This window comes from Sciurus carolinensis, chromosome 11, assembly GCF_902686445.1.
Source record: "Sciurus carolinensis chromosome 11, mSciCar1.2, whole genome shotgun sequence".
NCBI classification, from domain to species: domain Eukaryota; kingdom Metazoa; phylum Chordata; class Mammalia; order Rodentia; family Sciuridae; genus Sciurus; species Sciurus carolinensis.
This window is the reverse complement of record NC_062223.1, coordinates 17,337,041-17,409,129: the sequence shown is the minus strand read 5'-3', so window position 1 is coordinate 17,409,129 and position 72,089 is coordinate 17,337,041. Positions and strand designations below refer to the sequence as shown.

Sequence of the window (72,089 nt, the reverse complement as noted above, 5' to 3'; positions counted from 1 at the left end):
TGTTGTTTCTCTGTCTGTACATGGCATAAAGGCATACCATTTGTGTAATCATAAATTTACATAGGGTAATGTTGTTTGATTCATTCTGCCATTTTTTCCCTTCCCCCCCTCCCCTCCCACCCTTCCCCTCCATCTATACAGTCCTTCCTTCCTCCATTCCTGCCCCCCCCCTAAACCCAACTCCAACCCCAACACTAACCCTTCCCACCCTCCATTATGTGTCATCATCCACTTATTAGCGATATCATTCTTCCTTTGGTTTTTTGAGATTGGCTTATCTCACTTAGCATGATATTCTCCAGTTTCATCCATTTGCCTGCAAATGCCATAATTTTATCATTCTTTATGGCTGAGTAATATTCCATTGTATATATATACCACATTTTCTTTATCCATTCATCAATTGAAGGACATCTAGGTTGGTTCCACAATCTGGCTATTGTGAACTGAGCAGCTATGAACATTGATGTGGCTGTATCTCTGTAATATGCTGATTTTAAGTCCTTTGGGTATAGGCCAAGGAGTGGGATAGCTGGGTCAAATGGTGTTTCCATTCCAAGTTTTCTAAGGAATCTCCACACTGCTTTCCAGAGGGCTGCACTAATTTGCAGCCCCACCAGCAATGTAAGAGTGTACCTTTCTCCCCACATCCTCGCCAACACCTGTTGTTGCTTGTATTCTTGATAATTGCCATTCTAATTGGGGTGAGATGGAATCTTAGGGTGGTTTTGATTTGCATTTCTCTTATTACTAGAGATGTTGGACATTTTTCCATATGTTTGTTGATTGCTTGTATATCTTCTTCTGTGAAGTGTCTATTCATTTCCTTAGCCCATTTGTCAGTTGGATTATTTACATTCTTGGTGTAGAGTTTTTTGAGTTCTTTATAGATTCTGGAGATTAGCCCTCTATCTCAAGTATGATTGGCAAAGATTTTCTCCCACTCTGTAGGCTCTTTCTTCACATTGCTGATAGTTTCCTTTGCTGAGAGAAAGCTTTTTAGTTTGAATCTATCCCAGTTATTAATTCTTGCTTTTATTTCTTGTGCTATGGGAGTCCTGTTGAGGAAGTCTGGTCCTAAGCCGACATGTTGAAGCTCTGGACCTACTTTTTCTTCTATAAGATGCAAGGTCTCTGGTCTGATTCCGAGATCCTTAATCCATTTTGAGTTTATGGAACTCGTGCATGGTGAGAGATATGGGTTTAGTTTCATTCTGTTGCATATGGATTTCCAATTCTCCCAGCACCATTTGTTGAAGAGGCTATCTTTTCTCCATTGCATATTTTTGGCCCCTTTGTCTAGTATGAGAAAATTGTATTTATTTGGGTTTGTGTCCATGTCCTCTATTCTGTACCATTGATCCACCTTTCTATTTTGGTACCAATACCATGCTGTTTTTGTTACTATTGCTTTGTAGTAGAGTTGAAGATCTGGTATTGCGATACCCCCTGCTTCACTCTTTCTGCCAAGGATTGCTTTACCTATTCTGGGTTTTTTATTCTTCCAGATGAATTTCATAATTGCTTGCTCTATTTCTGTAAGGTACGTCATTGGGATTTTAATTGGAATTGCATTGAATCTGTATAGCACTTTTGGTAGTATGGCCATTTTGACAATATTAATTCTGCTTATCCAAGAACATGGGAGATCTTTCCATCTTCTAAGGTTTTCTTGAATTTCTTTCTTTAGTGTTCTGTAGTTCTCATTGTAGAGGTCTTTCACCTCTTTTGTGAGATTGATTCCCAAATACTTTATTTTCTTCGAAGCTATTGTGAATGGGGTAGTTTTCCTAATTTCTCTTTCTGAAGATTCATTGCTTATGTATAAAAATGCCTTAGATTTATGTGCATTGATCTTATATCCCGCTACTTTACTGAATTCACTTATGAGATCTAAAAGTTTTCTGGTGGAATTTCCTGGTTCCTCTAAGTATACCATCATATCATCAGCAAATAGGGATAGTTTGAGTTCTTCTTTTCCTATTCGTATCCCTTTAATTTCTTTGGTTTGTCTAATTGCTCTGGCTACAGTTTCAAGGACGATATTGAAAAGAAGTGGTGAAAGAGGGCATCCCTGCCTTGTTCCAGTTTTTAGAAGGAATGCTTTCAGTTTTTCTCCATTTAGAATGATATTAGCCATGGGTTTAGCGTAGATGGCCTTTACAATGTTAAGGAATGTTCCCACTATCCCTATTTTTTCTAGTGTTTTGAGCATGAAGGGGTGCTGTATTTTATCAAATGCTTTTTCTGCATCTATCGAAATAATCATGTGATTCTTGACTTTAAGTCTATTGATATGGTGAATGACATTTATTGATTTCCTGATGTTGAACCAACCTTGCATCCCTGGGATGAAACCCACTTGATCATGGTGCACTATCTTTTTAATATGTTTTTGTATGCGATTTGCTAAAATTTTGTTTAGAATTTTTGCATCGATGTTCATTAAGGATATTGGTCTGAAATTTTCCTTCCTCGATGTGTCTCTGTCTGGTTTAGGTATCAGGGTAATATTGGCTTCATAGAATGAGTTTGGGAGGGTTCCCTCCTCTTCTATTTTATGGAATACTTTGAGAAGTATTGGAATGAGCTCTTCTTTAAAGGTTTTGTAGAACTCAGCTGAGAACCCATCTGGTCCTGGACTTTTCTTTGTTGGTAGGCTTTTGATGACTTCTTCTATTTCATTACTTGAAATTGGTCTATTTAAATTGTGTATGTCCTCCTCCTTCAGTTTAGGCAATTCATATGTCTCTAGAAACCTGTTGATGTCTTCGAAATTTTCTATTTTGTTGGAGTATAGATTTTCAAAATAGCTTCTAATTATGTTTTGTATTTCAGTCGTGTCTGTTGTGATATTTCCTTGTTCATTCCGAATTTTGGTGATTTGGGTTTTCTCTCGTCTTCTCTTTGTTAGTGTGGCTAAAGGTTTATCAATTTTGTTTATTTTTTCGAAGAACCAACTATTTATTTTGTCAATTTTTTGTATTGTTTCTTTCGTTTCAATTTTGTTGATTTCAGCTCTCAGTTTAACTATTTCCTGTCTTCTACTACTTTTGGTGTTGGTCTGTTCTTCTTTTTCTAGGGCTTTGAGCTGTAGTGTTAGGTCATTTATTTTTTGAGTTTTACTTCTTTTATTAAATGCGCTCCATGAAATAAATCTTCCTCTAAGTACTGCTTTCATAGTGTCCCAGAGATTTTGGTATGATGTTTCTTTGTTCTTGTTTATCTCTAAGAATTTTTTAATTTCCTTCCTAATATCTTCTGTTATCCATTCATCATATAGTAGCATATTGTTTAATCTCCAGGTGTTGGAGTAGTTTCTGTTTTTTACTCTTTCATTTATTTCTATCTTCAATCCATTATGATCTGATAGAATACAAGGTAGTGTCTCTATCTTCTTGTATTTGCTGACATTAGCTTTGTGGCATAATATATGGTCTATTTTAGAGAAGGATCCATGTGCTGCTGAGAAGAAAGTGTATTCGCTCTTCGTTGGATGGTATATTCTATAAATGTCTGTTAAGTCTAAATTATTGATTGTGTTATTGAGATCTATGGTTTCTTTGTTCAATTTTTGTTTGGAAGATCTGTCCAGTGGTGAAAGAGGCGTGTTAAAATCACCTAGTATTATTGTGTTATGGTCTATTTGGTTTCTAAAATTGAGAAGGATTTATTTCACATACATGGATGAGCCACTGTTTGGGGCACAGATGTTTATGATTGTTATATCTTGCTGATTTATGCTTCCCTTAAGCAGTATGAAATGTCCTTCTTTATCCCTTCTAACTAACATTGGCTTGAAGTCCACATTATCTGAAATGAGGATGGATACTCCAGCTTTCTTGCTGAGCCCATGTGCATGGTATGTTTTCCCCCATCCTTTCACCTTTAGTCTATGGGTATCTCTTTCTATGAGGTGAGTCTCTTGCAGGCAACATATTGTTGGATCTTTCTTTTTAATCCAATCTGCCAGTCTATGTCTTTTGATTGATGAATTCAGGCCATTAACATTCAGGGTTATTATTGAGATATGATTTGTATTCCCAGTCATTTGGTTCATATTTAAAATTTTTGACACATCTTGGTTCCTCCTTTATTTGACAGTTCCTTTAGGATAATTCCTCCCTTTGCTGATTTGCTTCTTTGTTTTTTATCTCTTCCTCATGAAATATTTTGCTGAGAATGTTCTGTAATGCTGGCTTTCTTTTTGTAAATTCTTTTAGCTTTTGTTTATCATGGAATGATCTTATTTCATCATCAAATTTGAAGGTAAGTTTTGCTGGGTATAAGATTCTTGGTTGGCATCCATTTTCTTTCAGAGCTTGAAAAATGTTGTTCCAGGCCCTTCTAGCTTTTTGGGTCTGGATTGAAAAGTCTGCTGATATCCGTATTGGCTTCCCCCTGAATGTAATTTGGTTCTTTTCTCTCACAGCCTTTAAAATAGCTCCGAGACCCAGAGACCCGCCACACACCTCCTCCTCCGGACAGCCCGGTTTCCGACGCAGTCACTAGGAGTCCAAACAACTCACTTCGGGTCTCCTCCTCCCGCCAACCACCCGTAGCCCTAGGCAGTCACTCCAAGTCCAAGTGACCTGCCCTGTTCCTCCTCCTCCTCCTTGGGGTAGTCCCCCGGGTGTTCAGGAGCGGTGGCTCCGAGACCAAGTGACTCACCACGCTCCTCCTCCAGGCAGGCCACCGGTGTTCAGGAGCGGTCGCTTTTAGTCCAATCAACTCACCACTCGCCTCCTCCTCTGGCAACCACCTGTGGTTCTGATGCAGTCACTCCCAGACTAAGCGTCCCACCGCTCTCTTCCTCCAGGCAGGCCACCAGTGTTCTGGAGCAGCTGCTCCGAGTTCAAACAGCTCGTCACGCAGCTCCTCCTCCGGCAACCGCCCAAGACTCTGATGCAGTCACTCCCAGACCAAGCGTCCCGCCGCGCTCCTCCTCCTCCTCCGGGCAACCTCCCGGCACTCAGGAGCGCTCGCTCTGAGTTCAAACAGTTCACCATGCAGCTCCTCCTCTGGCAACTGCCTGTGGCTCTGATGCAGTCATTCCCAGACCAAGCGACCCGCCGCGCTCCTCCTCTTCCTCCGGGCAACCCCCCGGTGTTCAGAAGCGGTCGTTCTGGGTCCAAACAGCTCGCCACGCAGCTCCTCCCCAGGCAGCTGCCCGGAGCCCCAGCGGCTGCTCGAGTCCAAGCGCTGTGCTGAGCCGCCTCCTCTACGATGATCCCAGTTGTCCGTGTTTACCGCTCCAGCGAGGGGAGGGGCGTCTCGCCGAGCAACTCCACTTCACAAATTCCCTGCGTTCCAGGGCTACCGCCCCATCCGGGACGCCTCCCCAACAGGAGAGACTCACCCGGCAGCTTTGAGTTGGTCCCAAGTCTCTCACTATCTCCTCTTTTGAATCTTGCGTCCTGGAGCAGCGTGAAATGCAGCCGCCCTCTAGTCCGCCATCTTGGCCCGCCCCGATTTTCTCTTTTAATACGTAACAACCCTCTCATGAATAGATACTCTACCCTTGAGCCATCCTTACAGTCTTGTAAGAAGTCACAGACTTATGTGTTGACACCCGTGAACTCGGTTTGCTAATTTTGGATCCCAAGGTCTTTGCAACTGAAGACAAAAGTGAGTTTTTTTTTTTTTTTTTTTTTTTTTCGGTGCTGGGAATTGAACCCAGGGCCTTGTGCTTGACAGGCAAGCACTCTATGAACTGAGCTGTATTCCCAGCCCCAGATTTTTGAATGATCTTATTTTGGTGTGCATATATGCCATCTTTGTCCATTTGATATTAATGCTGTCCTATCAGTTATGTGCTCAGAAGTTTTTAAATATCACAGGAATAATCTATTCCTTGTAAGTTCCAAAGATCATTGGCATAAAACCCGTGATATCCTGATGCCTTTGATGGAGGTAGGGCTTTTCCTACCTTCCAACTCTGATGAGGTACTAACTTTCCTGTTTCTTTCTTTCTTTTTCTTTTTTTTTTTTTTTTTGCGGTGCTGGGGATCGAACTCAGGGACTTGTGCTTGCAGCGCAAGCAAGCACTCTACCGACTGAGCCATCTCCCAGCCTGAACTTTCCTGTTTCTTTGGTGCTGGTTTAATAATGACAACATTTTCTTGAGAAGTGAAGCATGACATTTCGATCCTCAACAGTTGTATGACTGTGCAGGGTATTCTCTCATGGTTTTTATTACAGAATATCCTAATCACACAAGACACAAAGGGTTATATGATGAACGTTCATCCAGGTGTACCCATTTCTGATCCCATTCTCTTCTTCTGCAGAGATCATAACTATATTGAACTTGGTGCTAACATTCCCACACATCTTTTGTTTATTCGGCACACATTTACGTCTCCATTGTAACCCATGGTTTATTTATATTTATTTTAAAACTTTGCATCTGTTGGTACAGGGTGTTCATAATGTTCAAATCTCCAACAATTTTATTCATAACCATCATAAGCCTGATGGTTATGAGATTTATTCATACTTATACACATAACTTCAGGTCATATTTAATTTTTTGTCTATATGATATATTTGAGATGTTCTTTCTTATAATAGAATTTGACCTCTACAAACTGTTTTCTCATTGCTCAGTCTTAGTAGCATTTATTTGTTTTGTTTTATGTCTTTTTCCCTCATTTGGACTGGCAATATATTTGTCTATTGTGTTGATTATTTCGAAGAACCAACTTATGGTTTATCAGGTCCATTTATAAATTTATCTCATATGTCATTACTTTCTACTTAAAAAATTTAAACTTTCTTGTAGCTTCTTTCTGATGTGTGTGAGGGTGCGTGTGTTACTTGTGTATTTGCCTGTAATACATATTCCTTATTTATTTATTTATTTGGTACTAGGGAATGAACCCAGGGCATTTAACCAATGAGCCATATCCCCAGTCCTTTTTATTTTGAAACAGGATCTCACCAGGTTGCTTACAGCTTTGCTAAATTGCTGAGACTTGCTGTGATCCTCCTGGGATTACAGGCATGCACCACAAAGACCCCTTGTTCCATTTATTTTTTTGATGTCCATATTGTCTAATAAAATATATTGAAAGCCCTACTTATCTTTTTAAGTATATTTTAAAATTTGTTGAAACTAGTTTTTCATGACAGTAGAATGCACATTGACACATCATACAAAAATGGAGTATAACTTCTCATTCTTCTGGTTGTACATGATATAGTTACACAGGTCATGTAATCATATATGTACATGGAGTAATAAGGTCCCATTCATTCTACTATCTTTCCTATCCTACCTCCCCTCCCCTCTCTTCATTCCCCTCTGTCCAAAATACCTCCATTCTCCCCTGCCCCTTATTGCAAATTAACATCCATATATCAGAGAAAACATTTGCACTTTGGTTCTTTGGGATTTGCTTATTTCACTTAGCATAATATTCTCCAGTTCCATTGATTTACCAGCAAATGAAAGGCCTACTTTTCCCTTTTGCTGTTGCTGCTATAATTCACATATTTTAATACACACTTAATTAAGATCAGTTGTTTCTAAATAGTTTGTGATTTGGGGATGAGCTTCATTTTATCTGTTCAGGTTACTTCATTATGTCAAAATGGCTAATAAATTCTCAGTTAGACCTTTGTTAATCTCCTCTGTGCCTTATGTTGTGGTCAGAGAATGTGTGTCTTGTGTGATTAACTCATATTTGAGTGATAAGTTGGTCAGGTATTGAATAGTAGATGGAAAGCAATTCTCTCTGACCCATGCAGACATTTTTCTTTCTTTTGACTTCTATTATTCAGCACAGCAGATGAAAAATCTGATGGCAGTCTCCTTTTTTCCTTATAAATCACCCGTTTTTGTTTGTGCAATGTGTTCCTTCTATCCTTGCATCTAGAAGCATGTCTTTTTTCAATATTGGCATCTGGGTCTTGGCAAGTTCTTTGAATGTGAAGGCTGAAGATTCATTTTCTTAAACTCAAGAAAATTTCCTTCTGTTATTTCTTTAATTTTACCTCCCTTTATCTTTTTTATTTACTTATTTTTGTGTGTGTGCCTCTTTTTTCACAATTCTCATTCTGAATGGGCTCTGCATTCCGGAAGTGTAGCAGGTTTTTAACTTACAGTCTCAGTGCAGGTGTGCGACGAAAATAACTTTAAAATTTTGTTTTAACTGAACTCAGTCATTTTCAACCCCAGTGGGGCGGGGGCGGGGGGAAGAAAGCAAACCCTTTCTAATTCAAGGCAACTCTCTCACTTTCAGTTGTAAGCATAGCCCATTCAGGGTTAACAGTTTCAAATTCTCCGTTTTGCTCCCGTGTTCTCCCTGGGAGTGAACTAAAATTTCAGGGGCTTTGCGAATCACCCTGGCCTGGCAGATAGGAAATCTGGTATAGTCAGTTCCCTCTGTTCCCCTGTCCTCTGTCTAGATGCAGCTAGCTTTTTGTTCTTTTTTTTTTCCTTTTAAATAATTTATTTATTTTGATTCATTATAAACAAATGGGGTAAAACTTATTTCTCTGGTTGTACATGAAGTAGAGTCATACCATTTGTGTAATCATACATGTACATAGAGTAATGATGTTTGTCTCCATCTGTTATTTTTCCCTCCCTCCACCCCTCACCCCTCTTTCCTCTATACAATCCATCCTTTCTCCATTCTTGCCTCCCTCTCACCCCCCATTATGTATCATCATCTGCTTATCAGAGAAATCATTTGGCTTTTGGCTTTTTGGGATTGGTTTATCTCACTTAGCATGATATTCTCCAACTTCATCCATTTACCTGCAAACACCATAATTTTATTCTTCTGTATGGCTGAGTAATATTCCCTTGTGTATATATACCACAGTTTCTTTATCCATTCATTTATTGAAGGACATCTAGGTTGGTTCCACATCTAGCTATTGTGAATTGAGCAGCTATGAACATTGATGTGGATGCATCACTGTAGTATGCTGATTTTAAGTCCTTTGGATATAGGCCAAGGAGTGGGATAGCTGGGTCAAATGGTGGTTCCATTCCAAGTTTTCTAAGGAATCTCCACATTGTTTTCCAGAGTGGCTGCACTAATTTGCAACTCCACCAGCAATATATGAGCGTACCTTTTTCCCCATATCCTCGCCAACACCTATTGTTGCTTGTATTTTTGATAAATGCCATTCTAATTGGAGTTATTTGAAATCTTAGGGTAGTTTTGATTTGCATTTCTCTTATTACTGGAGATGTTGCACATTTAAAAAAAAATGCTTAGGAATCAATCTAACAAAAGAGGTGAAAGACCTCTACAATGAGAACTACAGAGCACTAAAGAAAGAAATTAAAGAAAACCTTAGAAGATGGAAAGATCTCCCATGTTCTTGGACAGGCAGAATTAATATTGTCAAAATGGCCATACTACCAAAAGTGCTATACAAATTCAATGAAATTCCAATTAAAACCCCAATGATGTACATCATAGAAATAGAGCAAGCAATCATGAAATTCATTCAGAAAAATAAGAGACCCAGAATAGCTAAATCAATCCTTAGCAGGAAGAGTGAAGCAGAGGGTATCATAATACCAGAACTCCAACTATACTACAAAGCAATAGTAACAAAAACGGCATGGTATTGGCACCAAAATAGACAGGTAGATCAATGGTACAGAATAGAGGAAACAGAGACAAACCCAAATAAATACAGTTTTCTCATACTAGACAAAGGTGCCAAAAATATACAATGGAGAAAAGATAGCCTCTTCAACAAATGGTGCTGGGAAAACTGGAAATCCATATGCAGCAGAATGAAACTAAATCCCTATCTCTCACCCTGCACAAAACTCAACTCAAAATGGATCAAGGACCTTGGAATCAGACCAGAGACCCTGCATCTTATAGAAGAAAAAGTAGGTCCAAATCTTCAACTTGTTGGCTTAGGATCAGACTTCCTTAACAGGACTCCCATAGCACAAGAAATAAAAAAAAAAAAGAATCAATAACTGGGATAGATTCAAACTAAAAAGCTTTCTCTCAGCAAAGGAAACTATCAGTAATATGAAGAGAGAGCCTACAGAGTGGGAGAATATCTTTTCTGCACACACTTCAGATAGAGCACTATTCTCCAGAATCTATAAAGAACTCAAAAAACTTCACAGCAAGAATACAAATAACCCAATCAACAAATGGGCTAAGGAAATGAGCAGACACTTCACAGAAGATCCACAAGCAGTCAACAGATACTGCTTTTTCTCTTGTTGTCATGTTCCTGTGCTGCCGCTGCCCGTATGCAGGTCATGGCTTCTCTCTTAAGGCCCGTGTTCTCCACATTCGCTCTATGTGGCCCTGGGCTCCTTTGGCTTCCAGCTCTCTCAGCAATTTATTGCAGGGAGGTGTCAGAGTTCTGTGAGGTTGTTTTGGTCCCTCTGCCTGGACACCTTCACCAACCATTGCTGGCGTATGGCTCTGCTGCCACGTTGGGTGCAGGGGCTCTGGAAGGTTTGCCACCCTAGGAAGTGAGGCACAAGGGTCCCCTCTTCAGATGCCTCTGGAAACAGGATGAAGACTTATGTTGCTTTCTGAGGATTTCCTCTGGGAATCACCCAGGGTTCAGGGATGTTGGGACACTGGCTGCTTCTTAAGAATTCAGAAAGCACCTGAAGTCTAATCAGGACACCCTCTTATTTCCTCCTTTCTTACCTACTGATAAGGTGTCTTTTCACTTTAACCAAGAGAATGACTCTGTAGAGTGTGAATTTTATGCTCAGTGGTGTAATCTCTCTTCCTGTCTTCCAGCATTGAGCTTTATATTAAGAAATCCATTTTGGGGAATTCCAAGGAACATCTTTTGCCTTTCCATATAGTCTCTCTTGCAATTAAAAACTTTAGCATTAAGGTGATTATATCTTTAATGCATTAAAGTTGACTACAAAATTCTTTTGGCTCCTTTAAGTCCATGATATATCAGGTCCACTTCTAAAGGGGAAATATATGACAAGTAACCGCTGAAGCAGGGTGGTTAAACAAGGGCTGAAAGGAACCCAGGCATCCTGGGGATGCATGGAAGAGAGTGGTGGTAAGTCATGGCCTTAAAATTTCTGAATGTGGGCTGGGGATACAGCTCAGTTGGTAGAGTGCTTGCCTTGCAAGCACAAGGTCCTGGGTTCAATCCCCAGCACTGCAAAAAAAAAAAAAAATTTTTTTTTTCAATGTGTTATTTGACTGAAATTAGGGCCTCACCTTTGGAAATACTAGTTAGGATCTTAGATATGACTATGATTATTTTGTGGCATCGTCACCCCCTTTCTATGCTATCCCATGACTCCCAAGATGTCAGGCAGAGGGTGACGGCTGCATGGTTTAGAGTTGACAGTTGTTAGCCTACCAGTAAGATGTCTTGTCTCTCCTTTTGTTCTCAACAGTTGATTCCACGTTCTGTGACCCCCCTTGCCGCTGGCACCGACCCGGAGGTTAGGTTTCTCCAACAGCTGCTAATTCTCCTCTTTCTGTATGATTCTGCCCAGAGCAGCTATGATCCTTCTCAACAACCAGGGTTTCTACACATGTACATGTAGACCTTTGGTCAGGTCTAAAGGCACAGGCCCCTTGCCTCACGTGTAACTGCATGGTCTTTGGGACTCTATCTTTAATCTCTCTACACCATGAATTTAGGCAAGTCCCTGATAGGGGAAAAGGCTGTGGCCATGTTCTACACGGCAGTGAGCCCAAGTTGGACTTTCCAGTTTTATGAACTGAGGAATAAGAAAGTGAAGGAGGCCCTGAGGAAAGCTTTTAATAAAGCCACGTTCTTCTAATTATCTTCACAGCTCTGCAGAGCATCCATCAGCAACCTCCTCTGCTGCACCAACCATCTGGGCTCTCACAATCATTTGCAAGTGTTCACTGCCTACTGGGCATAGAACCAGGACCCCTGAGGTAGGGAATCTTTCAACAAGGAGTTTCCCATAGCACCAGGGAAGACTGTGAAAGACAGAGGCATAATAACAACAAGAATTCCATATTGTAGTGGAGGGAAAGATTGACATATATTTGAAATCAAATTATGTAAAGGCTGTCATCAATAGTTAATTAACAGTGGACTAGAGAAGAGCAAAATAGGATTAGGAAGACCAGAGGAGACACTGCATGATGGAGTTGTAAGAGTTCTTGTCCAAAGAAAAGTTTTTTTTTAAAAAAATCATCTTTGAGGATATTTCCTTACATGATTAGAAATGCTATATTTAGTTTGAACAATTTATAATTTTATTCTTAAGAGGGAAGTTATGTGTGAAATGCTTGGCATGGTGCCTGGCACATAATGAGCATTCAGGGATGCTGGCTATTTCTGTGGTTACCACAACAGTTATTAGTGGGCTCTAAATTCATTGGGGTCCAGATAGGTTTTACTGCTGTCTTACAGTAACCAGTTGGTGTGAACTCTACAGTGCCATTGAATGTATACAGATTCAGACCAGGAAGTAGGAAGAAAGGTTGAATTTGGAAAGTTGTCTGGGAAATACCTCTGACTCGGTGAAGATCAGGGCACCTTACTCAACAGTGGCTTTACTTTCTGTCCTTATTTGATTTTCTCCATCATTTTTGGAGATTGTTACTATTATTCCACAATTTATAGATGAGGACATTGAAGCACAGATTTTTTTTGTGTGTGTATTTCCCAAGATTGCACAGATAGAAAATAATAGAGACAGGATTTAAACCCAAGCCGTCTGACAGCAGAACCCTTACTCTTACCCCAAATTTATAATTCCTTCTTTCTGATAAACTTGAAGTGGCTAATGCATGCTAGTTGAAAGAGACCTGTGAGCTGGGTGTGGTGACCCCATGCCTATAACCCCAGGGACTCAGGAGGCTGAGCAAGATTGGCAAGTTCCAGGCCATCCTGGGCAACTTCATGAGCCCTCCTGTCTTGAAATAAAACTAAAAGTAAAGATGGCTGGGAATGGAGCTCAGTGGTAGAGCACCCGGGTTTAATCCTCAGTACCGCCAAAAAGAGATAATGGAACACAGAAGCCGTTTGCATATTTGTGGTTATGAAAAAAGTATAGCCACGGTGTTTTCCTTCTTGCCACTTTGTCTCTCTTCTTCTCCCAGGGGAGATGACTCCTGGACTAACAGGCATGTTTTCTACCCCAGGGCAAGGAGAAATAGCAACGCTTTACCAGGATTTCAGGACTGCTATAGACCAACGATTGCACGTGTCCGTCACTCTTCTTTTCTAGCGAGCGTGCTCATTGCTGACTCATCAATGCATTTTGATATTTGTGCGATGACATCAAACTTGTGTTTTTAGTTTATAATTCTCTAGACCCAGGGGAGCTACATCTGAACCTGACGAAGATCACAAGATGCCGGACTTTGATCTTGATGAGATAGGGGGTTGAAGCTGGTGGTGGGGAGTTTTGGGTGGTGACAAGTGTGTGCTGTGTGTGCTTCATGGGGTTGGTAGGACATGAACATTTATGAACAACAGTGAAGATGGGATTGGTGTTCAGAAAATATTCATCTCGCTCCTTTCCCACTGTGAGTAGAATAATTCCTCTACTTGAGGATGCTGAGCTTGACCATGTGACTTGCTTTGACTGATGGGACATCGGTAGAGTTGATGCAGGAGGTGTGTTTTGATAAGACGGCTTTGTCTGCTTGTACTTCTGTTATTGTTAGAAAAAGAACATTCTCTGAAAAGCTTGCTGATTCAAAGATGACAAGCAAGCAGATCAGAACCACAATGCAGCTTGACAGCTTGACAAGGTGGCCAAACCTAGCCTAAGTAAGCTAAATCCTGCTGATCATAAACCTGTAAATGTGGGAAAAAATACTCATTATTGTGCACCACTGAATTTGTGGGTGTTTATTACACCACAGTAGCTAACAAAGCACTCTGTGGCGGAACACTTTTGAGAATTGCTTCATAATATACCCTTTATTTTTGAGATTTATAAAGCATATGATAATACTAAAGTCTCTGTAAAGATAGTTGTATAACTTCATTTAATTCTTTTTCAGACTTCTCTGAATACCGAATCTTTTATTGGTAGGTCCAAAAAAATCTTAGTTGACATTTGACCTAATTTTTCTCTATTAAAGAGAAAATTTTCCTTTTGTTGAAGAAAGCACCCTTGAAAGATGGAGGTACATGGTAATTTAAGGCATCTTGATCATGAAATTTAAGAACCTTCAATGCATGCTCTAAATGGGAGAAATTTGAATATTAAAGATTTATATAATCATGCACAACAATATGAAAAGAATTTTAAATCTCTTTCTAGTGGACTGGATAGGAAAGGGATTTGTAAGACTCTGCCACTGAGAGAAGATAGATATAAATAAAACATGATCTTAGTAGAGAAAGAGATGGGGTGGATGGCAGTGGGCAGGTTTAAGGTGAGGTGAGGAGCAGCTGGTGACGAGTTCCTTCTGCTGGAAATGGCCAGGGAACTTACAGCACCACATCCATTATTCAGCTCTAATCTCCACACCCATCTGTGCAGCACTGTAAACCTCCTAAATTTTCTATAATATTGTCACTAAAAGTCTGCTGCCCATACTCTGTATTAATTTTAGAGAATGAAGAAAAAAAAAAAAAAAAGAAAGAAGACAGATTAGTTGGGTACGGTGGCGCACACCTGTCATCCCAGAGACGCGGGAGTTTGAGGCAAGAGAGTCACAAGCTCAAGGACAGCCTGGGCAACTTAGTGAGAACTTGCCTCAAAATAAAAAATAAAAAAGGGCTGGGATGTGGCTGAGTGGTGAAGCACTCTGGGGTCCACCCCCAGTACTGCCAAATAAAACAACAAAACCCCAAAGCCAACAAAAAGTCATGCTTCACACTTGGTATGCTGTGGTACAGGGAAGGCTGAGTCATCATGGGAAATGTGCACAAATACAAATAATGTATTGGTGGGAGGAGGAAGAGAAGGAGCCATGCAAATATCACAGCGAAACCATGCATGCCGTCAAAAATTTTGAGGATTCTAGACTTTACCCTGCACAAAGGATAGGAAAGGTAGCAGAGATGTTAGTTTAAACATTAGTTTGCACAGATATCCACTTCCTGGCATCTCTTGCAGCTATGTTGAGGGCACATGACTGGTTTCCGGTCACTAGAATGTGGGTGTGAATGAGGAAGATCACTTCCGGGCTGTCTGTGGCTGTCCCCTACACAGTCTTCCCTTTGCTGTGCCCTGTGCCAGCAATGCCAACATCTACCAGCTCCAAAGGGCATAGCTCTGAGATGCAGAACTGCCTAAACCACACTGTGTTTTTCTTGAATTAGAAACAAGTTTATTTTGCAAAGTCACATTACTCTTATCTGTTAACACAGGAGAGCCCGGAAGACTTTTTCATTTAGAGAGCTCTGACATGCATATTCATGAGAGTATTCATGATCATTAAAAAAAAAAAATCCTCTTGAGCAGAAGAAACTGTGACCAGGATAGAGTCCTCTAGCAACCAGGGTGTGCAGGATGGACAAAATGTACAGTCTACCCACCAGGTAACTCTATGACCTGGGCCCCTCTCTATGCCCCTGTTTACTCCTCAGTACAAGGAGGAGTCTCGTTCTCTCTCTATCCCATAGCGCTCTTGGGAAGAGGTGCAGGGAGTGCTTCGAAATGGTTAAAGACACTCTTCCAGTATTGATCTTATTATGGCGATTTTCTTGCATTTTCTTTTTTTACATGGAGAAGAGAGAGAACAGAAATGAGAAATCCCTAGATGATGGAAAGTCTCTTTCTCCAAGGGAAAGGCTGACTCTTGGAAGCTCCTTGGTCCTGACCTCCCATTTCAAATATATCTCCAGCACCAGTGCCACTGTTGAACTGTGTTGGGACTGAGGCAAAGGGAAAAATCATTAAACTGTGCTGCCTTAAGTTAAAATTTTGATGTTTATTCAGCTTAGACTTTATTGCATTGATTTTAATATTATAAAAGCATTATGCTAAAACATTATTTATCTTCTCTACTGAGGTTTTTGGTGCAACCTTATCTTATGCACTTGAGTCAGCACCTTATACACTTCGCTCTGAGTCCTGGACTTGACTTGTCTCATGCAGGTTGAGTGTTCCTAATATGAAAAATTTAAATTCAACTTTTTGAGCACCGACATGAGGCCACGGGTAGAAAATTCCACGTTGAGTTCTTGTGACGGGTCACAGTCAAAACATAGGTGTACTAAAAATCCTGTATACAATTAACATTAGGCTGTGTGTATAAGACATACCTGAAACATAAATGAATTTCACATTTGGATGTGTGTCCTATCTTTAAGATATCTCACCGTGTATATGCAAATATTTGAAAGTCTGGAAACGTCTGATTTCTGATACCTCCCAAGCATTTTGGAATCTGTACCGTTCTGTGCTGTTATCAAAGTGCCACTCATTGCTTCAGGGGTGTCCTGGGGTCATCTAATCATGCACAGCTGGTCATGCTGATCCCTCTTCCTCTATCCTAGCAGACTGTCAAGGTCCATCTCTGGGTGTCCTTCCCTGATCTAGTCCATCTGAAGTAACTGTTCCCTACACTGAATCCCCATGGCACCTGATTCACATTTTGATTAAGAGTTTAGTACGTGTCATTCTGAATAATATATAATTATCTCATCTATTTGTTTGCCTCTTTCCGATAGGCAGACATTGTGTGTTTGTTTTGTATGTGTGTTTTGTTTTGAAAATTGTATTCTCTTTAGTTATACATGACAGTGTATTTTGACACATTTATACAAACATGAGGTTGTCTTATTCTAATTATTCTCCACTTAGAATTCTTAGCACGGCAGTGAATCAAAGGACTATAAGGTCCCATTTCTTCTTGGTTTTCATAATTGTCAAAGTGAAGGATTATTCTGTTCTTTCTCATCTTCCTTATTTTCTTTTAGGAATTGAGAATGGTTGAAATTCCATTTAACAAGATGCTTATGAATTGGGGGATAAAAAACAATCTGGTGTCAACGCTGCAGAGAACTGGCAAAGGCCACACCAGTAAGAAGAACTCCTCTGGGCAACTTCCCAGGCTCTTGTTTTTCTTCTGGTTTCATTTGTATTTAAAGAAAAAAAATGAGGCAGGGGAACTTAATGAAACACTGGACTCCCAGAAAGGACAGAGAAGACGCAATGCATCCCATTGAGGTCTCTGCAGCTGCTCAGTGGCCCTCCTAACCCTGTGGACCAAAGCCTTCCTTCTGTCAGGATACAGGTGAGAGTGGCAATTGGCATCCTTTGTGACCTTGCTCTGATTGGAGATGTTAAAGTCAGAGACATCTAATTACTCAAGGGAATGCGCAGAATTGGGATTGCTAATTTTAGACTCCACTTGGTATTTGTTAGGGATTTGGGAGTTGGGACTGGGAGGGAAGCCTTCTTTCCTCCTAAGTGAGAGACACCAGGTGCTTTGTGAGGAGTCCATGTGAGTCGTAATTGTCTTTCCTTAGAGATCACTTTAGCTGTTGACTGGGGACCTCAGAGCTTTCCTAGTAAATATTAGTGTTGGAGCTGGGAGTCAGCCTCTGACTGGAATTGAACAAAAGCAAGGGTGAGGACTGTATCCCAACCAGACTTAGCAGGTCATGGAAACAAGAGGAGCAGAACAGAGGCCTTGACAGAACAGTACTGCCTAGAAGGCTCTCAAGAACCATCCAGTCCAGAAACTGTCAGGAAGCTAAGGCATTATTGTCCCCATGTGGATTCATACATTGCATGAGTGTGTGTGTGAGGGGATGTGGGAAGAGAGAAGGACACTGAAGTTCCAAGAGACAGGCTCGGACCATAACTGAGCAGATATGGGAGTACAAAGGGAGCCACCCGGCTGTTCAGCAAACATTCCCCAGCACAACTCCAACCAGTGGAAGGGAAATGACCTTTTTAGAGACTATGGAAAAATAGTGGGCAAAGAGAGAAGAGGACCAGCCTGGTAAAGCCAAAGTGGAATTCAGGTGAGAAAACTGATCTTCTGGTTCTTTGTTCAATTCAGGTTGCCAGATCGAATTTCCTTTATTTATCATTTTCCCCAATAGGTCAGTCTAACTCTGCGCTAGCTGCCAAAGTCTTCTGCTTCAAAGATGATCAATGCCTTCTCTATCCTGTTACCCTGCAAATCTACCAAAGTACGTTCTATCCCTTAGCTCCAAAGCCTCCTCCAGCCTTCAGATGCTCATAGACTGCAGTGCAGGCATTTGTGTTTGTTGACTTAATGGTCACACTTCCTGAGTGGGGGCTGTTGGAAGAGCCCTGAGAAGCATGTGAAATCCTGTGGCAAGGTAAACAGAACTTCTGGGTGCAGCTTTGGTCCTAATGAGAGTTCCGCCATTTACTAGCTGTGCAGTCTCTGCCATCTTGTCTAAACTCTTTCTGTCTCAGTTTCCTCATCTGTAGAATAAGGATAAGAAAATCTCCTTCTTCATAAAGTGATTGAGAGGATTAAGTGAGTCAGTATACAAATCACATAGAGTAGTGTCTGTATGTTCTATGTTATTAGGAACAAGAGGAAAAAAATAGTGTTTTTTTAAATGTTGTTTTTGATACAGGTTCTTATTTTGTTGCCCAGGAGACTGGTCTTGAATTTGTGCATTCAAGAATTCCTCTCTTCTCAGCCTCCCCTGTAGCTGGGATTATAGGCAAGATGATATAATTTTAAAAAGTCAATTTTTGGTAAAAACCAAGAGGGCTAATTATGATAACAGATATTAAGTAAGCATATTGTGAGTTTGAAGATAGACATGCAAACTCAAGTGTAGTTTATGACCTTCGTGATTGTTCATCAACTTTAGTGAGTTTTATTCTTTAGGCATTTTCTGTCTGTAAACAGTGAAAAAAAAGTCAATAAAATGAAAGTAACCACTTGAACATGTGTATGGTGGCTTTCCCTTTGCAAGGTGCTTCATATCTCATTTCAAGACTTTTCCATGAAAAGATATCAAGCCCTTACTCGGTTCTGACCTCGGAGGGCCCATGCGCTGACCGGAGAAGGCAGACAGGAGGGACTTGTAAGAGTACTCCTGAGCAGAGGTTTGGAGGCAGCCCAAGAGTTGGGAAGACCTGTGGGTGGGAAGATTCGGCGTTCTAGGCAGGTGTTCTGCCAAAAGCACAGAGATGTGAGAGAACACGGAGGATCAGAGAAGTTGCTGATAGCTCAGGGCGGCTGGAGAGATTGTGGGAGGATGGGGTGTGACCATGGCTGCCAGGACAGAAAAGGAAGAAGGAGCACGAGGAAGTAAGTGGAGGAGACCCCAGGGGGCATTACCACACTGAGGAGCCTGAGTCACACCCTATCCAGGACGGAGCACCAGGGCAGGGTTTCTAGCAGGGGAATGTGATATGATCAAATCAAGGTCTCAAAAATATTGAGATATTAATTGACATTTGGAGAGTTGGCAAGAAGTGACTCTAAGGCAGGGAGAACAGTTGGTTCCACCGCTGCTGTTAATGCAGACGAGAGATGAGGAGGATTGGAAATAAAGGAGGACTTGTGGTCTTGGAGGAAAAGGGACACCGTCCTGAGGTGGATGGCCTCAGGGTAGGTGAGAGATGATGAGTCAGCTCCTGTTGGGGTCACGGGCGAGTTTTGGCCCAGAGGGGTTATCTGCCTCTCAGAGCTCACTCAGCTCCTCCGTAATAGAAGTGGGAGAACACGCACACCTATTCTGGAAATGCGTGCCTGTGTCTTTGGTTCTGGGCATGCTAAGATGACTCCATGTCACAAAACTTGCTTTGAAGCAGGAGTTCAGATGGGCCATTCCTGAAACCCCTCATAGCTCCTGGCATGACTTTTCCACGATGCATGTTGAGTAAACATAACCCAGACATGCAGGTAAATCCTATTTGCAGCTTCCTGACTTGCTACTCACACTGATCTCCTCAGGCACCACTGGACACATGGCAGAGACAAATCTCACCTTGGTGACCCACTTCCTCCTTATCGCGTTCACCCAACATCCGGAACGGGCAGTCCCTCTTTTCCTCTTGTTTCTGAGTATCTATCTCATCACTCTTTTGGGGAACTTGGAAATGATCATTCTCATCCGCATGGACCGCCGGCTCCACACCCCAATGTACTTCCTTCTGAGTCACCTCTCCTTCATGGACATCTGCTACTCGTCGGTCACCGTTCCTCAGACCATGGCCGTGCTGTTGGAGCACGGGGCAGCCTTATCCCATACACGCTGTGCAGCTCAGTTCTTCCTCTTCACCTTCTTTGGTTCCATCGACTGCTACCTCCTGGCCATCATGGCCTATGACCGCTACGTGGCCGTGTGCCAGCCACTGCTCTACGTCACCATCATGACACAGAAGGCCCAGCTGGGTTTTGTGTCTGGGGCTTACGTCGCTGGTCTCTTCAGTGCCTTGGTGAGGACAGTCTCAGCCTTCACTCTCTCCTTCTGTGGGGATGGTGAGATCGACTTCATCTTCTGTGACCTCCCTCCTCTGCTGAAGCTGACCTGTGGGGACAGCTATACCCAGGAAGTGGTGATTATTGTGTTCGCCATTTTTGTCCTCCCCGCATGCATGGTGGTCATCTTGGTGTCCTACCTGTTGATCATCATGGCCATCATGAGGATCCCTTCAGCTGGAGGCCGGGCCAAGACCTTCTCTACCTGCGCCTCCCACCTCACTGCAGTGTCCCTCTTCTTTGGCACTCTTATCTTCATGTACCTGAGAGATAATTCTGGCCAGTCCTCAGAAAAAGATCGGGTGGTGTCTGTGTTCTATACGACAGTGATCCCCATGTTGAACCCCATCATCTACAGCCTGAGGAACAAGGAAGTGAAGGAGGCACTAAGGAAAATTCTCAGCCGAGTCCAGCGGTCCTAACTATTTCCGGCCTTGGAGAAATTTTAGGGTCACCCACTCAGTAGTGCCACCATTCTGGACCCTGGTTATAGCAGGTGAAATGTTCAAGAGAAGATCTCATGGTACACAGCATAAAGAGGACTGAAACTTTCAGCTCCAGGGAGAGGAGAGAAGAGAAGGAAAAGTTAGGCCGAGAAGAGACTAGAACAAGAGCTATAACACTGAGGACAAGCAGCAAAAGAATCTGAGATTCAACCTTGTGTCACCCAAATGAGGCACACCTCACCCGTCTGTGATTACAGAACAGAGTGTATTTACTTGGCAAAATTTTCTATCGAAGATTTATACCACATAGAAAAATTGAAAATAATATATAGTAAACTCCAAATACTCAGTACTTGGATTCTGTAATTGCTAATATTTGGCTATATTTACTTCAATACATATGGACAATCCATCCATTAATTCATCAATCCATCAATTCATTCATCAACCAGCCTTGTGTTTTGAATAATTTCAAGATGAGTTGCAGACATCAGCATTATCCTTCATCCTTACGCACTTCAGACTTAACGTCACCAATTAGGAGTCAATATTTAGATTCTACTTATTTTTAATGACCAAATTAAGGTAGTTTGGTGGCACAGTTAGTAAAGCTGACTCTGCAGAATGGAACCTTCAGATCCTGGTAGTGGTTCCCAGGGATGCCTCGCGTGAATCTCTAGATGCTCCCACCCATGACAACATGCCTGTCAGTTGCTCTCCACACTGGAAACACACCCCGTTATTTCTTCTACCCCACCTGTCCCAAGCTCCCTAGTCATGTTGCAGGCTTGCGTATCCACTTGTTGAATTTATACTATTCCTACTGCCCATAGGGTATCACATGCATGGACTCTGTTCTCAAAGCTTCTGTGCACAGGGAGGTAAATTATTGCCACATTCCCTGCAGGGTGGTGGGAAGGCATCCCAGTCTACCCTGCTTCTCTGTGTGCTGCACCCGCTCAGCCTGCTCCCGAATCCTCACAAAGTGTATTAATCCTTGATCTTCACATTAAACCCACGGCACTGGAAAGCAACAGGTCCCACCTACTCATCTTTTGTTCGTTTTCTTTGTTCATTTCCAAAACTCAAAGTCCTTCTTTCCCTGCCACCTGAAATACCAAATAAACTAGATCCCAGTTAAGTGAATGATGTGGAGAATTATAGGAGGTGGAGGATGACCGTACCTGAGAAACAGGATGATTCTAAACTCAGACAGACAAAATAGTAACAGGAAGAAGCAGATTTTATGATAGGTGGACGATTCAGAGAACACAGCACTAAAGGATACTCAATTTGAGATGGCAAAGTAAAATAAAACACATAGAAATCTTCAAAGACATGTTTATTTTAGAGGAAAGGACATTTAAAAACAAATGTTATAATTTTTAAAAGAAATACTTTAAATTTTTAATAGTGTTTTGTCTGAGTATTAATGCTCAGGCCACAAATGGATAGGTCCATTAAGGGGCATGATTAATGTATAGTTCAAGTGTCATGTGACTTTCCCTCCTTGTTATGGTTGATATACAAAATGTCCCCAAAAAGCTCATGTGTGAGACAATGCAAGAAAACATAGAGGTGAAATGATTGGGTTAGGAGAGCCATCAGGGCAGTAATCCTGATACAGTGACCGTGGGCAGGTAGGGTATGTCTGGAGGAGGCAGATCATTGGGGTTGTGCCTTCTGTTGTTTATATTTTGCTGTGGTGAGGAGAGCTCTTTCTGCTCCCTGGTGGCCATGTCCTGAGCTGCTTTCTTCTACCACACTCTTCTGCCATTACGTTCTGCCTCACCTCAGGTCCAGAGCAAAAGGACGCTGCTGTCTATGGCCTGAGACCTCCAAAACTATGAGCACCAAGATGAACATTTCCTCCTTTAATTGTTCTTGTCAGGTCTTTTGGTACAGCATGAAAAAGCTGACCAAAACACTCTTGTTTAAAAAAGACAATATTGGGTCTTCATGACAAACAGCAGTACACTCAAGAGTTATTTGGTCCCTCGGAATCTACCAGAAGGCAGAGGGTACACAAAAATGGAAAGGGAGTACCAAGAAAATAAGTTGCCAGGTCAGAAGACACAATTTACTGCCTCCTTCTGGTTAAATTACAGCAGACACTTAAAGACTTCTATTCAAGATGGAAGGCTTAAATGAGAAGGTTGTAGGAACTTGATCACAAAACTGCACATTGTAGGGAGGACTGCATATACATTTTTTTCTATAAAGAGAGCTCAGGGAAAGTTGAAAAATGCATTATATTTATGTATGAAGGGGGAGATGAGGTTCAATTAGGAAAACATTAAGAAGAGTTGGTAATAGGGAGGTCACTGGGTTGTCCCTTGGTTATGGTGTTTGTATTAACTTACATCTTGCTATACAATGTGTCAAACTTATTTAAACAACCTGTGGTTGTTTTTATTCAGTTGTTTTGATTCTAAAAGTCCTGCTTTAATAGAAAATGCATGGCTGCTGAAAACTCATTAATAATCTGCTTTTGAATTAAACGTAGAATCAGCATAGGATCCAGCAATACCAGTGCTGGGTGTATATTTAATGGGATTGAAATCATCGTCTCAAACATATAACCACCCCTGCCTCCATGTCCATTGCAGTCGAGGGTTGGAGACAACCCAAATGTTCAAGGACAGTCGAATGGGTACAGGGATCCTATTCAGCCCCATGAAAGAAGGAAATCCTTCCATTTGTGACAACATGGATGAACCCAGAGGACATCATGCTCAGTGAAGTAAGCAAGTCACAGAAGACAAATACTGCAGGACTCCACCTATGTGAGGCCTTGAACATGGTCAAACTCGTAGAAGCAGAGAGGAGGATGGTGGTTCCTAGGGTCAGGAGGAAAGGGGAATTGTTTGATGGGAATAGTTACAGTAGGCAAATACGCAAGACAAATAAGTTCTGGACAACATAGTACCTACAGTTAATGGTATGATAGTATATACTTTATACTATGTTAAGAAGAAAGGTCTTAGCATAACTGTTCTTATCACCAGAATACCAATCAACCAACAAACAACAAAACAATAAAACATAACAACAGCAACAGCAATAAAACAACCCAGACTACAACAAAAAAGAAAGCCCAAAAAAGAGCACAAGAAAAATTTTGGAGGTGATCCACCTCGACTATAGTATTATGAGGACATTTATATGTCCAAACTCAGTAAAATGTTTACATTAAGCAATGCAATGTTTTTGTGTTCCCGTTGTACCTCAATAAAAATTAAAATTCTGCTTTTGGATATGCATGCTTAGGGAAAACTAGGTTATTCAGATCATCTACTGGGAGGTTTCAAATGTGGCTATAACATCTAAAAGGAGGATAAAAGATCTTCTGATGAGAAAGCATGGAGATCAAGCTCAATGGGGGGATGGTGAGTGTGGTGCCACATCTGCTCCCTGCCTGTCTCACATCCGGTCCTTGGATGGCTCCTCACATCACCTTCCTCAGGGGTCTGCCAACGTGCGGTGCCCTCTAAGGACAGCTTCAATTTTAGGCTCAGATCTTTCAGAAGCTGTCAAAGAAGAGGCTTGTTGGTGTCAGGTCTCAGAAGACACACCTCCTCTCTTTTACTGAGATATAATTGAGGCGTTCTGAGGACCATACTACTCGGCCTAAGAAGTGGAAGAAAAAAGGCCACTGTCCTTCCAGGGAAGTGCAAACCAGCAGGTTTTATTTTAATTTGGTGGCAGAAGATGTGAGCAATGTGACATGATTCTGAGGTGCCAAGAGAGGGCGTGGTTCCCTTCTAAATTCCTTTTCTTTGTTTCCAAATCCTTTGCTTGAAATTAGTCTGCTTGAACTTTCCTGGAGAATGCAGGATGTGGTAGAAAGAGAGCTGAGCGATAACCGCTACCAACCAGCTGTGCATCCTTCCATAGAGGAATTCCCGTGTTCTGTATGTCACTTTCTCCATCTGCAAAATGAGGCAGAGGGTTGCATAAAAGAATTCTGAGGATCCTTCTTTGGTCTGAGATTTCATATCTCTATTGGGGATTTTTATTTAACCCACTCTGGGGCTCAGCCCTACATGACAGGCAAACACTCTTCCACTGAGCTACATCCCCTGCCCTCTGTTTGGACTTTAACTTTGATGACATTTAAGTTTCTTGAGAAGGGACCTAGCATTAAGCATTGCCAACCACAAAAGGATTGCCTCAGACCTCTTTCCAGGGATAGGTTTGGATGGAGAGTGAACCTATCCCTATCCCGCTTGAGAACCAGGCAAGTAAGTACAGGAATGAAGACCAGAGAAGATGGAATGCCCAGAGACAAAATCCCCACCTTTTTCATTCGCTCTAGGAAGCCAAGCACAAAGCTCAAGGAAATAACCCAAGCATCAGTGGTCTTTCCAATGCCTTGTTGATGGCAGACAGGAGTCAATCATGAACTGTTTAAGCACCAGTGGTAGATCTTATGGCTCTGCCACCTGTTACCTCCCTCAATCTTTGTGCAACCACCACCTCTGTGGGATTCCTAAAGCACAGGGCAGTGACAATTTCTCTGATCCTCTCTGCCATTTTGTGGTGAAGATCTATTCTTTTGTGTTCCCAGAGCATCATCTTTCTAATCTTAGAAATGCTCCTTCCTTACTTCTAACCAACTGGTTCACATGAGTACTTCCATCTCCCTGTAAATATCATCCTTCTAGTCTTCACGGATTGGCCAACATTGGGTCAATCACTGTCCCCCATTTCTTGGCCTTCTGACATCTGAGAACTTCCTTGGGATTTTTGTTTTAACTTGGCACTATAAAAACTGATTTTAAACTTCTTTGTGGTAGAAAAGCAAAGACATATGAACTAGGGGAACAACCAGAGGGTTCCCCCCAACCCCAATTTGTGGAAGAAGTAGGTTTAGGAAGAAAATAAAACTGATATTCAACAGACAGTTTTGGACAAAAGAGAAATTGCTTGATTCAGGAGTTCCTGGTCTCAGTTGTAACCCAGGCTTAGCTCCATCCTGACCCATCCTCTAAACGATGTTGAGAAATTTCAACTAGTGAATTTAGGATCTTCCAGGGAATTCTAAGTGTTCAAGTTATGTTACGTGCTGGGCTTCTGTCACTTGCAACTAAGATCTCATTAAGAAACCCAGGGACGACTGGTCATTCTCCCTTCAGTCTCATTCTCCATGCCTTGTAAAGTGAAGAGTTGGACTGGATTCCCAGGTTCCTTCTGACTCCACCATTCTGAGAGGTTCAGATATGGAGGTTCTGAGAAAATGTTGAGAAAACTTATAATGAAACAATCGAAGAAATTTGTCTTGGACTTTATACCTCTGGGAGTATTTTGAGGTTAGGGGGTAGTTATGCATAGAATTGAATTAAGATCATTTAATATGATTATCTGGTCATCTTTATTTGAGGCATCTGCTCTATGTGTGAGCAATAAAGGCCCACTGAGTAAAGTACTGGATTACCAGTCATGGATGACAATCAACTTAACTGAGCCAACCACTAACAATCTTCCTATTTGATGGTCTGGAACAGTTTGCCTGTGCATTGGAAAGCCTGGGTCATTTGACCTCTAATATTCCCATTAGTTCTAATGGCAGTGAGAACCTATAAAAATCCTGCAGTTCTAGAATATATAAAGCTAAGGCAGGAATACCAATAACGAATTGAGAGCGAAAATTTTGCAGTAGGATAAGTCCTTCCAAAGTCCTTCCAAGGCAAATTTATAGGTACTAAATGTTCCTCAGTCTTAAATTGGCATGCAATCCACCCAAATATAGATGGGGGAAGATAGTGACCATGGATCATAGAGGGAAAGCTGAAGATATGTCCTTCTTACATCCTTCCTAGTACCTCCTCAAAGTCACAAGCCACGACTTTTTGGTTCCAAGGAACAGGTATCCACTTGAAGTAGTTCAAGTAAAGAGTTTTTTGGAAGAAGAGAGGATTATTCTTTGCAAACAACTCAGATCAGGTCTTGACCTTGTCCAATCAGCTATGGCTAGGAAGGTGAGACTACATGTAATAAGGTGGGTCTGAGTCCTTGCCATCAGCAGTGGCTGTGGATACTCTGCAGAAAGAGTAGGTACCCAGGCAAGTACCCAAGAATTTCCCATCACTACCTGCTTACCTATAGCTTAATGCCATCTCTAAGCCAAGACCTTTCTGTCCAAAAGTCTAGAAGGAAATTACAGACATGCTAGAATCCCTCAACCATTTCCTCACATGGAACTTAGAGACCTCTTTGGGAGGGTTTGCAGTGTGGTAGAGGAGTTAAGAGTGCTCATTCTGGGTTGGACTGCAGGGTTCAAACCTTTTTTCCTCTTTCTGTGGGAATATTGGGTATCCACTTAAACACTCATCTCCTTTAAATGGGGTAATAATAGTATGTAAGTAATATATCAATCAATCCATCCATCCATCAATCATCCCTCTTAGGAGAATGAAGAGGCATATACATATATAGTAAGCAGTTAAAGTAGTCTTTGCTATTATTATCTTGTTGTTATTATTTCCCTTCCAAATTTTGGTCAGAGTTGTAGGTCTCGGGAAAAAAAAAATCATATAAACTTCTTTTACTTTACTTTTATGGGTCCTAATACTCACAATGTGAGGTTCATTTTCTAGAGCTGGCCACATGGTGGCTGAATCAGCTTACTAATCATTTTAAGTTGCTTTTATATTTAACCTTTTAAGTTCATTCAAAGTTTCACTGAAAAAGAATAATTGTGTTTATTTATGTGTTTTGATCAAAATGAATGCTGTGGAAAGATTCAGTCAACTTAATTAAGGTGAATTCATTTAACTTAATTCCATGCTTCCTGAAAACAGGGATTCCAGTAGCCTCTGCAGCCTGGGGAGCGGGTGGGTGGGTCCAGTGTTGTTCATGAAGTAGAACTGAGGGACTCAGCCATGGGACCACCTCCTGATGGGAGAGGACATCTTTCTTTCTTTCTTTCTTTCTTTCTTTTTTTTTTTTTGCAGTACTGGGGATTGAACCCAGGGTCTTGTGCTTGCAAGGCAAGCCCTCTGCCAACTGAGCTATCTCCCCAGGCTGAGGACATCTTTCTTAAAGGGCAAGGTGGTGTCACTTCCATAGCTCCTGGGGGACCTGTCTGGAAGGGTGTTGTTCCCCCCAGCTCCCTCCCAATTCCTTTCCCAGTAGGAGCAATTACTCTTGGGGGAACCAGTCTCACAGAGACCTAAAGGAGTCAGATCCTGAGATGAATCATTAGGAGAGGCTGTTTCTTGGTAATTGCAGCTTTGCTCTTTAACTTGGGACAGTTTCTGAGCTTCTTTAGAGTGGTACTGCCTAAGGAGCATCCTTCCTTAGAAAGTCTGGTTTTGTGGGATGCTAATAAAAAGGAAGTTCTGTGACTAAATGCTTTAGAGAAATGGTGGGTTAGAGAACATTGATGAGGTTTCTTAATTATAGGACTTTACCTATCTTTTAATGTGCTATCATTCAATATGCCTTTCCATGTAGGAATATAACAATGTGGTCTCCAAGCTCCAGATGTTCCAAGACACCTGGGGGTATGCAGGAGCCTTCTGTTAGTTCTAAAGTTTGCTGCACATTGTAATCACCCCGGGACTAAGAAAATACTGATGTCTGCCCCCTATACTCAGGCACTCTGATTTAGTTGTTCAGAAGTACAAATGGGTTCCTGGGATTTTTTTTTTTAATTAAAAAAAATTTTTTTTTTTTTTTTGGTACCAGGAGTTGAACCCATGGGCACCTAAGCACTGAGCAACATCCTCAGTCCTTTTTATTTTGTATTTTGAGACAGGGTCTTTCTAAGTTCTTAGGGCATCACTAAATAGCTGAGGCTGGCTTTGAACTTGCAATCCTCCTGCCTCAGTCTCCTGAGCTGCTAGGATCACAGGCACGTGCCATTGCATCTGGCTGGGCCTTGGGATTTTTAAAGCTCCCCAGGGGATTCTTATGTGCCCTGAAGTCCTCTCGTCTTGAGCGTCTTCTGGATGGGCTTAGTTGACAGAGTGTAGGCCCACTTCGAGTCATTGGTTTGCTGCCAAGAAACTTCCTGGTTATCTCTGTATCTAGGTTTTTAAAAATTTTATAAGACAGGTAAACATCAGAACTCACACTGACTCTTTCAGTTCTCCTACAAGGAAGGAAGTCATCATGGAGACTTCAGAGCCACCAGGCTCTTCAAGAAGGTGTCTATCAGTTTCATTTGGGTTAGGGCACACCTCACAGAAGGTCAAGCAGGGCAAGAGTTCTCAAAATGCTTCTCCAGGCACTGTCTCTGGAGACAGGTTTTGAGGACTGACTGCATCAGGGCACGCCCGTTAACAACCTCCATTCCTGCAACCTGTGAAGATGCACGGCCCCAGGACCCATTCTGTGGTGCTCTGCTATTCACACAGCAAACTCCCCGGGGAACTCTTATGCGCACTGAAGTTTGAGAACCAGAGCGCTGGTGGAGAGTATGGTCCCCATCAGGAGTGTCCCGTTTTTCTAAAGGACGTCTGTTCCCAGCCCACTCACGCCTGCCTCTCCAACATGCCGTTTGCGACGCCCCGTTTGCAAGGTTCTCCGCTTCTGCCGAATGCAAGCATTTAGCCGCCAGTTCCAGCATGTCCTGGTGACAGAGAGCAAAAGTGTGTGCCCGCTGAGACACAGGCAGCCTTCAAGGACAAAGCAGGAAGAAGGCAAGACTAGGAATGAGCCCCATTAGACCCTGCTGAGGGGTGGCAAGGGACAGGAAAGGACTTTGGGAGTTTGAAATTAAAGAGAAATCTTCAAAGGTATTAGAGACCTTGTTAGGAAGACACGAAATCACCTTCCCCTGGAGAGTCACCTCAGGAACCAATTAGAGGCATGAGCCGGGGCAGTGACTACAAGACATGCGACCAGCAAGGGCTAGGGCTGGAGCAGAAGAGCTGGGAGAAAGGCGGGTCTCCTAGCCCTGCTGTCTTGGGATGGGTCTGCAAAACATCCCAGGAAATGCTAGTGCCAGGGATGCATTACTTTGTCAAGGGTGAGAATTGGGGACAGAGGCACTGGAACAGAGGCACAGGTTGCTATGACTGTGCACACATGCTGCACCGTTGCTTACTGAAAGGGAACACAGGCAAGGTAATTTAGCCCGGAGAGGAAATGAGACTTGCCCAGGGTTTCCACATGTGATGTGGATGAACCAGAACCCACGTGTCCTCTGGATTCACAGGTCACCAGCAGAGGAAACAGCAAGCAAAGGATGAAGACACCAGCAAAGTGGAATCTGGGTAGGGACAGTTCAAGCCCGACTGAGGACACGCAGTATTAATTTCTTGTCTTTGTTATTATCCTTTTTTGGGTGAGCTCAGCATTGGCCTGACTGCAGCAGGTGCACTAGGTATTGAAACATGACCAAAGCCCTCCTTACAGCCTTGTGCTAGAACTCTATCAAGGACCCCCAAATCCATCAACCCAGACTCCTTCTTCAATAGCACTCAGACAGCATCGGACTGCGAAGGCATTACTGCTTCCTCCTGATTTCAAATTTGGATACTGTTTATTATCAAGTTTTTTCCTTTATTAGGGTCTTTTGAGAAAAAGTGAAAAACATTTATGGAGCTTTGTTAGGAGCCTAAAGGAGCTTATGTTTGCTATTGGTTCCAAGGTTAATGCTAGTGTGTGTATATATTTATATAAAGCTTCAGTAAGCCAGCCAACTCTAGTGAGGAAAACAGCTGTTTGTTAAACATTCATGTTCTTAGACTGAGAATAGATTTATTCCTATAAGCAGAGCCCATTGCAGCTTGCTAATGATTTTTTTTTTTTTTGGTTCATGTTCTTTTGTTCATAGAATATTAATTTTCCTTCCTTAAAAGTTTCGTTTAAAATAGCCAACACACGCTTGTGGAGTGCTGTTTGCTTTTTTGATGTATGTTTGCATCTGTTTTAATCTATGCATTAGCTCCTAAGCAGGGCAGATAGGATGATCACCTTTTGGCAGAAGAAGAAATTGAGGTTGAGAGAGGTTAAGTGCCTGGTGTATCATCAAACGGCTTATTGGAAAGAGAGTTGCAAACATATGATCTGACTTGTAAGCTAGAGAATCACTTGCTTTCCATTCTCACACTAATAAAACCATTCATCCCTTGTCATATTACAGTGAATTCTCAACTTGCCTCTATCTTCCCGGACGGTGAAGTATGTTGGAGTTGAATGACTCCACGTTAGATGCTCAGTTTGAGCTCGATGACTTGAAATGACCTGAACTTCCCTGGAGGGGTCGCCTCCTCTGGCTCCCGCCTGGGCCCTTATAGGGGAACCGCTGCGTGGATGGCCAAGGTGAATCACACCTTGGTGACCCAGTTCTTCCTCACTGCCTTCACCCAGCACCCCGAGTGGGGGCCTCCCCTCTTCCTGGCGTTTTTGAGTTTCTATCTCATCACTCTGCTGGGGAACGCAGGGATGATCCTCCTGATCCACCAAGACCACCGGCTCCACACTCCCATGTACTTCTTCCTCAGCCAGCTCTCCTTCGTGGACATCTGCTACTCCTCGGTCATCGTCCCTCAGATGCTGGCCGTGCTGCGGGAACACGGCCTGGCCATCTCCCAGGCTCGCTGCGCAGCTCAGTTCTTCCTCTTCACCTTCTTTGCTTCCATCGACTGCTACCTCCTGGCCATCATGGCCTATGACCGCTACGTGGCCGTGTGCCAGCCACTGCTCTACGTCACCATCATGACGCAGAAGGCCCGCCTGGGCTTGGTAGCTGGGGTTTATGTGGCTGGTTTTTCCAGTGCCTTCATTCGAACAGTCTCAGCCTTCACTCTCTCCTTCTGTGGGGATGGTGAGATCGACTTCATCTTCTGTGACCTCCCTCCTCTGCTGAAGCTGACCTGTGGGGACAGCTACACCCAGGAAGTGGTGATTATTGTGTTCGCCATTTTCGTGATGCCTGCTTGCGTGGTGGTCATCTTGGTGTCCTACCTGTTGATCATCATGGCCATCATGAGGATCCCTTCAGCTGGAGGCCGGGCCAAGACCTTCTCTACCTGCGCCTCCCACCTCACTGCGGTTGCTCTCTTCTTTGGAACCCTCATCTTCATGTACCTGAGAGACAATTCAGGCCAGTCCTCGGAGGGAGACAGGGTGGTATCTGTGCTCTACACAGTGGTGACCCCGATGCTGAACCCCCTCATCTATAGCCTGAGGAACAAGGAGGTAAAGGAGGCAGTTATGAAATCCCTGAGCAGGTCAAAGGTTTCCAGAAGCCTCTAGACTGACCCCTGAAAAATGTGTCATTTCTGTCACTTCTCAAATATCACCTTCTCAGGAAGGCTTTCCTAGACTCTTCCCGTAAAAATCACACCTAATTACACTCTGACTTATTATTCTATGTAATATTTGTCATATTTGGACGTACTAGATGTTTTATGTGTTTGATATTGTCTGATACTCACAACTGGAAAGTAAATGACATGAGACAAACATATTTTCATACCAAGGGTCTAGCAAAGCATGGAGCACACAAAAAGCCCTCAATAAATGTTTGTTGAATGAATGAAGCATCAGCGTCTATCTTTAAATTCCATCTTCTTCAGTCCTTAGTTTCTTATCTGCCCTGTGGGTTTATCTACTTAATAAGTCTATATGTTTGAGCATCTGATGCACACATGGGTAGGGACCATGTGTGTCTTTAGTCACTAATATCTGCTGGCCCCAGTACATTCACGGGTACAGAAGTACTTGATGAGTTAGGCAAACATATTTGGAAAAATCATGAAGCTGTCTACAAAGAAAATTTCAGTTTTTATTCAAAGGAATTTTCCAGATCCCTTTATTTCTTCTGTTTTAGTTTCCTTCTTGGCTTCTGTGGCTTTAAATGCTAAGATAGCAACTAACATTTATTAGGCATTACCTTCCAGAAATTACAGGAGATTTGCTATAGGAATTATCTTATTTAATTTGCAGGACATCCCTATGAGGCATGTTCTTTTATTATTCCTGCTTTACAGGTGGATGAAGCACTTAAGCTTAGAGAGGTGAGTCATTTTCCCAAGGTCAGCAAGCAAATGGTAGAGTGAGACTTCCACCCAGCCAGAGTCCGAGCTCTTAATTGCCATACCTACTGTCTCTAGCTGTGATCTACTGCCTGTTCTAAATCACTCAGCCCAGAATTTATTGTTATTGTACTTTTCTTTTCCCTTTTACCTGGTGGAGAAAAGGTAAAAGTTTAATCTCTGGAAGTAGAAGACAGTCAGCATCATTCATTTTATAGCCCCAAAGTGCTAGTATTGTGTAATGTGACTCTGTGTGTGTGTGTGTGTGTGTGTGTGTGTGCACATGTGTAGCTGTGCATGAGAAAAGGAGGTGTGTGGATTGAACAAATGGCAGCTTCCAAATTCTAAAAGGAGAAGATATTGGGAAAAAAATTGTGCTGGTGGCTGAGAAATTGGAATTCACCTGTTAGCTTTTGTGTCTTTGCACAAAGCACCTAAAAACTGCTGAACGGGGTGAAAGCAATCCAACATTTGGCTTTTTTTTTTTCAAATATCAACTGCTGTGTAAGTGTTCCCCCAACACACCAGCTTCCGTAGCGGGTGTTAGATGTGTTTGTGTTGTAGAAAATCTTAGAATTTGGTACTGATGTGTCCCGTTTATTACTTCTTAGCTGTATGACTTCAGATTAGTTAGTACCTTTCAGCCTGCTTCTCATCTGTGAAATTCTACTTACAGAGCACTTACCCTGTGCTGGCTTTCCGTGTATCTCATTTATTCTTAAAACAACTTGGTGCTTGTGGAGAATAGAAGCGTGCTTATTAAGCTCCTATACCCATCAATAAATGTTACTACGATGATTGTTCACACTCCAGAACACAAAAAGCTGAACTATGGGCCTCTTTATTTTAGAACTGTCTCAGACAATCCCTTCTGGGCCCATGAGCTTTGGATGTGGACCCTTCTAGAAGTGGAGAGTTCACTAATAATTTTTAAACTTAACTTTGAAGTTAATGTATCCTAACCATATGCAAGTTACTATGCTAAAAGCTTTACATGAATCATTGATTTTAGTCCTAGCAACTGTAATGGAAAATAATTATTATTGACTCTACTTAGCAAAAGAAAAAACCCACTAAGACCAGAAAGGTAATGTGACTTAAATGACTTAACTGAAGTCATGCAGCAAGGAAGGGGCAGACCGGAAGTTTCTGCTCTGAGGCCTCCCACTCCAGAGCGCCTACTCTTAACTGATATCTGCCCACCCTTTCCATTCTTTCTCCAAGGTCCCACCTTCCTGTGACTTTCTTCAGAGTTGTCTGGGTTTCATTGAGCTCTTGGTCTCAATATTCTGTCACTGTGGACTATGGTGGGTACAGTTTTGGGACTAACATAAATTTGAAGTTCATGAAACTTATCAAGGTACCCCTGCAGGTCACTGTGGAAAGTCTGGGGGTAATTTCAGCTCCCTCAGAAAGAGCAGGATTGGTTCAGATGAACTACGCCTACCAAAGCCCTCCTGGAATGCCTGTCAGTCAAAGCTTTTTCCAATAAACAGTGAATCCATATGGTGCCACCATTCAGTCACTAACCTTGCCTTCAAGTCTTCTTTTTCAGTCTTAAGGAATCATTGAAGGAATTTGAGATTACTTTCCAAATGCAATCATTGCTATTTCTTACTATTTAATAGCATGTATAAATATTAAATTGAATATTTATATACATATATAATTCATTATTTTTGATTCTATTATAATCATCATAAGAGCTACTCAAAGGGTGTGTCTAAAATCCTTTCTGATTTTCTGACTTAAAAAATCACTTTATTGAGATTTAATTGACATGCAATAAATTTATATTTAAACAAGTCACTATTTGGTAAGTTTTAACAAATGAATATACTCATGAAGTAGTCATCAAGATATATTTGCCAAGATAATGAATACATACATCATCCTCAAGAGTTTTCTTGTGTCCTACTATACTTTATCCCACATGACCTTTCCCACAACTCTTTCTCCATATCCCAGAAAACACTCATCTGCTTTCATAATACAGTAGTTTGAATTTCTTAGAAATTCATGCAGATTTTGTATGGAAGGAATAATGTATAGCTTTTTTTCACAGCATAATTATTTGAAGAATCACTAACAGTGTTGCATATATATATCAACAATTTACTCCTTATTGCTGAGTATAATTAAATCATATGGATATACCAGGTTTGTTTATCTTATGCATCTGTTTATGAACATCTGGATTGTTTCTGGTTTTTGGCTATTATAAATAGCCAATGGAGAACCTTTGACTGGAGATATACTTTCACCTCTCTTAAGTATGTACCTCGGAGTAAAACGGTTGGGTCATAAAGGAGATGTATGTTTAACTTTCTAGGAAACTGCTGAAATGTTTCCCAAAGTATTTGTATCACTGAACATTCATATCAATAGTGCCAGCAATTTATAAGAATTCCACTTACTCCAAATCTCACTGACCCTTAGCATGGCTAGACCTTTTCTTAAAAATCATAGTAAGAAAAGATAGCATAAAATCTACATCTGAACAAATTTTAGAAAAAAAAAAAAAAAGCCAGGAGGGGTGGGGAATCAAAAAATGGGGGAGAGGAATCTCATGAAAATAGGGTGATCAGTGGAACAGAGAAAGGGGATTGATGGGAGGAAGGAGGGACAGGAAAGGGAGGAACTGTGGAATGAAATTGACCAAATGATGTTATGTACATATATGAATATACCTCAGAGAATTTCACCTTTATGCATATCTATAAAGCATTAAATAAAAATATAAATAAATAGAAGGAAGACCGGCAGTGTAGGTAAAGGGGAACAGAGAGAGCTAGGAGGGGAGGGAAAGAGGAAGTACTGGGGACTGGACTGGAGCAAATTCTATCTGATGAATGTATGATGATGTCAAAATGAATCCTAATATTTTATATAACTGCAATGAACTAACAAAACATAAAAGTATATGCAAAAGTATTGTAAGCTATAAGCACAGGGTTTTACAACAGAGTTCCAGAATGTATTCATGTTGCAGAACCGAACTTTGTAAATTGAGCGACAATTCTTGATTCCTGTCCCCACCACTAGCAGCCAGTGTTATACTCATTGCTTCTATGAGTTTGATGGTTTAGATACCTCATGTGAGCAAAATCATTTAGTATTGTCTTTCTGTGACTGGCTTCCTTCACTTAGCCTGATGTTTCAAGGTCCATTCACATTGTTGCCTATGACAGGATTTCCTTCTTTGCTGAGACTGACTAGTATTTCACTGTAGGTATATAGCACATTGGATTTAACCCTTCACCTGTTAATGGGCATTTAAGTTGTTTCCACATTGTGGCTACTGTGACAAATATTGCAGTGTGCAGATTATCTCTTTGAGATATTGATTTCAATTCTTTTGGATACAAATTCTATTTTCAGTATTTTGAGAAGCTTCCACATTGTTTTCCAAAGCAGTTTCACCATCTTGCATTCCCACCAAGAATGCACAAGAGTTCTAATTTCTCCACAGCCTCATAAACATTTGTTATCAAGGTTTTTATAACAACATGATGGCTCATGTTGGGTTTAGTTTGCATTCCTCTGGTGGTCAGTAAGGTTGAGTGTCTTCTCACACACCTGTTGGGCATTTGTGAGTCTTCCTTGGAGAAACATCTGTTGCCCACTAAAAAATATTTAATGTAAATATTTAAGTGACAAATAAAGATAGTATATATTCAAGGAGTACAGTGTGATGACTTCACTGAGTTCCCTTTGCACATTTGCCAAAATCAGTTGTTCACGTATGCATGGGCCTATTTCTGGACTCTATATTCTGTTTTTGTACCAATACCTCATTCTGAACACTAATGTTTCTTGATTTCAATTAGTGTTAGTCCTTAAACTTCATCTAATCTCCTGGTCATTTCAGTTATTCTATGCCCTTTGAACTTCCATGAAATTTTTAAAACCAGTCTTTCAATCTTTAAAAAAAAAAAGTCTCTTGAAATTTTGATTGGAATTGTAATGTTGAAAAGAAGTAGTGGGGATATAAACTCCTGTCCTGTTCTTGATCTTAGAGGAAAGCTTTCTGTTGTTCACCATTCATTATGTAGATTTCTCATCAGGTTAAGGGAGTTCCCTTTGATTTCTAGTTTTTTTTTTTTTTTTTTTCTTTGTGGTGCTGGGGATTAAACCCAGGGCCTTGTGCTTGCGAGGCAAGCACTCTACCAACTGAGCTATATCCCCAGTCCTGGATTTCTAGTTTGTTGAGAGTTTTTTTTTTTTTTTTTTTTAATACCAGGAATGGACATTTGGATTTTTTTCATAAGGTCTTTATGCATCCATGGAGATATCATTTTTTTTTATTTTTGTTTATTTGTATTTGAATAACACCGTTTGCTTTTGGAATATATAGCCATTCATGTATTTCTGGATACTCTATACTTGGTCATAGTGTATTATTCATTTTATTATGAAAGAAAATAGATGATGTTTCTGATCATTCTTTGGTGGTTAAAAAGATCACAGATGATATTGCCTAAAGCTGTATGCCAATTTAATTACATTTGTTTATTTTTAAACATTTCTGATTGACACATATTATTGTACACATTTATGGGGTACAGGTTGATATTTCCATGCATGTTCTGTTGTTCACCATTCAGGATATACAGATCAAATCAAGGTAATTAACATTTCCATTTCTTATCACTATTTTGTGTTTTGAGACTGCAAACTCCTTTCTTCTAGTTATTCATAAAATATATAATAGGTCATTGTCAATTATAAAAGAATTTCGTGTTCTGAGTCATTGACAATCCTCCATTAAAAGGAGAATAGAGCAAGTGAAAGGAAGACAGAAGCAAAGATGCGAGATGCATCTTCTTCAAATCTCTTCTGCAGGAGTCAGTTTCATTTCAGTTTCAATGCTGAGGTTGCAAGACAGCCAGGGTTGATAACAGACCCCCATCATGCACAACCTGAGAAATGAATAGTGGTGCTCCGTTTGTGCTCAATGAATTGAAATGCATTTTGCTGTCATGTGTAACTAATTAGAACTAAGAAAAAAAAAAAAAAAAGCAAAAAAGAAAGTATTTGTAACAGTGGATTTGAAACAGTTTCTTTCTTCTTAGAAAAATCTATTTGTCTTTCTGGGCACTCAGTTATTCTGTTCTTAAAGGTCAGAGTCTTCCAGGGCTTTGTCATACTCTCTATCTCTGGTCATGTAGGTGATTTCATTCAGTCTCATGACTTTAAATACTTTAACTATTTAAGTAATATAAAATTCCTTGCCATGCATGGCCTATAAGACTCCATCTGGATGGGTTCCTAACACCTGCATGGCTATCTCTGCTCCCTTCTCCTCACTCACTCTGTCCTAGGGCTATCCACTGCCTGTCCCTGGAGAAACCAATCCTGTTCCCAGGTAAGTATCTTCAAGCTCACTCTTTCCTTGTCTTGGATCTTCTCTTGACTCACTGCCTTGTTTTATTCATTCTCTGCTCAAATGTCTGGTGGAAGTGTCTTCCAATGCTTACCTGAATAGGCCTTCCAACCTATTTCATTATCTTCCCCCAACCCTGCTTACTTCTTTCTGCCTTGTAATACAGCCATCGTTCATGCATTTACAAGCTCATTGTCTTGTGAACTATGAGCTAAGAGTCAAGAAAGCAGACACTGCCCTGCTTCCTTCTGACTCCCACTAGGTACTCAAAATTTTGCTGAGTGAGTATTTGCAGGCATTTATACATTAGATTTTATAGATCATTCATATCCAATGTATAGATTTTTTCTTCATTTTTAGGCACCCCTCTTACATTTGTACTAGTTGTAGTTAGATGGCAGAGGTTACTCTTAATTTATTGATCAGTCACAAATTGACTTTTCTCAGACATAGCTAGAGCAAGAATAGCACACAATTCATTTGACTGTGCGGTGTAAAAAGCTTACACTTCCTTAATGACATTCGTTACTAACCAAACATTGCCTTTGCTTATTGAGTCTTAAAACTCATGTAAAATTATTTTTAACTTTTCTCTAGTTTTGGAGTCCATCAAGGTCATAAATGGTGAGTCATTTGTTCTCTCTTAGTTCTGTGATCAGACTCAGACACTGGTAAATAGAAGGTTCTCAACAGGTGTTTGTTGAAGATGACAAATTGGAGTCTAAGGGTTATTCATACCTCTAGGTACAGATCTATACTTCTCTGTGAAGATTTGTCAAGGTTTTTGTGACTCTGTCTTCTTACCCACCTGTCTTCTATGTTCTAACCCTAATTCTAATTCATGTCCTTGAGAAAACTCCCATTTTGCCTATGAATCTATTTCTGGCCAAATCAGCTTTCTTGGGCCTCACTCCCTGCCTTCCAGATTCCTGAGGAATCTCAAAGTCAAAGGCAATAGAAGAAGAGGTCACAGAGATAGAGACCTGTGTGTTTTCCAAACATGAGTGCCTGATACTTTCACTAGAGAGGTTGTTTCAGCATGTCTATGACAGGGTTTGGGATGAAATCGGTGACATAAATCTTTTTTTTAACCCCAGGGACTGAGGATTTGAACCTTGGTCAAAGCCTTCTTGCAACTAATTGCTAAAATTGATGAGTAATCTATACTTGCTGAGGTGCACATGCACCAGCAAATGAGCATCGTCACACACCTCTGAGGTTCTGTGTGATTAACAGGGTTTAATGCCTAAAGAGCACCAGGCTTAAAGTTTTCCAGAACAGTGATGGCCCAATCATTCAGTACTGTCTCTTGACCATACATGAAACAACTGAGATATTTAAAAAGCATGTCTGGTGGTCAGGAGTTCTCCACTATACTGTTGTATGTGACTGTCCTATATCCTTTCTTAAAACTCAGTGAAATTGACTCAAGGGAACTTTAACAATCTGAACCCACACCACTGCATCTGACCAAGAAGAAAAGGTGTTGCAGGATCTAAAGATGTGAATTTTGGAAAATCCCTTCCCCCCAAGAAATTCTGATGCACAGGCAGCCTAGACAAATGACTTTATTTTATAGATAAGAAAATAGGCTCAAGAAGGGGAACTGGTATGCTTTAAGTTTTCATAGCAACCTGAGGACAGAGTCAGGACCATCACCAATATCTTCTATAAGCACAATTCCATGATTTTCTCTTGAAATAATTGAAGTCACCTGGAATAACATTTCTCAAAAGGTATTCTGTACAACATTAGTTCTACAAACCACTCTGAGATAAATGAGTTTCTGTATTATTAAATCAGTTTAGTTTTGAGAAGAGATGCACACTATTTTACCCTCATAGAAAATTACACTAACTAAAAACTCAGAGAAATTTGCTAGTTCATCGCATTTTGCTTCATTTAACTCAGAGTTGCCCCTAATTATTTGAAAGTGGAAATATTCCTTTCTACAACTATTAAACATCTCACTAAATAGAACCTTGGCAAAACATACTTTGGGGAAAAACTACCTAGAAAATATAGATTGAATAAATGATTAATAATAACTGGCTTCAAAGCTGCAAAAGCTAGATTATTGACATCACATGTACTGGCTAGTGTCTGAGTTATTAAAATTTGACACCAGAGTTTGTAGCAACATAGGTAGCAATCAAGATGTATGTCGTTGTTTTGATAAAAACATGTGTGTGGGGGTCAGGGGTCTTGTTTTCAAGACCAAACTAGGTGGGTCAGCACCAACCCCTCAGAGTTTGGAATAGAAGGCAGCTATCTGGAAGGTCATCCAAAGTTGAACCATCTCATTTATGTCACAAACTCTGGGTTGAATCATCCATCTGGCCATGGAGATCAAAGGAATCAGATGCTCATGGTATCAAAGGAAGTAACCTTTTTTTATTGATGAGCTTTCTCAGGGTACCTTTCATATCCTTGTTCCTCAGGCTATAGATGAAGGGGTTCATCATAGGTATCACCACGGTGAACAGGACCGCACCAATCTTATCTGTGTCCTCAGGGTGAGTGGACGAGGGGAAAAAGTAAACTCCCGCAATGGTCCCATAGAAGAGCAATACGACTGTCAGGTGAGAGCTGCAGGTGGAAAAGGCTTTCCACTTTCCCTCCGCGGAGGAGATTCTCAGGACAGCCTTGATGATGCACACATAGGAATAGAGGATGAGGGCAAAGGGGAAGCTGATAACTGATGAGCCCACGATCAATAACACAAGCTCATTGATCATCACATCTGTGCAGGACAGTTTGAGCAGAGGGGCCAAGTCACAGAAGAAGTGTGGGAGAGTGTTGCGGTCACAGAAGACCAGTCGAGTGAGCAGAAGGGTGTGTGTCAGGGCGACCATATTGCTGAGGAACCATGGAATGACTGTGAGCCACACGCAGAGTCTGGGACGCATGATGGACGTATAGGTCAGAGGGTGGCAGATAGCCACAAAGCGGTCATAGGCCATGACCCCCAAGAGGAAATTGTCAATGACGACAAACACAATGGAAAAGTACATCTGTGTGAGGCAACTCTCGTAGGAGATGGATTGACTCTTGGTCTGAATATTCATCAGCATCTTGGGGACTGAGGTGGAAGTGGAGGAAAGGTCGGCAAAGGAGAGGTTGACCAGGAACAGATACATGGGGTTGTGCAGGCATGAATCCAAGCCAATGGCCAGAATGATGAGCCCATTCCCAAGCACAGTGACCAGGTACATACCCAGGAAGAGCACAAAAAGGAGATGCTGCTGCTCAGCCTTGTTGGAGAGTCCCAGGAGGATGAATTCAGACATGGTGGTCTGGTTACCTTGATGCATATTTCTGTTAATCTGAAGAAAAGAACACAAAGTCTTCATATCCCTATAAGAAAACCCCAAATGGTACCCCTCAGCCATTTCAGTAAGTGGGGTACCTCTCCTACACCCAAGGAGAATGAGGTTCCTTCTATTTAGTAGAAGGGCTACTTAATAAGGAACTATCTCAGCAGTGCAGAGACTTAGGAAATGCCTTCAGAAAAGACAGCACAGGATAGATATTTCTCAATTAACGTGTTTTAAACTCTAACAGAATTCTGAATGTGATTTTTCCAGTTAGCTCTGAATATTGCTTAAATCTCACAAACTGAGGACCACAGATGAAGCACACCCCATGTTCCCCTATAAGAATTACTTAAAAATGAACAAACTCATCCAAAGGCTGTCTTCACTGTTCACTTCATCCTTTCAATCTAAGGAAATAGAATATTGAAGAGTGAAGCATTCAGGGAAGGAGAAACAACTGAACCTGAGAATCCTTATAGAAGCGTACTATTCACAATAGCTAGATTGTGGAACCAACCTAGATGCCCTTCAACAGATGAATGGATAAAGAAACTGTGGTATATATATATACAATGGAATATTATTCAGCCATAGAGAAGAATAATATTATGGTATTTGCAGATAAATGAATGGAATTGGAGAATATCATGCTAAGTGAAATAAGTCAATCCCAAAAAACCAAAGGATGAATACTTTCCCTGATAAGTGGATGATGATACATAATGGAGGTGTGGGGGTGGGGATGAGAGAAGAATGGAGGAACTTTAGATTACATAGAGGGAAAAGAGAGGGAGGAGGGGGCAGAAGTATGAAATATGGAGGAATGAGACAGACATCATTACCCTATGTACATGTATGAGTACACAAATGGTGCAAATCTACATTGTGTACAACCATAGAAATGAAAAAATGTACCCCATTTGTGTACAATGAATCAAAATGCAGTCTGTAAAAATAAAAAAAAAATTTAAAAAAGGAAGCGTATTATTGTGTGAATGCTTCTTCCTACCAGTTAGACGAGGACTCCGAAAGAACTGCTCTTGGAGAATGAATGCAAGAAGGGAAGACCCGAACTCTGCTTCACTTGCACCTTTGTTTAGGTGATCCAGGAGAATTTAGAGGACTCCTGTGAACCTAAAGATTTGTGCATAGCTCCCACTTCTAAAGGTGAGTTACTGGATCAGCTCACTCTAGCAGGGGCAGAGAGAAAAATGGGGGTCAGTAGGGAAACCCTGCATCCTCACTCCTGGCAGGGCAGGAATCTGTGAATCTCCCATAGGCCAGGTGAATGCTACAGGGGATCATTGAACTCAAGCCTCGCTGTTGGGATTCCAAACAAGAAAGGCCGGTTGGGTGGAGGTGGCTGTGGCAGGAGGAGACCAGAGGCAGCTCTCTTATGAAAGAGACAAGGGTGAGAAGTTGTGGCCCTTCTCAGGGAGCTGCATGATGGAGCAGTCTGAAAGGAGACCGTGGAAGAACCCAAAAACCGTCTCACGAGGAGCTTGCTTCCACCCAACGACTGGGTGCATTATGGCCCCGGACTTGGACACTCTTGCCTTCCCCTGCCACTCTCACTTTTCCTTTCTGGTCCTCTAAGGCTAAAAAAGAAAAGAAAGGAGAACGGAAACAACAACAATGACCATGACGACAGCAGCAATGTGATGGAGGGGCGGGGTTAAAGAACATGGGCAGAACGGGTGTCTCTGGCTCGCAGATCCCGGAGCGGCACGTCAGGCATGAGCTCTGGAGACAGGACCTGTGCTTTCAACTGGTTGTAAAGTGGAATAGAATTGGGCCAGGCTTGGTTGGGCTTGGCGTTTTAAAACCTGGAAATGGGTCTTCAGTGCCAGTGTAAAAGTCACTAGTGTTGGTCACTTAAACCACAAGTGACCAGAAAGCTTCCAGGACCTCACGTGGTACCACCTAAGACTGGGAGGCGAGAGTGGACTGGTGACTTACTGGAAAGGATATCAGTGTGAGCGGCAAGCGGGCTGATTTCTGTCTTTTCTACTCTCCCCATATAATTATCCTCTCATTTTCCCTTCCTTTCTTCTCTTGTCTTCCAAGTCCCTCATCTTGCAAAGCTTTTCTTTTTCCATCGAGTGGCCAGGAAACTGGAATTCTGGAAAACTGAAGGTCCATGGAGGACCAGAGAGGAGCTCTGAGGTCCCTTTGCTTCTGAGAAGCCTGGCTCACAAATCAAATGGGGGAAAACCTACACAGGAGGGAGATTCCATGACAGACTCAAATGGGAGAAGGAACCAGCAGGGATCTACGCCTAAGAAACAGACTGGTCTTAGATAGTCTTGTAGTTTCCAGGTCTTGGGCTGGACTGGGCTTCACTGGAAAGGGAGTTTGTGTGCTTTTGAGTGGCGATCTCCAGTCTCGCCTGCCTGTTCTCCCTCTCCTAGTCACGGGCAGACTTGCACACATTGTTTCGAGTCCTTGAGGTGACTAGCTAAGACTGGCGCTAAATTTTAAAAAGGCTCACCTCCGAAGGTGAAGGTCGAATGTTGGTCAGATCTCAGGAAGTTACTGAAGTCTGGACTCAGAAGCTTTCTTGTAGCGGATGGCGCCTGGGGGCATCATGCAGATACTCGGTGCACTTCTCGGAGCTGAATCTTGCTTTGAGCATCAGCATTAATGGAACCATGATGCTGGGCTCATGGGGGACATTGAGCTCCTCCTGAGTCTTTTGGGATAACATCCCTGAAGTATTTTCTTAGAGACAAACATTCACATCCTGCCCTTGATGAGGCAAATGGGGAATAGACAGGCAGCTTTGCTTCTCCAGTCTGTTTTGGTTGGTGTTCTTCCTTTGTGTGATTTTCTATTTGTAATTTGGCTGGATATTGCTCTTTAGAGCAAGTGAATCACTGCTGTGTGCGTCTTACATTCCCAGGGAGATGATGGTATTTCAAAAGTTCCTCCTCTGCTTTCTCTCTAGAGCCTCCTGGAGGGAGCACTTAGTAAACACCAGAGAACTGGGTTGCATCCCCTTGCTAGTGACTCTGACTCCAAAGAGATGCCATCCCCAGTGGAAGGGGGTTAGATGACCCCTAAGCCTTCCAGTGATTGTCAGCATCAGAAGGGAGTCTGAGACCCAGAGAATCAGTGCTCGGGGCTTTTAAATGCAAAGGAAAGAAAACTGATGTGTATTTGTATTATTGAAAAGAAACATTAAAATGACATCCAGTGGTTCACAATACATTGGGAAACCTGGAAAAACAGTCCCTGAATTGGACAGGAATGAATACTTGCCTTCTTCTAATACGTTCATGTGCTTCATAACATGATGCAGTTATTTCTCACTCAAACCAAGAACACGTATTCCCTTCTCAACAGCAAGCAACTCAACCAGTATTCATGACATGGATTGAATAACTTGTATTCATGACTAATATTTAAAATAATGAGGTAATGGAGAAGAAAGTAAAGGCAAATTAATCTATCTATCTATCTATCTATCTATCTATCATCTGTCAGCTATCTACATGTCTAGTCACAGGAAGGAAATGTGTGTGGAGCCAGAAATCTTTTGTTGGCCATTTACCCATGAGGGATATTTATCAGTCACTTCTCTGACTGTTTTAAGATAGGTCTTCTAGAAAGCAGAGCCCAAGTCTGGTATTTTATTTGGAAGGGGAAAACCTCAGGGAGTTTAGAAGGAGGAATACAGTCAACTGAGTCTAAGGTAAAGACAGTGCAGCATAATATAATACATCATTTCAAGAATCATTATTTATAATAAGCATGGAAGACCCAGAGAAGTTTATTCCTCAGATGTGTTCACTTAGTCTGAATTTATCATGGAAGGAGAAGTCACAGCTGGGAGCAGTCTACAGAGGGGAGAGAAGAAGGCATCTAAAATGCTCTTTCCTTATCTTGTCTTCCACTAGCTAAGGTTCACTCCATATCTTGAGCTTCCACCTTGCATTATTTGACTGCTTAGTGGCTACACAAAAGCCAGGAACCTTGTTCCACAATATATGTCTATCACTCTGAGTCCAGAAGAGGAGGGGAATTTGTGTGGGAAGTGTTGATGCACAGGCTCAATGTCACTAGCTCAGAGAACTTGGGAAGAGGAAGGAGGGTTTGAGAGGTGGGTGTTGTTGTTAGAAAGAGGTAGTCCAGGTGGTGTGCAGTATAGTTCACCTCTCGTGCCATCCAGATTTGCTCATGTGGTCCCATCATTCCTGGATTCTATACTACAGTGTGGTGACTCCATTTTCCCAAGAGAATGAAAATACTTGAATGAAGAAACACAATTTCAGCCAATCAGGAGAAATATTCCTTAATCCTTTATTTATTATTGCCCAGATATTCCCTTAAGGAGCCTTTGTAGATCTTTTATCCTGAATCCTTTTCACACCCTCACCCCCATGACTTTAAATACTTTTGGAAAACAATTTTGTCAGATGGCATTGAGCTTTGGAGAGAAACACACTATGACAATATCTACGATTTTTTTCTCCCCTGCAGAACTAAATTTGGACCATGTGGGTGTGAACTTGTCCCTGTTAAGAAGGCATGGTCCAGAGGCTCCTACAAGTGGGTGCTCAGCCTTGATCAGAAACGCCGAGGCAGGAACACCAGCCACACGCATTCCAGAGTCCTCACCTCCATGTCTGTCACCAAGGCTTGGGTTGATATTTTCCCCTCTTTCTTCCATCCCTCACACTTCAGCTCACAGTTTGAATGACTGGTGTTTGTCTTTGGGATTTGAACCTTTTCTCCTGAAGGATCTCAATTCTTATTGCCCTGATCTTGCTGGGATGTGGGCATGGTGATTGCTTATTTTAGATTATAATTTGGAATTACTGTGGTTCAGGATTTCAGGAATAGAAAGCCCCAGTTGCCTAAATTGGCCTTTGGTTATGAAAGAGAAGGGCCATTCCTGCTAGCAATCATTGGCTAACTGATCTGTGTTTTAGCTGTGAAGGATACCATACTGCTTGTCCTTATGGCTCAGAAATATACATAATCCAGATGGAAAGTACCCCAACTCACAAGTTATTGCTCCCTGCTTGCAACTTAGATAGTTTAATTAGTTTGCTCCATTGTTCTATGAAATGGAATATGTGGTAGAAGAATGAATTCTATGGTCATTTGTCCATTGCTGCACCATCTTTGGCCTAAAAGGAGTCCCTTGGTCCCAGCAATTTGTGTGAGATGCTCTGATAACGACAGATCAGACACTCTGTGTGTGCTTGGATTGTGCTTGCAGAGTCTTGCAGATAGGAATGGCAGACCCACATCTAGCTGAGCTGGAATGTATACGTCAACTTAGCTATGGTTGGGAAGTGATTTCTCCATAGCCCTCTTCCTTGTGCCAGTTTAGGAATAGAATTAGCCAAAAGAAGAACTTCCTAAAAGATTTGTAAGGATGAAGTTCAGCAGACACCATTATTCTCAAGAGGTCATATTTTGGAACATCACATGGTGACAGACAAGAGATGAAGTTGCCCAGCAGGTTCAGATTGTCCTACTCTTCTGTGCTCTGTATCTAGCGTGTCTTCCCCGGCCTTGCTGAGAGACAATAACCTTGGAGAATGGGTAAGGGTAGGGGTTGCCAAACATTCCAGGTGCAGGCAGAAAAAGGGTGCATCGTCTGCAAAGAATTTAACACAGTACCAAAAGTAACAAAAAACCAGCCAACCTGTTATGATCACCTTGTTCCTGAATGCTATCATTGTCAATGTTGAGCTAATGCTCCACTCTAGCAGGGAAGAGCACACTCTCTGCTCCCTGCTTTTACGACCCCTCTGTATGTCTCTGAGGATAACTTTCCACAAGAGTACATCTAGATATACCTCATTTCTTATGGTGGCATAAAGCACAATTTCTTTATTCTCATATTAAAGGGTTATCAGATTGCTTCTAAATTTTCCAGTTACAAATAATGGAGAACTGAAATAGTTCTGGATATTTTTATGCACTTCTTCAGATACTTCTTTAGGCTAGATACTTAAAAGTAACACAACCAGAGACTGGGTATGTAGGGGTAGAGGGGGAGGGGAGAAGTTAACAATGGGTCTTCAACTACAGTTAGGAGTAAGGAGCTCTGGGGTGCTATAGATAACAATTATGTACTGTATACCTCAAAAAGCTAGAAGAAAGGATCTTGAATATTTTCACCATAAAGATATATGAAGATATAGATAAATTTAACTATTTAAACATTATACAATGTATACATATTATCAAACTATTACATAGTATCCCATTACTATGTATACTCTATATTTTTACATATCAGTTTAAAAAACCAAAAAATAACAAACTTATGAAAAGGTCATGCACAAGTAAAATTTTTTTATAAGTAAATTTTAATAGATATTACCAAACTGCTTTCTAAAAATATCGTATGGAATCTGCACTTACAATAGTTGTGAGCCTCTGTTACCCTACATGTTTATGCATAGTAGATATAATCTGATTGGTTAAAATGATTGCACATAAATCTAGCTTATTTCATTATGTGTAAGCTTGTGAATATATATTTTGTTGTTTATGGCCCATTCATATTTTATGTTCTGTGGATTACTTGTAATGTTTTGACTTTTTTTTCCTGTTAGGTTATATTTTGTATTGATTTATACACGATTTTATATTATGGATGTTAGTCCTTTGTTTCCTACATATATAGATCTGATACATATATCTTCTTAGTCATGTTTATCATTCAGTTTTAAGACATGTTATCTTTCTCATAATAATTCTTTCTAGTTTTGCATGATCAGAGGCCCAAGTCTTCCCTGTTGTGGATTTTAGGCAACTGCCTTTCATGGAATGATCATGACCATCTCAAGGTTATGCTATTGTTCTCTTCTGATTTCTTCCACAAGTTTTATGGTTAAGTTTTTAAATACTATTGGAATTGAATTTCATTTAGTGATTCTTTTTTTTTTCACCGATTGATAGAGACTTATTTTTATCACATACTAAATTTCCATATATGGACCTATTTTCAACTACTTTTTGTTTCTTTCCCCAGTTTTTCAGATCCTTCCCTGATACCATGCAGCTTGCCATAAACTTTACTATGGTACTGTCCACCTATTCTACCCACTGCTGTTCCATTTAAAAATCAGTTTGTATCTCTAAAGTATGCTGTCTTTAATTCTTTGGGGTAAGTACTGAGGAGTTAGGTATAGCTGGATCACATGACAGTTCTGTTTTTAGTTGTTTGAGGAACCTGCCTACTGATTTCCATAGTGGCTGTACTAATAGCACATTCCACCTACAGGGTATAAGGGGTCTATTTTTCCACATCCTGGCCAACATCTATTGTTATTTTCTTGGCGGTTGCCATTCTGACTGGAGTGAGAAGGAATCTCAGTGTAGCTTTGCTTTGCATTTTGCTGATGGCTAGGGAGGTTGAACATTTTATTTTTGACCATTTGTACTTTTTCTTTTGAGACGTGTCTGTTTAGCTCATTTGCCTATTTATGGAATGGGTTATTTTGTTGGTGTGGATTTTTTTGAGTTCCTTGTGTGCCCTAGATCCTGGCAGGCTTTGAAAGTCAGGATAAAGTGTTTGGATTTGCATTTACCAATTCCTTACCAGATACTTCCTAGTCACTCACCTTCAGCTATGCAGTGTAGGGTGATGCCATGAACGGAGTCATAGAATCAAGAGCTAGAGGGTCCCACAAAGCTTCTAAAAGATTTGTCCTTTTACAAGGGGGTGAATCAATCCCCAGAGTGGTAAGTGACCTCTTTCTGTCAGTTGATTTGTTTATTAGACACAGAGGGAATGTGGTTATCATAAAAATACTTATTGAAATTCTTAATGGTGCAGGTTATTTTTGACCAGCCCAATATCCCTACAACCTGTCTGCTCAGGATGTGCTTTTGCATAGTAACTTCTCCCATTTGATGATTTCCTTATCTCTCCATCTCTTTGTCTACACTCATCAGTCCTGATTAGACCACACAGACATGCATAAACACCTCCCCCTGAAGGGTGCCTCGGTCTTCAACATGTGGGGATGAGAAATCAGAGCTCTTGGGAATTCTGAGGAATGCATGAAGTTAAAAAGTATTCTTAAAATAGTTGTTATTTTCTTGGCATTATTAAAGGTATATGGAATTTTAAAAATAGCTATAAATATTAGGTTTATCAGAATATTCCAAACACATTTGATTATAACGAATAACTAGACATAGGAATACTTATCTTGGGCATTATTAGGTAGTATTTCAAAAACAGACATTGTGATACCCCAGTAAGGTTAACAGGACTACACAGATCACACATTGAAATGTTAGTTCAAGAACTCATTTGTTTCCCAAACTTCTTGTTTCTTAGAACACCACTCACAGGGTTTACACAAAGTAATATATATATATATATACACACACATATATATATATATGCATATAAATACATAATGTATTATATACATAGTTTTTGTAAGAATGCTACTTGATATTTATTCAAGAGAATTAAACCAGCACAGTTCAGATATACATGCACACCCATGTTTATAGCAGCACAATTCATAATTGCCAGTTGTGAAATCAGCCTAGGTATCTCTCAGTAGATGAATGCATAAAGAAAATCTGATAATTATACATATGCACATATATAGGTATATATATCACACATACACATGTACATATACACACAATGGAGTTTCATTCAGCTGTAAAGAAGAAATAGTGTTGTTTGCAGGAAAATGGATGGAATGGGGGAATATCCTGTTCAGTGAAATAAGGTAGATTCGGAGAAACAACTATCTTGTTTTCTCTCATGTGTGGAAGCTGGAGATGGCAAGGACATGAGAACATCAGGAGACCATTAAGGTAGAGAAAAGAGACCAAGGGAGGGAGGTAAAGAGGGTAAGGGGAAGCACTGGGTAGTAAAATTAATCAAATTATGTTTATGTACAAATAGGCCACACCTGTATAATTAAGATGCACCAGCAACAACAAAAATTAAAAAAAAAAGAAAAAGAAAATACAGAGAGACCTGCATACCCCAAAATCTGTATGAAGGCCAGGGATTTGGAAGAGGTACAATTTTGAAAGCAGTGGTGAAGCAAGAGGAGGAAAGGTGAAGGAAACCTAAAGTAGTTTTGCGAATCTGTCTATCACTTGTGCTTCCTGGAGGCTGCCTTGCTATGAGTGGACGTGATTTTCTCAAGGGAAACACCACTGATTGGCACCTTTGTCTCACCATCTGACTTATGATTTAGTGATATTCCATTCAATGTTCTAATTCCATGATATAATAATTTCAACCAGACTCTAGCATGAAAGGATTATTTTTTCATTAAGAAGGAGGAGCTCTCCTGTGTTCATTGCAAAATTATTCCAGTAGCCAAAATAGGGAATCAACCCACATGTCCATCCTGCATGTCCACCATTGGATGAATGAATAAAGAAAATGTGGCATCTATAAATGGAGGGAGAATACTCAGGCTTACAAAGCAAGGAAAACTATCATTTTCAACCACCTGTATGAACTTGGAGAAGATTATGTTAAGAGAAATGACCTAAGCACAGAAAGACAAATAGCACAAGTTCTCACATATGTGGAGAATAAAAACATCATATTCATAGAAACAGAGAGTAAAATAGTGGCTACCAGAGGCTGAGGAGTGGCTGGATTGAAGAAATATTGGCCAAAGAATGCAAAATTTCAGTTAGGAGGAATAAGTTCAAGAGATCATTGTATATCAAGATGACCATAGTTAATAACAATATAATGTGTATTTGGAAATTGCTAAGAAAATTGATTTTAAGTATTGCTAAAAAAGGGTATTTGAGGCAATGCATACATTAAGTAGCTGATTTAGCTGTTCCACAACTATAGCTATATCAAAACACCATGTTGCTTGCTACAAATGTGCAAAATTTACTCAATTAAAAATAAATTAAAAAAAGAAAAAGAGAAAAGAAAAGAGGGGCTTATTCTATTTATCTCAAAGTTATGCAGGAAGGTAGCTGGGGGAGCCCACTGATTCAGGTTGAAAGGATCCAGCAACTCCTTAGGGCCTTCTTTGCTGTAGAGTAACATTTCACCCTTTTCTTTTTGAGTTCCAAGTTAATTTCCTGTATGATTTGTTACACTAAACAGAGAATAAAAGGAAGCATGAAAATACAGTTGCAGACTTCTCTTTTGATGGTATTTCAGACAAAGCCTGACACAATGTGTACAAATATAATTTATGCCTTATGTTCTGATCTAACTTGGCCTGGATAGGCTGATAAGCCGCCTGTCGACCAGGGAGTTTTATTCTTCTCCTCCAGCATCTACTTGGAAGCAAAAGCATTTCTAATATATTGTCAAATCTGTGACTGTCTCCAGAATAAGTAACACTTTGTAGTTTTTCTCCTTATCCCCATGTGAAATCAGCTTAAAAATTAAATGCATCAAAAGCAGTTTTGAAGGAAAAAAGAAGAACCTCAAAGAAATAGTCCTAAACTAGGAAAAACACAAAGGTGGCTCCAAGCTGTGATGTGGAGAGGTTTATATGCCAACTTCAGGTTCCTTTTACAAAATTTCATTTGTCTGATTATAAGAACACAGACTTATTTTAGCAAATGTAGAAAATACATCAATAACTAAAGAAGCAAATTAAAAAAATATATCATCTTAAAAGGCACAGATAACCACTGCTAACTTTTTGGTGTATTTAAATTTATTATTACACAAGTATATTTTTCCAGAATAGGGCTCTTAGTGCCTAGAATGTAGTGTAGAGGTACAGCACTTGCCTAGCAAGCACCAGGCCTGGGTTCAATGCCAGTTCAGTGCCTGGGTTCAATGCCAATGAACTGCAAAAAATGAACAAAGACAATAGGACTCTTGGACTGGGGATATAGCTCAGTTGGTAGAGTGCTTGCCTTGCAAGCATGAGGCCCTGGGTTCAATCCCCAACACTGCAAAAAAAAAATACAGTTTGAATCTTGATTTTGTCATTTATAGGTATAGAGCTAAACCTTGCCCTGAATTATTAAATATTATTCTAAATATAATTTTAAGTCTGCTGCATTTTTGTAGACAATATTATAAATTTTAGAGATCTTTTTAAATTAAATTTTAATTTTTTTGACTTGTTGTACACAAATGGGGTACAACATTTTATTTCTGAGGTTGTACATAATGTAGAGTCACACTGTTTGTGTAATCATACATGTACATAGGGTAATGATGTTCGTCTCATTCTATTATCTTTCCTTCTACTCCACCCCCTCTCCATCCCTCTTTTCCCTCTACACAATCCATCCTTCCTCAATTCTTTCCTTACCCCCTCCCTACCCCTGCCCCCCATTATGTATCAGCATCCACTTATCAGAGAAAACATTTGGCCTTTGGTTTTTGGATTTGGCTGATTTTACTTTGCATGATATTCTCCAACTCCAACCATTTACCTGCAAATGCCAAAATTTTATTCTTCTTTATGGCTGAGTAATAGTCCATTGTACATATATACCACAGTTTCTTTATCTATTCAGCGATTGAAGGGCATCTAGGTTGGTCCCACAATCTAGGTATTGTGAATTGAGCTGTTATAAACACTGATGTGACTGTGCCACTGTAGTATGCTGATTTTAATCTTTTGGGTATAGACCAAGAAGTGGGTTAGCCGGATCAAATGGTGGTTCCATTCCAAGTTTTCTAAGGAATCTCTGCACTATTTTCCAGAGTGACTGCACTGATTTGCAACTCCACCTGCAATGTATGAGTGTACAGTTTTCCCCACATTCTCACCAACACCTGTTGTTACTTGTATTCTTGATAATAGCCATTCTAATTAGGTTGAGAATCTGTACTCAAAAAAAAAATAGAAAAATCTCCAATATATGGATAGGTTTCTAGAGACATATGACCCACCCAAACAGAATCAGGATGACATACACAATTTAAACAGATCATTTTCAAGCAATGAAATAGAAGAAACCATCAAAAACCTACCAACCAAGAAAAACCTGGGGCCAATTAGATTCTCATCCAAGTTCTATGAGACCTACAAAGAAGAAACTAAGACCAATACTCCTCAAAGTATTCCATGAAATAGAAAAGGAAGGAACCCTTCAAAACTCATTCTATAAAGCCAGTATCACCCCGATACCAAAACCACACAAAGACACATCATGGAAAGAAAACTTCAGACCAATATCCCTGATGAACATAGATGCAAAAATTCTTCACAAAATTCTGGTAAACCCTATACAAAAACATATTTAAAAGATAGTGCAGCACAATCAAGTGGGGTTCATCCCAGGGATGTAAGGTTGGTTCAACATCTGGAAATCAATAAATGTAATTCACATGTCAATAGACTTAAAGTTAAGAATCATATGATTATTTCAATACATGCAAAAAAAAAGCATTTGATAAAATACAGCATCCCTTCATGCTCAAAACACTAGAAAACACTAGAGACAGTAGTAACATATCTCAACATTGTAAAGGTTATCTATGCTAAGTCCACAGCCAACATCATTCTAAATGGAGAAAAACTGAAAGCATTTCCTCTTAAAACTGGAACAAGGCAGGGATGCCCTCTTTCACCACTTCTATTCAACATTGTCCTTGAAACTCTAGCCGGAACAATTAGAAAGATCAAAGAAATTAAAGGTATACAAATAGGAAAAGAATAACTCAAATTATCACTATTTGCCAATGACATCATTCTATATTTGTAGGATCCAAAAAATTCCACCAGAAAACTTCTAGAACCAATAAATGAACTCATCAAATTAGCAGGATGTAAAATCAACACTCATAAATCTAATGCCTTTCTATTCATAAGTGATGAATCCTCTGAGAGAGAAATTAGGAAAATGACCACATTCACAATAGTCTCAAAAAAAAAAAAAACTTGAGAATCAATCTAACAAAACAGGTTAAAACTACAGAACACTAAAGAAAGAAATTGAAGAAAACAATAGAAGATGGAAATATCTCCCAAAGCACTATGCAGATTCAATGCAATTCCAATTAAAATTCCAATGATGTACCTCAAAGAAATATAGAAAGCAATCATAAAATTCATTTGGAAGAATAAGAGACCCAGAATAGCCAAAGTAATCCTGAGCAGGAAGAGTAAAGCAGGACGTATCACAATACCAGAATTTCAAGTATACTACAGAGCAATAGTAACAAAAATGGCATAGTATTGGCACCAAAACAGACAGGTAGACCAATGGTACAGAATAGAGGACAGAGAGACAAACCCACATAAATACAGTTTTCTCATACTAGACAAAGGTGCCAAAAACGTACAGTGGAGAAAAAATAGCCTCTTCAACCAATGATGCTGGGAAAACTGGAAATCCAAATGCAGCAAAATGAAATTAAACCACTGTGTCTCTTCCTTCACAACTCAACTCAAAAATGGATCAAGGACCTAGGAATTAGACCAGAGACCCTGCACCAAATAGAAGAAAAAGCAGGCCCAAATCTTCATCATGTCATTTTAGGACCAGACTTCCTTAGGACCCAAAGCACAAGAAATAAAAGAGCAAATCAATAAATGTGATGGACTCAAACTAAAAAGTTTTTTCTCAGCAAAGGAAACAATCAACCATGTGAAGAGAGAGCCTACTGAGAGGGAGAAAATCTTTACCACATGCACTTCAGATAGAGCACTAATCTCCAGAATTCATAAAGAACTTAAAAAGTTTACACCAAAAATACAAAGAAACCAATCAATAAATGGGCTAAGGACACTTCAGAGAAGAAGATACACAAGCAATCAATAGATATATGAAAAAATTATCAACATATCTATTAATAAGAGAAATGCAAATCACAAAATGGCTTCTAATTATGCTCTGTGTTTCAATGGTGTCTGTCGTGATGTTTTCTTTTGCCTCACGGATTTTAGTAATTTGAGTTTTCTCTCTTCTTCTCTTTGTTATTGTGGCTAAGGGCTTATCAATTTTGTTTACTTTTTCAAGGAACTAACTTTTTGTTTTGTCAATTTTTTGAATTGTTTCTTTTGTTTCAATTTCATTGATTTCAGCTCTGATTTTAATTATTTCCTGTATTGTTTTGTCCTTCTTTTTCTAGGATTATGAGATGTACTGTTAGGACATTTAGTTGTTGATTTTTTATTCTTTTCTTGAATGCTTTCCATGCAATGAATTTTCCTCTTAGTATTGCTTTTATAGTGTCCCAGAGATTTTGATATGTTGTATCATTTTTCTCATTTATCTCTAATAAATTTTTTTTAATCTCCTCCCTGATGTCTTGTGTTATCTATACTTCATTCAATAGCATATTATTTAGTCTCCAGGTGTTGGTGTAGTTTCTGGTTTTTATTTTGTCATTGATTTCTAATTTCATTCCATTATGATCTGATAGAATACAGATTTTTAAAAATATTTTTTTATATTTACTAAGGGCTTCTTTGTGGCATACCATATGACCTATTTTAGAGAAGAATTCATGTGCTGCTGAGAAGAAAGTGTATTCACTTGTTGATGGATGGAAATATTCTATATATGTCTGTTAAGTCTAAATTATTGGTTGTGTTATTATTTCTATGTTCAGTTTTTGTTTGGAAGATCTATCCAGTGGTGACAAAGTGTATTAAAGTCACCCAGTATTATTGTATTGTGGTCTGTTTGGTTCCCTGGAATTCAGAAGGATTTTTTTATATGTACATAGATGCTCCATCGTTTGGGGCATAAATATTTAAAATCTTTATGTCTTCCTGATTTATGGTTCCCTTCAGCAGTATGAAATGTCCTTCTTTATTCTTCTGACTAACTTTGGTTTGAAATTCAGTTTATCTGATATAAGGATGGAAACCCCTGCTTTTTTACTGAGTCTCTGTGTGTGGTAGGTTTTTTCCCACCCTTTCACCTTTAGTCTGTGGATGTCTTGTTCTATGAGATGAGTGTCTTGAAGGCAGCATAATGTTGGATCTTTTTAAATTCAATCTGCTAGCCTAGTGTCTTTTGGTTGGTGAGTTTAGGCCATTAACATTCAGGCTTTATTATTGAGATATGATTTGTATTCCAATCATTTTGGCTTATTTTTGGTTTTTAACTTGACTTGATTTCTCCTTTGATTAGCTTTTCTTTTAGGGTAGTTCCTCCCTTTGCTGACCTCCATTTTGTTTTAATTTCCTCCTCATGGAATATTTTGCTGAGAATGTTCTGTAGTGCAGGTTTTCTATTTGTAAATTCTTTTAACTTTTGTTTATAAGGGAAGGATTTTATTTTGTTTTCAAATCTGAAGGTTAGTTTTGCTGGGTATAAGATTCTTGGCTGGAGACCATGTTCTTTCAGAGCTTAAAATATATTGTTCCAGGCCCTTCAAACTTTTAGAGTCCGGGCTGAGAAATCTGCTGATATCCATTTTGGTTTCCCCCTATATGTAATCTGATGCTCTTCTCTTGCAGTCTTTAAAATTCTATCTTTATTTTGGATGTTAGGCATTTTCATTATAATGTGCCTTGGTGTGGATCTTTTGTAATTTGGGTATTTGGTGTTCTGTAAGACTCTTGTATTTGATTTTTGATTTCATTTTTCAGGGTTGGAAAATTTTCTGATATTATTTCATTAAACAAATTGTTCACTCCTTTGTTTTGTATCTTTGTGCCTTCCTCAATACCAGTAACTCTTAAATTTGTTCTTTTCATGATATTCCATAATTCTTTAAGGTTCCATTCATGATTTCTTACCACCTTCTCTGTTTGGTCAACTTTATTTTCAAGATTAAATATTTTGTCCTTTTTGTCTGAGGTTCTGTCTTCCAAGTGATTTAGTCTGTTGGTGATGTTTTCTATTGTTTTTAATCTGGTTTATTGTTTCCTTCATTTCAAGGATTTTTTTTCAGAATCTCTATCTCTTTATTGAAATGATCTTTTGCTTCCTGCATTTGCTCCTTTAACTGTGTTTTGGAGTGATCAGTCATTTGCTCTCTTATATCATCCTTTACTTCACAGATAATTTTAACTGTATACATTCTGAACTCCCTTTCAGACATTTCTTTTACCATGCTGTCAATGGATTCTAGTAATATAACATTTTGATTTGTTTGAGGCACTTTCTTCCTTTTTTTTTTTTTTTCATGTTGTTTGTGTATTTTTCCCTCTAGCAGTGCAGATCCAAGGTATTACAATTCCCCCCTATAGGTTTATAGTGTCCCTGCAGGTTTCCAATACCTCACCTTTAAGGGGACATCAATATCAGCAGTACGCAATACAGACAATATGCAGCCTTAAACCAAATAGCTCCTATGAAGACTTAAACAGTATTGTCATAATAAACAGAGATACTAAGTTTGATTATTATCTACAGCATAAACAATAGGTTTGCAATAAGGTCAACAATTTCTAATGGTGGAAAAAGAAGATGGGGAGGGGTGTAGGATGTAATGTTAATGAGGTAGGAAGTAAGAATATAGAGGTACAATATCATAGGAAGAGTGAAAGAGGAATCAAAAGAAGTTGGTTGTTAGCATGAGAAAAGGGATAAAGAGACTAAGGAAACAGAAAAGAACATAGAGTGAGAAAAATTATAAAATAATATAGAAAGGAATAATAATAATAAAGAAAAAATCTACAACAAAACTGTAGTATACTCTTCAAACCTCCCAGTCTTCAGTAGCCTGATGCATGAAAAGTACTTGATAATGTGGTGTCCCAGGATGGAAGCTGCCCCAACTAAAGATGGCCATGTCAGGGTCATGGATAATTCAAGAGGGTGGGCAGAGACATCCCCACATGTTGATAGATGGAGACTCATGGTGGGGGACAGCACTGGAGTTTCATGCAGGTGGCCTAGGCTTGGGTTGCAGGGCACTGGTTTTCCATGGGGGTGGGCGATTTTATGGCTCTTAATTGCTTTCCATTTTATAGATTTTAAATTGGTTTTCATTTTGTATTTATGTAAGCAGCAACTTTATCTTTTTAATTTTGTTTGGCTGCAAATTTACTGAAATGAATGTTTTTAGAGTACAACATTACATGAAATCAAAGGATAGAAACTTTTCAAGACCTTTGTCATACTTAGTCATATGGCATTCAGAAAAGTTATACCAATTTCTTAGGTCAGTTTTCATACTCACAGGCAGATACTCTCACTTTCTTCCAGGTGTGGTTTAATGAAATCAGCTTTGCAGGCTGGACCCTCCCAGAGATGTTCTGGAGGGAGGAATTGTCCCCAGATCCCTCTTCCCCTCGTTGTTCCTCAGGGTGTGCACGAGAGGTTGAACAGGATGTCTGCTGTGAACACCAGAGAGGGATGTGGATTCTACTCGAAAGCTTATGTGAACTGGAACGCAAGTACCTGAAGACCCTCTGAGTGGATCTAGGAGCAGCAGCCATTATGAAGGTGTGAGGTGGTGAGGAAGGCGGAGCACCAGTAGGGGGCGCTCACGCAGGAGCTACTGGCAATCAGAGGTCGCCCTCAATACCCTTCTATGGCAGGCAATCTCAGGTGCTTAGTCAACAAAAACTAATTTCTGTCCCCTTCCTGGCATGGCAAAAATGAAAGAAAATGAAAGACAATCAGTTGAGATGTATGGAATGAATGAAATTCATACATTAAATAAGCTATGATTTGCTATCACCTTTGACACAGTAAAGCATTTATTTGAGTAAACTGTGTCTTTATGACATTTCCTTACGTAAGACACCACTCACAGGATAAATTAGTGTCATTATCTCCTCAGGAGGCTGCAAGACTATAGGTACCAGCCTTTGTTCACTGCAGGTATGGGGGTTTCCTGACACAGTAATTGCTTGCGTGAACTCAGAAACTTTATAGTAGGACTAAGTAGACTACAGGTCCTTCATTGGAAGCTCTGTTTAGAAATTAAATCTTGTTTAAAGCACTTCAAAAAATGAGTGGAGGGGGCGGGCCAAGATGGCGGACTAGAGGGCGGCTGCATTTCACGCTGCTCCAGGACGCAAGATTCAAAAGAGGAGATAGTGAGAGACTTGGGACCAACTCAAAGCTGCCGGGTGAGTCTCTCCTGTTGGGGAGGCGTCCCGGATGGGGCGGTAGCCCCGGAAAGCAGGGAATTTGTGAAGTGGAGTTGCTCGGCGAGACGCCCCTCTCCCCGCTGGAGCGGTAAACACGGACAACTGGGATCATCGTAGAGGAGGCGGCTCAGCATAGCGCTTGGACTCGAGCAGCCGCTGGGGCTCCGGGTGGCTGCCTGGGGAGGAGCTGCGTGGCGAGCTGTTTGGACCCAGAGTGACCGCTTCCGAACACCGGGGGGTTGCCCGGAGGAGGAGGAGAGGCCCGGCGGGTCGCTTGGGTCTAGGAGTGACTGCATCAGAGCCACGGGCGGTTGCCAGAGGAGGAGCTGCGTGGTGAGCTGTTTGAACTCAGAGTGGGCGCTCCTGAGCGCCGGGGGACTGCCCAGAGGAAGAGGAGGAGCGCGGCGTGTTGCTTGACCTGGGAGTGGCTGCATCAGAGCTGCGGGCGGTTGCCAAAGGAGGAGCTGCGTGACGAGCTGTTTGAACTCGGAGCAGCTGCTCCAGAACACTGGTGGCCTGCCTGGAGGAGGAGAGCGGTGGGACTCTTAGCCTGGGAGTGACTGCATCAGAACCACAGGCGGTTGCCAGAGGAGGAGGCGAGTGGTGAGCTGATTGGACTAAAAGCAACCGCTCCTGAACACTGGTGGCCTGCCTGGAGGAGGAGCGTGGTGAGTCACCTGGTCTCGGAGCCACCGTTCCTGAACACCTGGGGGGCTACCCCAAGGAGGAGGAGGAGGAAGAGGGCGGGTCACTTGGACTTGGAGTGACTGCCTAGGGCTACGGGTGGTTGGCGGGAGGAGGAGACCCGAAGTGAGTTGTTTGGATTCCTAGTGACTGCGTCGGAAACCGGGCGGCTGTCCGGAGGAGGAGGTGTGTGGCGGGTCTCTGTGTCTCGGAGCTATTGTACGGGGCTCCAGGTGGTGGCTCAGGGGAGGGGCTGCATAGCCAGGCGATTGGTGCAGAGCAGGGTCCCAGGAACTAGGTGGCTTCTTGCTGGAAGAGCCGCACAGAGACACGCCTAGGGGCGGAGCGAAGTTTCCAGGGCGGTGGGCAGATTCTCTGGGAGAGGCAGCCTAAGGAGACTCGCCTGCGAAGGGTGAGGCTCCCAGGCCCAGGACGTAGGTCCGGGCCCCTGGGATCGTTGCAGAAGAAGACAGCCCAGCCCAGGAGGTAGTTGTAGATTGAGGGGAACCTCTAGGAGGGCAACTGACTAGCGAGACGTCCCCACCGAGTGACTCTTCCCGGCCGGGGGAGGTTTTCCCACAGGGACGGTAAAACCAGAGACATAGGCACAAACAGGCCTTGCCTCAGCCCACAGTCTACTTCCCCATTGGATGACCATTGGTCAACAAGTGGAGGCACCTCCGCCCACTAGCAGGGAATATACGCCACCTGAGGGTTACCACACCTAGAGAGGCAGCTTCTTCGTGGAGCTCTGCATTATCAACCTCCTCCAAGACTTCAGGCTACTGAAGGATAAGAGGGGATATACTAGCAATCTTCAGGGACATTATAAGTTGATAGAGGAAATCTGCAATATCTTAATGACCCACTGATCCCTGAACAATATGAGAAAACAAGGGAAGAAAATGCCCCAAACAAATCTAGATGTTACATCAATAAAATCCAACGACAGCATGGCAGAAGAAATGACAGAAAGGGAGTTCAGAATGTACATAATTAAAATGATTAGGGAAGCAAACGATGAGATGAAAGAGCAAATGCAGGCATTGAACGATCGCACCAATCGACAGTTAACAGAGCAAATTCAGGAAGCAAAAGATCATTTCAATAAAGAGTTAGAGATATTGAAAAAAAACCAAACAGAAATCCTTGAAATGAAGGAAACAATAAACCAAATTAAGAACTCCACAGAAAGCACAACCAATAGGATAGAACAGCTGGAAGACAGAACTTCAGATATTGAAGACAAAATATTTAACCTCGAAAACAAAGTTGAACAAACAGAGAAGATGGTGAGAAATCATGAACAGAATCTCCAAGAACTATGGGATATCATGAAAAGGCCAAATTTGAGAATTATTGGGATTGAGGAAGGTTTAGAGAAACAAACCAAAGGAATGAACAATCTATTTGAAGAAATAATATCAGAAAATTTCCCAAATCTGAAGAATGAAATGGAAAATCAAGTCCAAGAGGCTTATAGGACTCCAAATACACAAAATTACAACAGACCCACACCAAGGCACATTATAATGAAAATACCTAACATACAAAATAAAGACAGAATTTTAAAGGCTGTGAGAGAAAAGAACCAAATTACATTCAGGGGGAAGCCAATACGGATATCAGCAGATTTTTCAATCCAGACCCTAAAAGCTAGAAGGGCCTGGAACAACATTTTTCAAGCTCTGAAAGAAAATGGATGCCAACCAAGAATCTTATACCCAGCAAAACTTACCTTCAAATTTGACGATGAAATAAGATCATTCCACGATAAACAAAAGCTAAAAGAATTTACAAAAAGAAAGCCAGCATTACAGAACATTCTCAGCAAAATATTTCATGAGGAAGAGATAAAAAACAAAGAAGCAAATGAGCAAAGGGAGGAATTATCCTAAAGGAACTGTCAAATAAAGGAGGAACCAAGATGGGTCAAAAATTTTAAATATGAACCAAATGACTGGTAATACAAATCATATCTCAATAATAACCCTGAATGTTAATGGCCTGAATTCATCAATCAAAAGACATAGACTGGCAGATTGGATTAAAAAGAAAGATCCAACAATATGTTGCCTGCAAGAGACTCACCTCATAGAAAGAGATACCCATAGACTAAAGGTGAAAGGATGGGGAAAAACATACCATGCACATGGGCTCAGCAAAAAAGCTGGAGTATCCATCCTCATTTCAGATAATGTGGACTTCAAGCCAATGTTAGTTAGAAGGGATAAAGAAGGACATTACATACTGCTTAAGGGAAGCATAAATCAGCAAGATATAACAATCATAAACATCTATGCCCCAAACAGTGGCTCATCCATGTATGTTAAACAAATCCTTCTCAATTTTAGAAACCAAATAGACCATAACACAATAATACTAGGTGATTTTAACACGCCTCTTTCACCACTGGACAGATCTTCCAAACAAAAATTGAACAAAGAAACCATAGATCTCAATAACACAATCAATAATTTAGACTTAACAGACATTTATAGAATATACCATCCAACCAAGAGCGAATACACTTTCTTCTCAGCAGCACATGGATCCTTCTCTAAAATAGACCATATATTATGCCACAAAGCTAATGTCAGCAAATACAAGAAGATAGAGACACTACCTTGTATTCTATCAGATCATAATGGATTGAAGTTACAAATTAATGAAAGAGTAAAAAACAGAAACTACTCCAACACCTGGAGATTAAACAATATGCTACTATATGATGAATGGATAACAGAAGATATTAGGAAGGAAATTAAAAAATTCTTAGAGGTAAACGAGAACAAAGAAACAACATATCAAAATCTCTGGGACACTATGAAATCGGTACTTAGAGGAAGATTTATTTCATGGAGCGCATTTAATAAAAGAAGTAAAACTCAAAAAATAAATGACCTAACACTACAGCTCAAAGTCCTAGAAAAAGAAGAACAGACCAACACCAAAAGTAGTAGAAGACAGGAAATAGTCAAACTGAGAGCTGAAATCAACGAAATTGAAACGAAAGAAACAATACAAAAAATTGACAAAATAAATAGTTGGTTCTTCGAAAAAATAAACAAAATTGATAAACCTTTAGCCACACTAACAAAGAGAAGACGAGAGAAAACCCAAATCACTAAAATTCGGAATGAACAAGGAAATATCACAACAGACACGACCGAAATACAAAACATAATTAGAAGCTATTTTGAAAACCTATACTCCAACAAAATAGAAAATTTCGAAGACATCAACAGGTTTCTAGAGACATATGAATTGCCTAAACTGAACGAGGAGGACATACACAATTTAAATAGACCAATTTCAAGTAATGAAATAGAAGAAGTCATCAAAAGCCTACCAACAAAGAAAAGTCCAGGACCAGATGGGTTCTCAGCCGAGTTCTACAAAACTTTTAAAGAAGAACTCATTCCAATACTTCTCAAAGTATTCCAGAAAATAGAAGAGGAGGGAACTCTCCCAAACTCATTCTATGAAGCCAATATTACCCTGATTCCTAAACCAGACAGAGACACATCGAGGAAAGAAAATTTCAGACCAATATCCTTAATGAACATCGACGCAAAAATTCTAAACAAAATTTTAGCAAATCGCATACAAAAACATATTAAAAAGATAGTGCACCATGATCAAGTGGGTTTCATCCCAGGGATGCAAGGTTGGTTCAACATCAGAAAATCAATAAATGTCATTCACCATATCAATAGACTTAAAGTCAAGAATCACATGATTATTTCGATAGATGCAGAAAAAGCATTTGATAAAATACAGCACCCCTTCATGCTCAAAACACTAGAAAAAATAGGGATAGTGGGAACATTCCTTAACATTGTAAAGGCCATCTACGCTAAACCCATTGCTAATATCATTCTAAATGGTGAAAAACTGAAAGCATTCCCTCTAAAAACTGGAACAAGGCAGGGATGCCCTCTTTCACCACTTCTATTCAATATCGTCCTTGAAACTCTAGCCAGAGCAATTAGACAGACCAAAGAAATTAAAGGGATACGAATAGGAAAAGGAGAACTCAAACTATCCCTATTTGCTGATGATATGATGGTATACTTAGAGGAACCAGGAAATTCCACCAGAAAACTTTTAGATCTCATAAGTGAATTCAGTAAAGTAGCGGGATATAAGATCAATGCACATAAATCGAAGGCATTTTTATATATAAGCGATGAATCTTCAGAAAGAGAAATTAGGAAAACTACCCCATTCACAATAGCTTCGAAAAAAATAAAGTATTTGGGAATCAATCTCACAAAAGAGGTGAAAGACCTCTACAATGAGAACTACAGAACACTAAAGAAAGAAATTCAAGAAAACCTTAGAAGATGGAAAGATCTCCCATGTTCTTGGATAGGAAGAATTAATATTGTCAAAATGGCCATACTACCAAAAGTGCTATACAGATTCAATGCAATTCCAATTAAAATCCCAATGATGTACCTTACAGAAATAGAGCAAGCAATTATGAAATTCATCTGGAAGAATAAAAAACCCAGAATAGCTAAAGCAATCCTTGGCAGAAAGAGTGAAGCAGGGGGTATCGCAATACCAGATCTTCAACTCTACTACAAAGCAATAGTAACAAAAACGGCATGGTATTGGTACCAAAATAGAAAGGTGGATCAATGGTACAGAATAGAGGACACGGACACAAACCCAAATAAATACAATTTTCTCATACTAGACAAAGGGGCCAAAAATATGCAATGGAGAAAAGATAGCCTCTTCAACAAATGGTGCTGGGAGAATTGGAAATCCATATGCAACAGAATGAAACTAAACCCATATCTCTCACCATGCACGAAACTAAACTCAAAATGGATTAAGGATCTCGGAATCAGACCAGAGACCTTGCATCTTATAGAAGAAAAAGTAGGTCCAGAGCTTCAACATGTCGGCTTAGGACCAGACTTCCTCAACAGGACTCCCATAGCACAAGAAATAAAAGCAAGAATTAATAACTGGGATAGATTCAAACTAAAAAGCTTTCTCTCAGCAAAAGAAACTATCAGCAATGCAAAGAAAGAGCCTACAGAGTGGGAGAAAATCTTTGCCAATCATACTTCAGATAGAGCGCTAATCTCCAGAATCTATAAAGAACTCAAAAAACTCTACACCAAGAATGTAAATAATCCAATCGACAAATGGGCTAAGGAAATGAATAGACACTTCACAGAAGAAGATATACAAGCAATCAACAAACATATGGAAAAATGTTCAACATCTCTAGTAATAAGAGAAATGCAAATCAAAACTACCCTAAGATTCCATCTCACCCCAATTAGAATGGCGATTATCAAGAATACAAGCAACAACAGGTGTTGGCGAGGATGTGGGGAGAAAGGTACACTCTTACATTGCTGGTGGGGCTGCAAATTAGTGCAGCCACTCTGGAAAGCAGTGTGGAGATTCCTTAGAAAACTTGGAATGGAAACACCATTTGACCCAGCTATCCCACTCCTTGGCCTATACCCAAAGGACTTAAAATCAGCATATTACAGAGATACAGCCACATCAATGTTCATAGCTGCTCAGTTCACAATAGCCAGAGTGTGGAACCAACCTAGATGTCCTTCAATTGATGAATGGATAAAGAAAATGTGGTATATATATACAATGGAATATTACTCAGCCATAAAGAACGATAAAATTATGGCATTTGCAGGCAAATGGATGAAACTGGAGAATATCATGCTAAGTGAGATAAGCCAATCTCAAAAAACCAAAGGAAGAATGATATCGCTAATAAGTGGATGATGACACATAATGGGGGGTGGGAAGGGTTAGTGTTGGGGTTGGAGTTGGGTTTAGGGAGGGGGGCAGGAATGGAGGAAGGAAGGACTGTATAGATGGAGGGGAAGGGTGGGAGGGGAGAGGGGGAAGGGGAAAAAATGGCAGAATGAATCAAACAACATTACCCTATGTAGATTTATGATTATACAAATGGTATGCCTTTACGCCATGTACAGACAGAGAAACAACATGTATCCCATTTGTTCACAATTTTATAATAAAAAAAATGAGTGGAAATAAGGCAAATATGACCCCCTCCCCCCCAAAAAAAAATCAAATGCCAAGTTTGGGAAGGTAAATATTTATTTCAATTCGCGTTTAGAGTTGATTGACATACAACTGGCAGATACCCACCCCAACCCCTATGCCTTCAGTTGGACTCAGGCTGCTTTACTGATGATGGCATTCCTCAGAGCACCTTTAACATCCTTGTTCCTAAGGGTATAGATCAAAGGGTTGAGTAAGGGGGTGACGAAGGTGTAGACCAGGGCGATCTGGCGGTCCTCGCCCTCGGAGGTGCTGGACCGCGGCCGCAGGTAGACCAGGCTGCAGCAGCCGTACTGCAGCAGGACCACCGTGAGGTGCGCGGAGCAGGTGGAGAAGGCGCGTTGTCTGCCCTCCGCGGAACGGATGCGCAGGATGGCGGAGGCGATGAACACGTAGGAGACACAGATTAGCAGGAAAGGGACGGTCAGCACCAGGATGCCCACGACATAGAGCACCGCCTGGTGCACGCGGATGTCTGCACAGGCCAGGCGCAGCACCGGGGGCACGTCGCAGAGGAAGTGGTTGATCTCCCGGCGGCGTCCGCAGAAGGGCAGGGTGAAGATCAAGGCGGTGAGCTGCAGGGAGAGGACCAGGGCCAGGCCCACCGAGCCGACCACCATCCGGATGCACAGCCTGTGGGTCATGATGAGGGTGTAGTGAAGCGGGTGGCAGATGGCCACGTAGCGGTCGTAGGCCATGACTGCCAAGAGAAAGCAGTCGGTACTGCCAAGGGTGACAAAGAAGAACATTTGGGCCCCGCAGCCGGCTAACGAGATGGGCTTCTGGGCCCCAAAAACGTTAGACAGCATCAAGGGCACCACAACAGAGGTGTAGCAGATTTCCAGGGAGGACAGGCTGGACAGGAAGAAATACATGGGGGTGCGGAGTGAGCTGTGCGTGCACACCACGCAGACGATGGCGGTGTTGCCGCCGAGGATCATCAAGTAGAGGAGGAGGAAGAGGAGGAAGAGGAGGGCCTGGAGCGCGGGGACCGCGGTGAACACGCGGAACACGAACTCGGCGGGGCCCGACTGGTTGAGCACAGGGTTCCAAGACGACATGCCTCCTGCACGTGGGAAGTGGGGAGCGCTGTTTGGTTGGGTTGCTTCACGGCCGCACACGAACAGGGACTTAAAATCTGAGTTTCGACTTTGGAATTACTTATTTAGCATCTGGTTTCCAACCACAGTGCTTGGGAATGAATTCACGACAGAGTCTCTGGCATGTTTTCCTTGGGAACTTTTATGGGTGGGGTAGACACTCCTCTGTGGAAGATCCTGGTGAGGAGGCATGGAGATACTTCTGGTGAAATGTCTTTAAAAAAACAAACAACAACAACAACAACAAAAATGCAAGCCAATTCTGGTATTTTTTTCTTCTGCTTTGGGGATTGAACCCAGGACTTCATACATACTAGGTAAGCACTCTACCAACTGAGCCATATTCTCAGCCCCTCACACTGGCGTTTTTAATCCTATTGACACAGAGTTACAGAGTTAATACTTTACTTGCATTGAATTAAAGAGTTACATTATTGTAGATATTTTTATAATTTATTAGGTGCTTCACATTTTGGTAAGCATTCTTAATAAAATATAACATGGGCACAGAGGAGTTCACAGATCCTACACATACAACTTTATTTTTTTGCACAGCACATACACCAGTATAACCACCGTCAAGGTTAAGAAATAGAACAAGTCCAAGAACCTACAAGCAACCTTCCAACAGTAGACTGTTGACTTTTTTTTTTTGTACTGGGGATTGAACTCAGGGGCATTCGACCATTGAGCCTCATCCCCAGTCCTATTTTGTATTTTATTTAGAGATAGGGTCTCACTGAGTTGCTTAGTTCCTCACAATTGCTGAGGCTGGCTTTGATTTTTGAGATCCTTCTGCCTCAACCTCCTGAGCTTCTGATATTATAGGCTGGGCCTGGCCACCACTGTTGGCTTTTATCACATCAGCTTAGTTTAACTATGTTTCAATTTACATGTGTAAGGAAAAACATGCACTTTATTGTAACTGGTTCAACACCATTTCTTCAGAGGTTATTCTTGCTGCTCCGTGTAGCGATACTCTACTTTCCATTGCTTAATGGAAAAGCATACCATGATAGGCTATCTAGTAAGTTATTTATGAGTTCTTCCTTTACACCCAATTGTTTTGACTCCACATAGAACTAGGCAAACATCTTTGATTTCAATGTTTTCTGATTTATACTCATCTTTCATTCCAATTCTTTCCAATATTTGTTCTTCATATACTTCCTCTTATTTAAAAATTTTCTCTAAATTTCCAATCAGGAACCTAAACTTTTGGTTTTGGATAAATTCAAGTAACAGAGCACTGAACAGCCAAGTTAAAATTAAAGTGCAGCTTTCTGAGATAAGGAAAGATGGTAAGGATCCTAAAAATGCAATATAAGAATTGAGTTATGTGTTAGGACAATCAGGAGGATAAGAGAGGGTTTTGTAAGCGTGTGGGAAAGGGAAAAATACCTATAAATTAAGCACTTTCAGAATGGACTACAACTTTATTTTTAATAAAAAAGAAGATCCAAGAGACAATAGAGCACTGTCTACAGAGTTTAAAGAAAAACAAATTGTGATGAATAGGCGTGAATGATTTATGTTCAAAAGCAACAGAAAGACTTTCTCAGATTTACACGGGCTTAGGAAACATATCCTAGGAAATACAATTAAAACAATTCCTCAACAAAGCCTGTGGGTTGCTGAATGCTTTATCAGAACATATAATTCAAGACTGGGGAAGTTGTAAAATAAAATAATATGCTTTGAAAAATCACATAGACTTTGACTTCCTGTACCATAAAACTAAAAGTAAATTTTTTTGCATTATGTCAAAAAATTGATGAACGAATGTCCATTTGAATGGTTTAAGTTAATTTACTTTTAGTTTTATTATCCCACTAAAAATAATCACCTTTATTCATAAATTAAAAGTGCATACTTCAAGATAGTAACAATGGGTGTTGCTGGGTCAGTGGAACTGAGATCTTTCTGTTTATGGCTTAAACTTTTCTGTATTTACAAATTTTGTCATGAACATATATAATTTTGTAGTTATGTAATGACTTAAAAATCTTCCATTAGTATTTATTATTTCAACAAAGTATTAGGAAGGAAGAACAGCAGATGGTCAATGGCCAGAATTTTGTATTAAGTTTGAGCCCAGTTCCCCACTTGCTAATATAATTTTTATATTGACTATATTACTTGGCCCTTTAGTGAATATAGGGCACTTGAATATGGAGCTTTATAAGGAATTTAGAAAGATTAAATATTTCAGAAGTATAATGTTCCTGAGACATAATGGGGTCTGGTGGATGTACCTGCTCCTCTGCCTCTTTCCTTAGGACGGTGTAACTTTCTTGGATACTTACCCTTTAATCCTTATCTTTTTTCTGGAATAGGGAACAGGGTTTCTCTAGAGTTACATCCTCTTAGGTCTTGCAGTTGCTCTGTGGATCCTTGCGTAATAAGGAAAAAAGTAAAAGAGAAAAGGAAGAAGAATAAACAAAATGGAAGAGAGATTTCCATAAAACAAGCGTAATTATATATCATCAAAACCAAACAAGTTGACTCAAGAAAACATTTGAAAATGATTCAGTCTTACTGAGACATGAACATCAAATGAGCAATGTTGCACCTGTACAGAAACAGTCCAAATCTGGTTCAAATCATACCTCATCTGTGGTTCAAGCAAGATGTGGGTTTAGGAGCCTGAAGTTTGCCAGGACAGGCCATGACAGGGTGATCGCAAGGAAAAAGGACATATATTCAGGATAAGGCTATCACCTTAAAAAATACAGATTACATTTGAAAATAAGTTTTTCTTTCCGAGTGGTCACTTTGAAAGGGTTTTGACTTACCATAATCATTTTGCCTCATTCAAACCATTCCTGGAGTTCCTTTGGAAATTGTTTTCTTAAACAGATTAGTTGTGACACACATTCACATTGCCATGATTCATTAGCCATTATTTTTTTAATAGCAACACATTTGGGACAGTGAGATGAAATACAGTGAAGGAATTAGGCGATTGCATTTGGTACTATGGGATTTGCCCCAGACCAAAAATAGGAGTTGGTGAGGCTAATATTACTGTGCAAAAGAAACATATAGTTCAACTGTTAATTTCATGTCTACATATGAAATTCATATAAAAATTTTTTTCTATTCCGGACTTTCATCATTCCCTCTTTTTTAATTAATTAATTAATTTTTATCTGTATGGACAGCATTTTGATTCATTGTACACAAATGGGGTACATCATTTTGTTTCTATGATTGTGCACGGTGTAGATTCATACCATTCATATAATCGTACGTGTACATAGGCTAATGATGTCTATTTCATTCCACCATCTTTCATACTCCTCTCCTTCTCATTTAGAGAGGGTTTGTAAGCATCTGGGAATGGGAAAAATTACCCATAAATTAAGCACTTTCAGAATGGACTACAACTAAAGTTCCTCCATTCTTCTCTCATCCCCCACCCTCACCCCCATTATATATCATCATCCACTTATCAGGGAAAACATTCCACTTTTGGTTTTTGGGGATTGGGTTATTTCACTTAGTATGATATTTCAGATATAAGGTGTTCAAAACTTAATTTCCTTATCACCTACCCGTCCATTCAACTCTATGGGCTTCTTTTATCATTATCGATATTCTACTATTCTCCTCAAAGTTGTTCTCAGAGAACTTTCCAATCCTGCCATTCTCACTGTGCACAGAGTACACTTGATTTCTGGTACCCATATTGCTTCTTTGGGAGCTGATGATCAAAACACTGAACACCTGGCAATACCAGTTTGACAAACATTTTAGTCTGGGTTATATTTAAGCTCCAGAAGGCCAAGAATATTTGTCTTGTTTACTCCCCTGTCCCCACCATAATCATTTTTATTTATACTGAAATGAATTAATTTGGAGTTAAATCTCACATCCTTTAACTTCCTTTCAAAGTCAATGTTCAGTGGCTCCTTCTACACATCAATTATGCTGTAATTACATTAGGCCCCCATAGATTGGGGCTTTTCTCTGTCCAATGGTTGTTTATATTCATTTGCTACCTGAAACAAAGGAGAAATTGGGTAAGATGGATTCAGCTTACCAAAGGACAGTAGGAAGCACAGTAATTAAACTCTTGATGTATTTGCTAACCAATAAATTTGATGATGCTGGAAACTCATCTGTGTAGCAGTCTTTCCTCAGTGACTTGAGGGGCAGCCCTGCAATGTGTAAGATATGCCTACTACTAATACATAAACAATGTACATTAGAAGCCCAGAACACTCTTGAAAATGTCAGGCAGTGATGGAGCGATATAAAAGCAGGTCAAAGTGTGCTTATTTTTAGAATGTATGCAAAAATGAGGCTCTACAACTGGGAACTATAAAGACATGCAATCCACCTAGTTCTGTCTTTTCATATCCTATGTGCAAAAACTGAGGTCCCTAGAGATTAAGCCTTATTCAAAGGCAAATGGAAGTTCTGAGGCCAGAATGCACATTCAGTTGGACTAATTACAGAGGGTGGGTCCCACGTACGTACCTTTAGTATACCCCTCTTTTCATTTACATTTATGGGTTTGCAACTTAGTTAAGAGAGTGTAAACAGATGATTCTGTTAGTGCAGCTGAAACAAATTCCCAAACTCAGTGTGACATTATGCACACAGATGAGGGAGGCAGCATCCTTTGTTGGGCCATTTGAGAGTTATTCAAAACATTTCCTTCCCCAAATGATCTCTCTCAATGGCAATGACTACTGTGCCCTGCCCAAGTTACTGATACCTTCATGAGACATTCGATCTCCCAACAAGAGTG

The 72,089-nt window shown here is 40.6% G+C and overlaps 4 protein-coding genes across 4 annotated transcripts; 2 read left to right on the top strand and 2 right to left on the bottom strand.

Moving 5' to 3' along the window:
• Positions 1 to 19,846: 19,846 nt before the first annotated feature.
• On the top strand, positions 19,847 to 20,782 carry LOC124960192 (olfactory receptor 9Q1-like). The gene has a single exon (XM_047518813.1). It carries the CDS (start codon positions 19,847 to 19,849, stop codon positions 20,780 to 20,782), a length of 936 nt encoding a protein of 311 aa, XP_047374769.1.
• Positions 20,783 to 31,072: 10,290 nt separating this feature from the next.
• Positions 31,073 to 32,017, top strand: LOC124960051 (olfactory receptor 9Q2-like). The gene has a single exon (XM_047518575.1). It carries the CDS (start codon positions 31,073 to 31,075, stop codon positions 32,015 to 32,017), a length of 945 nt encoding a protein of 314 aa, XP_047374531.1.
• An 8,534-nt stretch (positions 32,018 to 40,551) lies between these two features.
• LOC124959080 (olfactory receptor 1S1-like) lies at positions 40,552 to 41,538 on the bottom strand. The gene has a single exon (XM_047517722.1). The coding sequence runs from the start codon at positions 41,536 to 41,538 to the stop codon at positions 40,552 to 40,554; it is 987 nt and encodes a 328-aa protein (XP_047373678.1).
• Positions 41,539 to 66,343: 24,805 nt separating this feature from the next.
• LOC124959079 (olfactory receptor 10Q1) lies at positions 66,344 to 67,291 on the bottom strand. The gene has a single exon (XM_047517721.1). The coding sequence runs from the start codon at positions 67,289 to 67,291 to the stop codon at positions 66,344 to 66,346; it is 948 nt and encodes a 315-aa protein (XP_047373677.1).
• Positions 67,292 to 72,089: the final 4,798 nt, after the last annotated feature.

Coding starts and splice junctions, on each gene's coding strand:
- LOC124959079 (XM_047517721.1), bottom strand. CDS start 67,291: ATGTCGTCTTGGAACCCTGTGCTCAACCAGTCGGGCCCCGCCGAGTTC.
- LOC124959080 (XM_047517722.1), bottom strand. CDS start 41,538: ATGAAGACTTTGTGTTCTTTTCTTCAGATTAACAGAAATATGCATCAA.
- LOC124960051 (XM_047518575.1), top strand. CDS start 31,073: ATGGCCAAGGTGAATCACACCTTGGTGACCCAGTTCTTCCTCACTGCC.
- LOC124960192 (XM_047518813.1), top strand. CDS start 19,847: ATGGCAGAGACAAATCTCACCTTGGTGACCCACTTCCTCCTTATCGCG.